The sequence below is a fragment of the Zosterops lateralis genome (genome assembly GCF_965231275.1).
Source record: "Zosterops lateralis genome assembly, chromosome: 29".
In the NCBI taxonomy this organism is placed as follows: Eukaryota; Metazoa; Chordata; class Aves; order Passeriformes; family Zosteropidae; genus Zosterops; species Zosterops lateralis.
The window spans coordinates 6,314,442-6,381,029 of record NC_139789.1 but is presented as its reverse complement, the minus strand read 5'-3'; the positions used below and the strand labels follow the sequence as shown (position 1 = coordinate 6,381,029).

General features: G+C 56.2%; 7 protein-coding genes across 12 annotated transcripts; 4 read left to right on the top strand and 3 right to left on the bottom strand.

The window, feature by feature from the left end:
- Positions 1-19,957: 19,957 nt before the first annotated feature.
- LOC310920122 (heterogeneous nuclear ribonucleoprotein M-like) lies at positions 19,958-30,910 on the bottom strand. Of its 2 annotated transcripts, XM_083879883.1 has the most exons (13): positions 30,827-30,910; positions 30,647-30,740; positions 29,115-29,309; positions 28,215-28,368; positions 27,140-27,189; positions 26,781-26,841; positions 24,705-24,806; positions 24,001-24,045; positions 23,517-23,591; positions 23,067-23,165; positions 21,131-21,933; positions 20,743-20,794; positions 19,958-20,389 (listed from the first exon to the last, which is right to left on the bottom strand). In XM_083879883.1, the coding sequence occupies exons 2-13, from the start codon at positions 30,722-30,724 to the stop codon at positions 20,226-20,228; spliced, it is 1,878 nt and encodes a 625-aa protein (XP_083736009.1). In that variant the 5' UTR covers positions 30,725-30,740; positions 30,827-30,910; the 3' UTR covers positions 19,958-20,225. The 2 variants fall into 2 exon arrangements, with proteins under 2 accessions (XP_083736009.1, XP_083736010.1); XM_083879884.1 differs by lacking the exon at positions 24,705-24,806.
- Positions 30,911-31,203: 293 nt separating this feature from the next.
- Positions 31,204-39,460, bottom strand: LOC310920123 (uncharacterized protein; the record flags this gene model as incomplete). Of its 2 annotated transcripts, none has more annotated exons than XM_083879885.1 (3): positions 31,204-31,642; positions 37,087-37,256; positions 39,330-39,460. In XM_083879885.1, 3 exons carry the CDS (start codon positions 39,458-39,460, stop codon positions 31,323-31,325), a joined length of 621 nt encoding a protein of 206 aa, XP_083736011.1. In that variant the 3' UTR covers positions 31,204-31,322. The 2 variants fall into 2 exon arrangements, with proteins under 2 accessions (XP_083736011.1, XP_083736012.1); XM_083879886.1 differs by lacking the exon at positions 39,330-39,460 and adding an exon at positions 38,963-39,057.
- An 872-nt stretch (positions 39,461-40,332) lies between these two features.
- Positions 40,333-45,999, top strand: YJU2 (YJU2 splicing factor homolog). Its single transcript, XM_083880067.1, has 8 exons — positions 40,333-40,394; positions 40,799-40,899; positions 41,688-41,832; positions 42,540-42,674; positions 42,873-43,054; positions 43,421-43,541; positions 44,493-44,658; positions 45,429-45,999. The coding sequence occupies exons 1-8, from the start codon at positions 40,371-40,373 to the stop codon at positions 45,506-45,508; spliced, it is 954 nt and encodes a 317-aa protein (XP_083736193.1). The 5' UTR covers positions 40,333-40,370; the 3' UTR covers positions 45,509-45,999.
- A 662-nt stretch (positions 46,000-46,661) lies between these two features.
- SHD (Src homology 2 domain containing transforming protein D) lies at positions 46,662-50,410 on the top strand. Its single transcript, XM_083880068.1, has 6 exons — positions 46,662-47,208; positions 47,741-47,828; positions 47,957-48,169; positions 48,716-48,845; positions 49,514-49,633; positions 50,212-50,410. Exons 1-6 carry the CDS (start codon positions 46,999-47,001, stop codon positions 50,396-50,398), a joined length of 948 nt encoding a protein of 315 aa, XP_083736194.1. The 5' UTR covers positions 46,662-46,998; the 3' UTR covers positions 50,399-50,410.
- Positions 50,411-51,725: 1,315 nt separating this feature from the next.
- Positions 51,726-57,754, top strand: FSD1 (fibronectin type III and SPRY domain containing 1). 4 transcript variants are annotated; one of them, XM_083879992.1, is made up of 13 exons: positions 51,726-51,794; positions 52,463-52,570; positions 52,759-52,890; positions 53,330-53,431; positions 54,231-54,253; positions 54,864-54,985; positions 55,418-55,627; positions 55,717-55,815; positions 55,915-56,074; positions 56,160-56,239; positions 56,665-56,916; positions 57,337-57,425; positions 57,509-57,754. In XM_083879992.1, the coding sequence occupies exons 1-13, from the start codon at positions 51,783-51,785 to the stop codon at positions 57,611-57,613; spliced, it is 1,494 nt and encodes a 497-aa protein (XP_083736118.1). In that variant the 5' UTR covers positions 51,726-51,782; the 3' UTR covers positions 57,614-57,754. The 4 variants fall into 4 exon arrangements, with proteins under 4 accessions (XP_083736118.1, XP_083736120.1, XP_083736119.1 ...); XM_083879993.1 differs by lacking the exon at positions 51,726-51,794 and adding an exon at positions 51,994-52,036; XM_083879995.1 differs by lacking the exon at positions 51,726-51,794 and adding an exon at positions 52,150-52,200.
- A 296-nt stretch (positions 57,755-58,050) lies between these two features.
- STAP2 (signal transducing adaptor family member 2) lies at positions 58,051-61,745 on the bottom strand. The gene is made up of 10 exons (XM_083879996.1): positions 61,618-61,745; positions 61,242-61,313; positions 60,733-60,828; positions 60,329-60,385; positions 60,026-60,243; positions 59,754-59,894; positions 59,399-59,468; positions 58,900-58,996; positions 58,334-58,462; positions 58,051-58,131 (listed from the first exon to the last, which is right to left on the bottom strand). The coding sequence occupies exons 1-10, from the start codon at positions 61,708-61,710 to the stop codon at positions 58,073-58,075; spliced, it is 1,032 nt and encodes a 343-aa protein (XP_083736122.1). The 5' UTR covers positions 61,711-61,745; the 3' UTR covers positions 58,051-58,072.
- Positions 61,746-62,149: 404 nt separating this feature from the next.
- Positions 62,150-66,148, top strand: MPND (MPN domain containing). Its single transcript, XM_083879820.1, has 13 exons — positions 62,150-62,188; positions 62,772-62,983; positions 63,460-63,690; positions 63,767-63,929; positions 64,006-64,081; positions 64,176-64,272; positions 64,392-64,464; positions 64,539-64,615; positions 64,695-64,863; positions 64,933-65,003; positions 65,434-65,523; positions 65,815-65,907; positions 66,008-66,148. The coding sequence occupies exons 1-13, from the start codon at positions 62,182-62,184 to the stop codon at positions 66,092-66,094; spliced, it is 1,446 nt and encodes a 481-aa protein (XP_083735946.1). The 5' UTR covers positions 62,150-62,181; the 3' UTR covers positions 66,095-66,148.
- Positions 66,149-66,588: the final 440 nt, after the last annotated feature.

The following is a 66,588-nucleotide window of genomic DNA, read 5'->3' as shown; positions in this document are numbered from 1 at the left end:
CCAAGTAACGCTCCAAACCCACGTGCTCCCCATGAACCACAGCCAGGACCTCAGCGTGAGCTCCTCACTCCCCACGGCTGGATATCAGAATGAGCTGGGGCTGCCCTCTTAACCTGGAACCGCCCCATCATTATCCATCACAGCTCCACCTGGGGCTGCTCTCTCCCCTCCCCATCCTGTGGCATCTCTCACCTGCAGCTGCTGCCGCTCCGAGGGTGAAGCAGAGGGGACTTGCTGTTCATTCCCGGGACGGTTCATGGTCTGCAGCTGACACGATGGGGCACCGGGCTTCCCTTGCTGTGGATAAGGACCCCTCTTCTCCTGCAGGTGCCCGAGGCTGGAACTGGGATTCCACCCCCGAAAGTCCATATGCCTGAGGTTCATAATTCCTAAGGAAATTCCCCAGAAATCGTTACCCTTCATTTACAAATATTCCTTTGGAATCACTCCTGACTTGTCCTTCTGTGGAAGCGTTTTAAACATTCATTGGAGAGCTCAGGAGCCGAGTTGGCTTGTTTATGACTTGGCTGGACAAGCCCAGACAAAACCCAAACACCGAGAACTCCGGCATTAACCGGCCCTGCCCCGTGAACTCCCCGGCTCCGCCCCCGGCTCCGCCCCCGGCTCCGCCCCCGGCTCCGCCCCCGGCTCCGCCCCCGGCTCCGCCCCCGGCTCCGCCCCCGGCTCCGCCCCCGGCTCCGCCCCCGGCTCCGCCCCCGGCTCCGCCCCCGGCTCCGCCCCCGGCTCCGCCCCCGGCTCCGCCCCCGGCTCCGCCCCCGGCTCCGCCCCCGGCTCCGCCCCCGGCTCCGCCCCCGGCTCCGCCCCCGGCTCCGCCCCCGGCTCCGCCCCCGGCTCCGCCCCCGGCTCCGCCCCCGGCTCCGCCCCCGGCTCCGCCCCCGGCTCCGCCCCCGGCTCCGCCCCCGGCTCCGCCCCACGCTCCGCCCCACGCTCCGCCCCACGCTCCGCCCCACGCTCCGCCCCACGCTCCGCCCCACGCTCCGCCCCACGCTCCGCCCCACGCTCCGCCCCACGCTCCGCCCCACGCTCCGCCCCACGCTCCGCCCGGCCCGGGATGGGGGCGGGACCAAACTTCCACATACTCGGGGGAAAAAAAAGAGTAAAGAAAAAAAAAAAGGAACAATAAAAACATGAAAAAAAATATTATAAAATAAAACAAAACAAAATAAAAATTTTAAAAAAACCTCAAAAGTTCTTAAAAAAGAAAAAAAATATAAATAAAATCTAAAATAAATTTAAAATATAATTTAAAAATTTAAAATACAAAATAAATAACATGAATGTAAAAACTGAAATAATGTCCATAAAAAAAAAAAATAAAAGTCATTGAGATTTTAAATACTAAAAAAGAAAAATTTTTAAATTTTAAAAATAAATAATAGACTAAAAATATAAAAATTAAAGAAATAAACCAAAAGCATTTTAAAAAGATAAAACAAAAAAAAAAATTAAAACATTAACCACAATACAATATTTAACATAAAATACAAAAATCAAAAAGTTAAAAATAAAAATAAACAATAAGGAAAATAAAATACGAAACTAAATAAACACAACCCTCCCCTGATGCCACTGCCTAACACAGGCCCCAGGAGTTTTCTTGATTAGGCAGGGATAGGGAAAACAAACCCAGTGCGTCCCAGAAAATAAGGTTTTCTAGACAATTCCCAGTTTTGCTTGGAAACAAATTCTGTTTTAGCAGGAAGCTCAATTGGGATGAACACCCACATGTGCCAAGGCAGGAAAGAACCACCCCATTGTGTCCAAGGAACAGCAACTAGGCCGGGATTTAAGTTTTAATGGAACTTATGTAATTAAAAACACACTCAGTTGAACTTGAAAACGAGATGAATCGAGGCAATTAAACACTTTACAAGTTTTCCTGGGAATTCCCAGAATTCTGTGGATATGGTGCTGACCAATTCCTGATTTACCAACCTTAATTGGGGAAATTTCCTTGGAAATGTCCCCTAAGAATGAGCAAAATTCCAATTAGGATAGAAAATAGGAAAAAAAAAATATAGCCTTACTAAAATCAGAGAGAGGAAAAACATCAAATAAAAGGAAGGAATAATATCCAACTCCCAGCTTGCCTGGAAAAAGCTCAGGAATTTCTAACATGGAAAACTTTTGGAACAGCCAGGAAGTCTGTGGAAGTCCATGGAATGATGATTTCAAATCTGCTTCCTCTGCTCTGATTTTCCAGGGAAGAGGGAGTTAAACATGCCAATTTACTCCTATTCCAGAATGATCTCTAGTTTGTGGGAGTAACAATCCAAAGAAACTCCAATCTTACTTGGATTTGACAGATGAAACTCCCAGCAGAGATGGGAAGTTTCAGTGGAACCAAAGAGCCACAATTGCTGGAATAACAAAATTCCACTCAGCAAAAGTACAGCAATTGACAAATTTTCTATTGACAAATCCATGGAGGAGGAGGAGGAGGATGACACCAGGAACACAAACCAGCTGAAAGCAACGATTTACTGTAAAGGGCAGGAAATCAAACTGACAGTCTCTGGTTATGCTCAGGCATTTCTCCAGGAGTCAGAGGGAAAAGTGGGAACCTTGGACTGGGATAAGGCCTTCCAGGGGCTCCACTTCCCACTGGCTCTCTCCTTTTTTGCCAAATACCTGCAAGAGGAAAAACAACAGGAATAAAGTTTCAAACAGGAGGTCCTTGGTTCAGGCAGACTGAAGTGCAGCTCCCAGGGAGCGAGTCCAGGCTGGGCCCAGGGGAGCTCCGGGACTCTGGGATTGCCCGTGGGATTAAAGGGCTGGAAAAGCAGGACCCACCTGCCAGGTTTAGTGATGGGACACAGCAAGGCCTCGGCTCAGGGGCAGCAGTTGGAGCTGGGACTGCAGGAGAACACTCCAAAGCCAGGTTAAACATCCAGCATGACACGCAGCCTGCTCCAGGAGAAACTCGGGTGGGAGAAGCCCCCGGATGCTCCGTGTTCCTTGTCCTTGGCAGCTTTGCCAGGGCCTCCCTCAGAATACTGACCTCACCCTGCAGCTCCTACAAAATAGGAGAACTTATGGAAATCACCCAGCAATCCATGGATTTCCAGGTATTAAGAACCAAAGCAGCCGCCTCTCAGTGGTGTCCCCAAGGCCCAGCAGTGCCCAGCACCTCTGACTGGAATTTGAGGGCTCCCAGCACAGCCCCAGAGCAGCAGAAAAACCCACCTCCAGACTCACCAGAGAGATGACAGGAGCGCCCTCCCTGCGATGCCTGCTGAGCCAAGTGGAGCTGGCAGGGTGACCCATGGACATTCTGCGTTCACCTTTCAACAGAGTCAATACGGAAACAGAACAAATCTCTCTCGGTGTCGAGATGCCTTCAGGTGCACCTGGAGATGCTGCAGTGTCCTTCAGCAGCCAGAGCAGAACAGGGTTTCTACAGTGCTGCAAGTAAGAAATAACATTTATTCAGAAGAAAATAAAAGGAAGCACCTCTCTCCATGCTTTTTATATAAAAAAAAATCATGCATCAGAATTTTTTTAACCGTTCATTCTTGCTTTACACTGTGTAAATTACGAGCACTCAACTTCCAGCCTGAATTTGCAACAGCTCCTCAGGCTGACTGAGCTCAGCCAGACCACCAGAATCACTGAATTGTGGAAGGGAAAGCTCATCCCATTCTGGCCCCACCCAGGGCACGGACACCTTCCACCAGATCCAGGGGCAGCCACAGCTTCTCTGGGGAACCTGTGCCAGGGCCCCGCCGCCCTCCCAGGGAACAATTCCTTCCTGATATTTAATCCAAACCGGCCTCCCTTCATCCTGATGAAGCCCTTCCCCTTGCCCATCACTGCGTGTCCTTGTGACAAATCCCTCTCCATTAGGGCATAAGCGGCTGGCACAGACCCCCCCAAATAATGTTCCGGGGTCTCCCGGGGCCACACGAGCACTGCGGGCGTTTTACCGGCTTCTCCTGCCGCCTTTCCCGGGAACCCCGGCTCGGCTCCAGCGCCGACAGCGAGTGCTCCAGCTCCGGGCACAGCGCCAGCGTGTCCCGCCTGCCCGCCGGGGGATCGGCAGCGGCCCCGACACCGCCTTGAATGGCCCGCCGAGGAAGCGGCAGTGACGGCGGACACCGGCCGGGGCCGGCCCGGAACTGCCCCCGGCTCGGGCGGAGAAACTCGGCTGGGCTCGGCTGTTCGGGGAAACCCGGCGGTTTCCGTCAGCCGTCGGCTATTCTCGGCTGTTCGGAGAAACTCGGTCATTTCCGTCAGCAGTCGGCTCTTTTCGGCTGTTCGGCAACTTTCGGTCATTTTCGTCACACCTCGCCTTTTTTGGTGGCAGAGAGCATTACGTCACTTTCGCCCCTCCCCGCCGCCATCTTTAGAAGGTCAACAGCAGCGAACCAAGCCGCCATGTTGGTTGTGGCGCCCCTTAAGGCCCTCCCATAGGTGTCTAACACAGGCGCCTGACTAAAATGAGTAACCCGAACCCGCCTGCGGCGCGGCTGAACCAACAGCCCGTGTCCCTACACCTGGAGACGCCACAGAAAATTGTTCTCGGGCGGCGCCGTGGTCGGGATTTTTGTGCAGGCAGTCTGATAAACACACATGGGGGGGGGGGGTACTCATTTTTCCCGCCCTTTTCGCCGCCATCTTTAGAAGGTCAAGCGCCGCGAGTCGCGCCGCCATCTTGGTTGTGGCACTCCCCCCAAATGTCCCCCTCGGCTGCTCGCACAAGCGCCTGACAACATCGCCTGCCCAAACACTGCCGTGGCGCCGCTCAGCCCCCATCCCGTGTCCACGCACCTGCGTATGCCGCGGAAAAACCGCTCCCGGGCCGCTCCCTGGTCCAGGTTGCGCGCAGGCAGCCGGCTGCCACGTGCCCTGGGTCCCCTCTTTTTTTTTCCCGCCTTCTTGGCCGTGATCTTTCGGCCCTCGGGCGGCAGCACTGCCCGTGAGCTCACAGCCCGCGGCTGCTGCTCACCTCGGGTACCGGCACGGGGGAGAATTGCAGTACCGCGGTATGTCCACAGGATGGCAGCACTGCCGCACAGCTCTCGGGACGGGCGCGGGGGGGAATTGCAGTACCGATCTTTATCCACAGGATGGCAGCATTGCCTTACAGATCAGCTCGGGGGGAGCTGCAGTACCGATCTTTATCCACAGGATGGCAGCATTGCCTTACAGATCGCCTGCCATCAACCATACCGAATCCAAAAAAGCCTTCAGTTTAGGCTGCATTTTAAAATAACTTCTCTTTCTGACTTTGATATATCTAATAACCATTACAAATTTATCTATTATATCATGTACATTATATTAAGTATATTTTACATATTATAATAAATGGAACAAGAAATAATATAGTGTATCAATAGTGTATCTATTCCTATTATCTTTCATATTTTATAGTTCTCATTCTGTTACTTATATTTTTATCTTTTTGCATTTGTAATTTTTTTCAATTCGTATTCACTTCTTTCCATTTTTAACGATATTTTAAACTATAGGAATTCATTGACCTAACACATCAGAACCACAGTTAATTAGAATTGACTGAGCCTGGTTTTCTAAGAGATAAATATTTAATCGTTATTAAAATAATACGGGCATATTTTCTCTTTCTGTGTGCTTTTGGGGACAGGGGGTTTGTTTTGGATTTCTTGGCTAATAAACAAGGAGGTTCAAAGAGCTACAAAATAAAATGTCCATATTATTTTATCTCTGCCTCTGAAATACACTTCGACATCAAGCTCCGGCTGGTAACACTGTGCATGGGGAGAATGAGACCTGAAAGGAAAAAAAAAGGCACCACGGTGTTCACGGCTTTCTCGGTACAGGTTTATTAATTTAGCAGAAAATACAGAGGATTTTTAGTAACTGCACTCTCAATTATATCCAGACGTCCAGCAGACAGGGAGGTCATTTCTCAACTTCTTCCTTGCTGAGAGCCAACCTCCCACATACTCGGGGGAAAAAAGAGGGTGGATTTAATCCCCCTGCATCTGAAAGAAAATCAGGACAAAAGTCAAAGTGCTGCAGGAGAACTTGACAGCTCCAGACACTTTGTGTCCATCTAGGGATACCCTCTACAGCCCAACTACACCCCACAGGACAAATTTCAACTCCCCAGCAGGACTTGTCCCATTCCCCCCACACCCAGACTGAGCAACAAGGCAGAGCAGCTCCAGGCCAAACACACCAACACCCGTGACACAGGACAGGACAAAAGGGGAGACACAACAGGGACAGAAATATCTCAGCAAGAAGAATGACCCTGAGGACCGAGAGAACTCGCAATGAGATGACCGAGGTAAGACCCATGGGGAGCTGACCAGGCTCAGAGAACCCTGCAGGAAGAAGATGCCAACGGGATCACTGATCCCAAGAAAAGCAGGGATGGATGCCTGAGAATTCTACGGTCAGAGGTCAGAATCCTGTACCTGTCTTTGCATTCTGACAAGACCTAATCCACCAGAATGGATCACAGCAGTGCACAGCTGTGGATAGAGCTCAGAACAAGACCTGGAAAGGCATCAGCCTGGACACTTGTGAAGAGAGATGGATTCTGAGGAGCCTCTGAGCTCCCGAGTCAAGGGTTTGATGCCCAGCCTGGTATCAGCACCAGGAACAGGGAGATGTTAAGAACAATGCCTGGGGTCTCCAAAAGACCCCTTGAAGGGTTAAGGCAAAAGACACACAAAACAAAACACACAAAGACACAGAGTGCACAACAGACAAGTGACACGACATGCCCTGGGACTGCTCTGCCCTGCACACCTCAGCACTGTGAGACCTTCCCTCTATGTGCCCTAAAGGGGTCACATCTTGGACATCCCCATCTCCAAACCTGATTTAAAACCCCCTCCTGGTGACCCCTGAACCCACATCCCACTTTCATCCCCTCTGTGGCTCCTAGCCCTCCACTTATCTCTGGGACATCTGGGGATGCCAATCCATGTCAAAAGCCAAAGAAGGTGCCTCTCCCTCGGGGAAATTCCTGCTGCCACTGGGCTGGTGTCTCTCAGTCAGCTACACTAAAGAAAAACAAATGTGACCATGTGATCTCAGCAGCACATTGACCAAAAACCAGCAATTCTGCTACTCACCACCTCCTGAGCACACCCAGGTCCTCAGGCCCTGTGCTCCAGCTCTGCTCAGACACCAACAGTGCAGGGTGTGCCTGGGTTAAGAGCAGACAAGGTGATGTGGCACTGCTGAAACTTGAGCAGAGCCTCGCTCCTCCTCCCTGACACACCTCAACTCCTCGGCTGTTACCAAAGCCCACCTGGATGGCCCCTTCAAATGGAGAAGGTCAAGGCTTCACCAGAGTCCTGTAATGTTCCCAAGGGCTCATGAATGAGGCAGACTGGGACAGCAGTCCAGTTGGTGAGAGGGGAGTTCAGTGCAGTGCAAGTGGATTGCCTAAAACACACAATAAAGGATGCTTAGGGTTGCACCAGCAAGTGAAACTCCAGCAGAAGCAACTGCTTCTGTCCACCCATCACTGCTTCACTTCACCTCATCTACTTCACCTTGACTGCAGAGATCCAGCCTTGACTCCTAAAAATAAAGAACAGTGCTGTGACATGGCCACCATTTACACTCCCCTGCAAACACAAACAGTGACTGACCTTCTCAGGGGAGCCCCCCTCACCCGGGATGGGGCACTCTGCCATGGATTGAATCCATCTGCACCTGAAACAAAGTCAGGACAAAAGTCAAAGTGCTGCAGGAGAACTTGACAGCTGCAGGCATTTGTGTCCATCTAGGGATACCCTCTACAGTCCAACTACACCCTACATGACAAATTTCAAGTCCCCAGGACTTGTCCCATTCCCCCCACACCCAGACTGAGCAACAAGGCAGAGCAGCTCCAGGCCAAACACACCAACCCCCGTGACACAGGACAGGACAAAAGGGGGGACACAACAGGGACAGAAATATCTCAGCAAGAAGAATGACCCTGAGGACCGAGACAACTCGCAATGAGATGACCGAGGTAAGACCCATGGGGAGCTGACCAGGCTCAGAGAACCCTGCAGGAAGAAGATGCCAATGGGATCACTGATCCCAAGAAAAGCAGGGATGGATGCCTGAGAATCCTATGGTCAGAATCCTGTACCTGTCTCTGCATTCTGACAAGACCTAATCCACCAGAATGGATGGTGGCAGTGCACAGCTGTGGATACAGCTCAGAACAAGACCTGGAAAGGCATCAGCCTGGACACTTGTGAAGAGAGATGGATTCTGAGGAGCCTCTGAGCTCCCGAGTCAAGGGTTTGATGCCCAGCCTGGTATCAGCACCAGGAACAGGGAGATGTTAAGAACAATGCCTGGGGTCTCCAAAAGACCCCTTGAAGGGTTAAGGCAAAAGACACACAAAACAAAACACACAAGACACAGAGTGCACAACAGACAAGTGACACGACATGCCCTGGGACTGCTCTGCCCTGCACACCTCAGCACTGTGAGACCTTCCCTTCACGTGCCCTAAAGGGGTCACATCTTGGACATCCCCATCTCCAAACCTGACTCAAAGTCCCTCCCGGTGACCCCTGACCCCACACCCCACTTTCATTCCCTCTGTGGCTTTTAGCCCTTCACTTATCTCTGGGATGTCCAGGGATGAGAATCCACATCAGGTGCCAAGGAAGGCTGTCTCTGCCTGGGAAATTCCTGCTGTCACCGGGCTGTTGTCTCTTAGTCAGGTACCATAAAGAAAACCAAACATCCATGGATGATCTCAGCACGGCTGTTGGCTGGTCAGTGAGGACATCTCAGTGTGATACAACTGGACCACCTGAAACACACAAACAATAATGGAGGCTTAGAGTTACACCAGAAACACCACTCCCCTGACCACACAAATATATCAATTTTAGGAAATGCAAACAAAAGTCCAGCAAAAAAAAAAAGCCAACTCTTATTACTCATAGTCCATTTTCCAAATATAATAAAAATAACCCCATGTCCATTCCCCTCAAAAAACCTCCAAAATACACACCCAGAACCCCCCCAGTTTAAAGATCTGCCTCTAACCAAGTAAGAACCATAAACCCCACGTCTTTTAAACTATAAATTCATTAAGCTAACACATCAAAACCACAGACTTTTAAATCCTTAGTCCACACTAATACACCATACACACCAATCCCATCACTATATACAAAATCAAAACCTATTTTCTATTTCTACTAACAAAACAAGAAAGTCACAACTTTTAACTGCAATAAAACCTAAAAACACCTAATTAGAAGTAAAATTATCCCATTATAACTAACCCAAAACCCCAAACACTCCAAAACAAGTACTTGAAGTGCCAAAAACCATCAAATAGTTAAAATAACTCCTTCAAAAATGCCTTCTGTACCTTTCAGACTGATTTTGAGAGCAAAGCAAGGAAAGAAAAAGCACACAGCCTGTTTTAAGAGAACAGTGGTCACTCCTCTGCATTCCCTCTCCAGTGTATTCAGCTGAGACACAGACAGACTGCAGCACACAGATCTGATGGCTCTTTGTTAGTTGTTAGTTTTAGGGCAGGGAAGTTCCCTGCACTGATTTTTTTTTCCCCCCTTTTCTCAGGGCTCATTAAACCTGCTGCAGACTGAAAATCCCAGAGAAGCACCGAGAGCTGCACCTGCAGCCACAGGGCCTGGACCTCAGCATTTTATCAATGCTGGAAGAGCTGACAAGAGACCAAAGGAGCTACAACCCACAGCAAGGACATTCTGAATTTACCATCTCGCCACAAAATAACAGAAAGTTTTATTATTTTATGTCATTCACTCTTTATGCTTGTGAGCACTTTGTTAAATAAATAGTTTTTCCCATTTTTCTCCAAAGAAGTTCTTTCCCAAACCAATTTAAAAGAAAGACCACTTTGGTTTACTCTCTAAAAAAAACACATTCAAAAGTTTCCTCTCAGGTTTACCCGAAACCACCACAACAAACAATTCAATCCATAGAAATAAAAGTAGCACAAATATACTTAAATTAACAGCACCAAAAACAATTATTCCTAACTCAATGAACTCTTAATTCCTCAAAACCATCAAAACAAACAAACCACCTATAAATACACACAAAAACCAAAAGATCCATTAGACTACAAACAATATCTCCTAAATTATCCAAAACTATAAAATGTATACTGTAGTCAAGCATGCTAAATAAACAAACCCCTATAACACAATAAAAAATCATTTAATTGTAAATATTAAGAAACCCTAAAAAATGAACTACATCACACTGTCCCAAACCCACTAAAACAAACACTAGATGCTCCCTATGATAAAAGCCACCACTAAATAAATAAAACCCTCCCCTATACCTCACACCACAGCCAATTACACCACTGTAAACCTTAGAAAACAAACCCTGGAAAAACACAATATCCCCCAAAAACAATTCACCAACAAAAATCAGTTCAAAAATACTCTGACCAATGTGAACTATGAAACCAAACATGAATTAAATACACCACATATCCCTCATCACACCACCTACAAACAGAATAAAGCTACACAATAAATCACTAAAAACCACCAAACAGAAAAACCAGCTCTACCCAACCTGGATCCCTCCATACAACACACAAAACCCCAATAACACATTTCAGAAGTCTCTCAAAAAAGCTACTTAAATCAGTTCTACCTCAAATACAAACAAACCCATCCATAAAGTAATCTTTGCTCAAAAACCAAATTATATATAACAAATAATACCAAAAAAAGTCACACAAAACACTACGCACCACCTAAGAACATATAATTGAATAAAAGCCACATAGAAGTGCCACCATTCATTGAAATTCCAGGTGAAAAGAAAATCCCTCCACTTCAAACACAGACAACAACAGAAAAAAGGAGTTTCTTCAATCAATTTGAACTCCTTTTGTCTCCATAACTCCTTTTTCGTCTGGGAGCACCGGGGAGGGTTTATTAAGATGAAGCTCAAAAAGAAAAAAAAGTCCCCTCTATAAACCCACACTGGCTTACCTTCTGCTGCTGCTGGGTAGAAAGGTTTGATCCCCATCGCCTCCCAAGTAACGCTCCAAACCCACGTGCTCCCCATGAACCACAGCCAGGACCTCAGCGTGAGCTCCTCACCCCCCACGGCTCCATACCAGAATGAGCTGGGGCTGCCCTCTTAACCTGGAACCGCCCCTGGCTGGAACCGCCCCATCATTATCCATCACAGCCCCACCTGGGGCTGCTCTCTCCCCTCCCCATCCTGTGGCATCTCTCACCTGCAGCTGCTCCCAGTCCGAGGGTGAGGCAGAGGGGACTTGCTGTTCATTCCCGGGACGGTTCATGGTCTGCAGCTGACACGATGGGGCACCGGGCTTCCCTTGCTGTGGATAAGGACCCCTCTTCTCCTGCAGGTGCCCGAGGCTGGAACTGGGATTCCACCCCCGAAAGTCCATATGCCTGAGGTTCATAATTCCTAAGGAAATTCCCCAGAAATCGTTACCCTTCATTTACAAATATTCCTTTGGAATCACTCCTGACTTGTCCTTCTGTGGAAGCGTTTCAAACGTTCATTGGAGAGTTCAGGAGCCGAGTTGGCTGGTTTATGACTTGGCTGGACAAGCCCAGACAAAACCCAAACACCGAGAACTCCGGCATTAACCGGCCCTGCCCCGTGAACTCCCCGGCTCCGCCCCCGGCTCCGCCCCCGGCTCCGCCCCCGGCTCCGCCCCCGGCTCCGCCCCCGGCTCCGCCCCCGGCTCCGCCCCCGGCTCCGCCCCCGGCTCCGCCCCCGGCTCCGCCCCCGGCTCCGCCCCCGGCTCCGCCCCCGGCTCCGCCCCCGGCTCCGCCCCCGGCTCCGCCCCCGGCTCCGCCCCCGGCTCCGCCCCCGGCTCCGCCCCCGGCTCCGCCCCCGGCTCCGCCCCCGGCTCCGCCCCCGGCTCCGCCCCCGGCTCCGCCCCCGGCTCCGCCCCCGGCTCCGCCCCCGGCTCCGCCCCCGGCTCCGCCCCCGGCTCCGCCCCCGGCTCCGCCCCCGGCTCCGCCCCCGGCTCCGCCCCCGGCTCCGCCCCCGGCTCCGCCCCCGGCTCCGCCCCCGGCTCCGCCCCCGGCTCCGCCCCCGGCTCCGCCCCCGGCTCCGCCCCCGGCTCCGCCCCCGGCTCCGCCCCCGGCTCCGCCCCCGGCTCCGCCCCCGGCTCCGCCCCCGGCTCCGCCCCCGGCTCCGCCCCCGGCTCCGCCCGGCCCGGGATGGGGGCGGGACCAAACTTCCACATACTCGGGGAAAAAAAAGAGTAAGGAAAAAAAAAGGAACAATGAAAACATGAAAAAATTTATTATAAAATAAAAAAATAACAAAATAAAAATTTAAAAAAACCCTCAAAAGTTAATAAAAAAGTAAAAAAAGAAAATAAATAAAATCTAAAATAAATTTAAAATATAATTTAAAAATTTAAAAATACAAAATAAATAACATGAATGTAAAAACTGAAATAATATCCATAAATTTAAAAAAAATAAAAGTCATTAAGATTTTAAATACTAAAAAAGAAAAATTTTTAAATTTTAAAAATAAATAATAGACTAAAAATATAAAAATTAAAGAAATAAACCAAAAGCATTTTAAAAAGATAAAACAAAAAAAAATTAAAACATTAACCACAATACAATATTTAACATAAAATACAAAAATCAAAAAGTTAAAAAAAAAAATAAACAATAAGTAAAATAAAATACGAAATTAAATAAACACAGCCCTCCCCTGATGCCACTGCCTAACACAGGCCCCAGGAGTTTTCTTGATTAGGCAGGGATAGGGAAAACAAACCCAGTGCGTCCCAGAAAATAAGGTTTTCTAGACAATTCCCAGTTTTGCTTGGAAACAAATTCTATTTTAGCAGGAAGCTCAATTGGGATGAACACCCACATGTGCCAAGGCAGGAAAAAACCACCCCCTTGTGTCCAAGGAACAGCAACTAGGCCGGGATTTAAGTTTTAATGGGACTTATGTAATTAAAAACACACTCAGTTGAACTTGAAAATTAGATGAATCGAGGCAATTAAACACTTTACAAGTTTTCCTGGGAATTCCCAGAATTCTGTGGAGATGGTGCTGACACATTCCTGATTTACCAACCTTAACTGGGGAAATTTCCTTGGAAATGTCCCCTAAGAATTATCAAAATTCCAACTTGGATGAAAAATAGGAAAAAATAAATATTGCCTTACTAAAATCAGAGAGAGGAAAAACATCAAATAAAAGGAAGGAATAATATCCAACTCCCAGCTTGCCTGGAAAAAGCTCAGGAATTTCTAACATGGAAAACTTTTGGAACAGCCAGGAAGTCTGTGGAAGTCTATGGAATGATGATTTCAAATCTGCTTCCTCTGCTCTGATTTTCCAGGGAAGAGGGAGTTAAACATGCCTATTTACTCCTATTCCAGAATGATCTCTCATTTGTGGGAGTAACAATCCAAAGAAACTCCAATCTTACTTGTATTTGACAGATGAAACTCCCAGCAGAGTTGGGAAGTTTCAGTGGAACCAAAGAGCCACAACTCCTGGAATAATAAAATTCCACTCAGCAAAAGACAGCAATTCTATTGACAAATCCATGGAGGAGGAGGAGGAGGATGACACCAGGAACACAAACCAGCTGAAAGCAACGATTTACTGTAAAGGGCAGGAAATCAAACTGACAGTCTCTGGTTATGCTCAGGCGTTTCTCCAGGAGTCAGAGAGAAAAGTGGGAACCTTGGACTGGGATAAGGCCTTCCAGGGGCTCCACTTCCTACAGGCTCTCTCCTTTTTTGCCAAATACCTGCAAGAGGAAAAACAGCAGGAATAAAGTTTCAAACAGGAGGTCCTTGGTTCAGGCAGACTGAAGTGCAGCTCCCAGGGAGCGAGTCCAGGCTGGGCCCAGGGGAGCTCTGGGAATCTGGGATTGCCTGAGGGATTCAAGGGCTGGAAAAGCAGGACCCACCTGCCAGGTTTAGTGCTGGGACACAGCAAGGCCTCGGCTCAGGGGCAGCAGTTGGAGCTGGGACTGCAGGAGAACACCCCAAAGCCAGGTTAAACATCCAGCATGACACGCAGCACGCTCCAGGAGAAACTCGGGTGGGAGAAGCCCCCGGATGCTCCGTGTTCCTTGTCCTTGGCAGCTTTGCCAGGGCCTCCCTCAGAATACTGACCTCACCCTGCAGCTCCTACAAAATAGGAGAACTTATGGAAATCACCCAGCAATCCATGGATTTCCAGGTATTAAGAACCAAAGCAGCCGCCTCTCAGTGGTGTCCCCAAGGCCCAGCAGTGCCCAGCACCTCTGACTGGAATTTGAGGGCTCCCAGCACAGCCCCAGAGCAGCAGAAAAACCCACCTCCAGACTCACCAGAGAGATGACAGGAGCGCCCTCCCTGCGATGCCTGCTGAGCCAAGTGGAGCTGGCAGGGTGACCCATGGACATTCTGCGTTCACCTTTCAACAGAGTCAATGTGGAAACAGAACAAATCTCTCTTGGTGTCGAGATGCCTTCAGGTGCACCTGGAGATGCTCTGCAGTGTCCTTCAGCAGCCAGAGCAGAACAGGGTTTCTACAGTGCTGAAATAGAATTGAATCAGAAGAAAATAAAAGGAAGCACCTCTCTCCCCCTGCTTTTTATATTAAAAAAATCATGCATCAGAATTTTTTTTAACCGTTCATTCTTGTTTTACACTGTGTAAATTACAAGCACTCAACTTCCAGCCTGAAATTGCAACAGCCCCTCAGGCTGACTGACCTCAGCCAGACCACCAGAATCACTGAATTGTGGAAGGGAAAGCTCATCCCATTCCAGCCCCAGCCAGGGCACGGACACCTTCCACCAGATCCAGGGGCAGCCACAGCTTCTCTGGGGAACCTGTGCCAGGGCCCCGCCGCCCTCCCAGGGAACAATTCCTTCCTGATATTTAATCTAAACCGGCCTCCCTTCATCCTGATGAAGCCGTTCCCCTTGTCCATCACTGCGTGTCCTTGTGAGAAATCCCTCTCCATTAGGGCATAAGCGACTGGCACAGACCCCCCCCAAATCAATGTTCCGGGGTCTCCCGGGGCCACACGAGCACTCCGGGCGTTTTACCGGCTTCTCCTGCCGCCTTTCCCGGGAACCCCGGCTCGGCTCCAGCGCCGACAGCGAGTGCTCCAGCTCCGGGCACAGCGCCAGCGTGTCCCGCCCGCCCGCCGGGGGATCGGCAGCAGCCCCGACACCGCCTTCGAATGGCCCGCCGAGGAAGCGGCAGTGACGGCAGACACCGGCCCGGGGCCGCCCCGGAACTGCCCCCGGCTCGTTCGGTTCGGCTGAGGGGGGAGACGTTCGGGGAAACTCGGCTGGGCTCGGCTGTTCGGGGAAACCCGGCGATTTCCGTCAGTAGTCGGCAATCCTCGGCTGTTCGGAGAAACTCGGTCATTTCCGTCAACTGTCGGCAATTCTCGGCTGTTCGGAGAAACTCGGCTATTTCCGTCAGCTGTCGGTAATTTTCGGCTTTTCGGCAACTCTCGGCAATTTCCGTCAGCCGTCGGCTCTTTTCGGCTGTTCGGCAACTCTCGGCTATTTCCGTCAGCTGTCGGTAATTTTCGGCTTTTCGGCAACTCTCGGCAATTGCCGTCAGCCGTCGGCTCTTTTCGGCTGTTCGGCAACTCTCGGTCATTTACGTCACCCCCCGGCTATTTTCGGATGCGAGTAGCATCACGTCACTTTCGTCCCTCCCCCGCCGCCATCTTAGTTGTGGCTGAAGCCAAGTCCGGTCGCGCCGCCATCTTTTTTGTGGCACCGTTAAGGTCCCCGTCGGTGTCTAACACGGGCGCCTGACTAAAACAACTAACCTGAACCCGGCTGCGGCGCGGTTGAACCCACAGCCCGTGTCCCCCTACACCTGGAAACGCCACAGAAAATTGCCCCTGGGCGGCTCCGTTGTCGGGATTTGGTGCAGGCAGTCAGATAGACATACCTGGGGAATTCTCTATTTCCCGCCCTTTTCGCCGCCATCTTTAGAAGGTCGCGCGCCGCGAGCCGCGCCGCCATCTTGGTTGTGGCACCCCCCCCAAATTCCCCCTCGGCTGCTCGCACAGGCGCCTGACTACATCGCCTGTCCAAACACTGCCGTGGCGCCGCTCAGCCTCCATTCCGTGTCCGCGCACCTGCGTACGCCGCGCAAAAATCGCTCCCGGGCGGTTCCGTGGTCCAGATCGCGCGCAGGCAGCCGGCTGCCACGCGCCCGGGGTCCTTGCATTTTTTTTCCTTCTTTTTGGCCGTGATCTTTCGGCGCTCGGGTGGCAACACTGCCCGTGAGCTCACAGCCCGGGGCTGCTACGGGCCCTCGAGGACAGGCACGGTCGAGAGTTGCACTACTGCTTTATATCCACACGATGGCAGCACTGCTGCACAGCTCTCGGGACTGGCACGGGGAAGAGCTGCAGTACCAGTCTGTATCCACACGGTGGCAGCACTGTCGCACAGCGCGGCCCGGAGCAGAGTTGCAGTACCGCTTTTTATCCACAGGATGGCAGCATTGCCTTACAGTTCACAGCCCGGTGCCAGGCAGGGAGAGCTGCAGTACCGCTTTTTATCCACACGGTGGCAGCACTGCCCCACAGCGCGGCCCGGAGAGGAGCTGCAGTACCGCTTTTTATCCACAGGACGGCAGCATTGCCTTACAGTTCACAGCCCGGTGCCAGGCAGGGGGAGCTGCAGTACCGCTCTCTGTCCACACGGTGGCAGCACTGCCGCAGGGAGCGGAGGCAAAAAAGAACGTGGCCAAAATTCCCTTTCCAAACATCCCCGAAAATAAATGCCCCAAAAGACCCCCAACCACAACAACTACGAGAACCCCGCCATCAACCGAGCCAAAACAAAAAAAGCCTTCAGTTTAAGCTATATTTCAATATTTCTTCTTGATATTTCTATTAATCATTACAATTTATCTATTATATAATGAACATTATAGTAGGTATATTTTACATATTATAATATATGGAACATGTAATAATATACAGTATGCCTATTCATATCATTTTTCGTATTTTATAGTTCTCTTTTTGTTACTTATATATTTATTTTTTTATATTTTTTTTCAGCTAGAATTTACTTCTTGATATTTTAAACTATATGACTTCATTAACCTAACAGATCATAACCACAGTTAATCAGAATTGAAGGACCCTGGTTGTCTAAGGGGTAAATATTTAATCTTTATTAAAATAATAAAAAAAAATAAAATAGTTTTCTCTTTCTGCGTGCTTTTCGGGGGGGGGGTTGTTTGTGGTGGGTTTTGTTTTGGTTTTTTTTTTTTGTTTGTTTGTTTGTTTGCTTAGTTTTAGATTTCTTGGCCAATAAACAAGGATGTTCAGAGAGTTACAAAATAAAATGTCTACTTAGTTTTATTGCTGTCTCTGAAATACACCTCGACATCAAGTTACTGCTGGTAATACTGTACATGGGTGGAATGAGACCTGAAAGGAAAAAAATGGCACCACAGTCCTTACAGCTTTCTCCGTTCAGTTATTTTAATTTAGCAGAAAATACAAAGGTTTTTTGCTAACTGCACTCTCAATTATATCGAGACATCCAATAGACATGGAGGTCATTTTTCAACTTCTTTCTTGCCAACAGCCAAACTTCCACATACTCAGAGTAAGGAGAAGTATGGAAAAAAAGAGCAAAGAAAACATGAAAAAAAAATTGAATGAAAATTAATAAAAATTAAAATAAATAAAAATTAAAAATACAAAATAAAAACATGAAAAAATATTAAAAATTAATATAAAAATCTAAAAAGTAAAGTAAAAAAATTAAAAATTGAAAACTAGAAGAAAAATATAAAATCTTTTAAAGAATACAAAAGAAAAAATAAAATAACATGAAAAAACAATTTTAAAAGAGCATAAAAATACAAAAAAAAGTAAAAATAAAAATAACAATAAGTAAAATGCAAAATTAAATAAATGCAGATCTCCCCTCATGCCACTGCCTAACACAGCTCCAGGAGTTTCCCTGATTATGTGCAGCAATAGGGAAAACAAACCCAGTGCCTCCCAGAAAATAAGGTTTTCTAGACAATTCCTAGTTTTGCTTGGGAACAAATGCTATTTTAGCAAAAAGCTCACTTTGGATGAACATCCACATGTGCCAAGGCAGGAAAGAGCCACCCAATTGTGGCCAAGGATAGCAATTAGGCCAGGATTTAAGTTTTAATGAAATTTATGTAATTAAAAATGCAGTAAATTTAACTTTACAAAGGGATGAATCATGGCAATTACAACTTAGCAAGGTTTCCTGGGAATTCCCAGAATTCTGTGGATATAGTGCTGAACAACAACTGATTTCCCAACATTATTTGGGTAAATTTCCTTGGAAATGTGCTCTAAGATGTACCAAAATTCCAATTAGGATAGAAAACTGGCATGTGCTATAAATATTCCCTTGCTAAAATCAGAGAGAGGAAAAACATCAAATAAAAGGAAGGAATAACATCTAAATCCCAACTTGCCCGGAAAACAAGCTCAGGAATTTCTAACACTGAAAACTTTTGGAACAGTCAGTGTGGGAAATAGAATTTAGAATACTCTCTTATGGTTAAACATTCAATTAAGTTCTTTGTTGGCTTACTGTAATGCAACCAGTTGGTTGAACATTGAATGAAGTTCCTTGTTTGTTCACTGTTATATTGTTAAGTTTGCTGCTGCAAAACCAGTGTTTGTAACCTATTAATTTTACATGTTCTCCAGTAGTTCCTGCACCCTTCCCCGGTTAGAATTCTTTGTAGCCAGTTTGTTAAAGTTCTTGATGTTAGATATGTAACCAGTTTGTTAAAGTTCTTAATGTTTGTTATATAATCAGTTTGTTAAAGCTCTTGATGCTTGTGATCCATCAAGGCTCTTAGCAAATGTTTCACCGGAAGCCCCAGTACCCTGCCCCAGCTCCTACTCCCTACTTCCCCTATGTCAGGTAAGGCACTGCCACTGCTCTGACTTGCACACATCTAAATATTCAAATGAAGGAGCTCCAGCACCGAGTAATCACCCCTAACAACGAGCCAAAACAAACTAAAAGCCCAAAACTGGCCGCCCTAGAACGGGAACACATGAAGGACCTCCAGGCCCTCGGAACCCATTCCTCGGCCGCTCTCCATGAGTTGACAGTGGAGTAGGAGAGTCAGCACCCCGAGTGTCTCCAGGACAAAGGGGAATCTTGGCTTTCTAGCCCGATCCCTTCCTCCTCAGAGCCTTCCCAGAGACTCCCGTGAGGACGAAGGCCCAGCTCTGCCTGCTCGTCAGACAGAACTGAAGACTCCTCCTCCAGCGCGTGGTCTCGGGAGCAGCGGTGGTGTGTGCGCGCCCCTAAGCCCCCATCCCTGGCTGTTTTTAATAAAGGCCATTTTCAAAAGGAGAAGAAGGTCTCCTGGTCCTACTGATAACAGTCCCAGGCCAGAACCGGCCTCAATGGGGCTGAACCGACCCTACGGAGCTGTCCCAGACCCCCCTGGGCCCCCTCCCCGCCCCATCTCCGATCCCTTTGTGTTATCAAAAGCATTTCCTGCAGAAAAAGGAGCAATCTCCCCCCTCTCACCTGCAGCAGGTGTTTGCCCCTTACCTGCCTGGGCCAGACACCCCCAAAAAGGAGAGAAAAAATCAGGTTTTAACCCCGTTTTCAGCTCAGCCCTTCCCCGTGGCATCAACACGAGGCTGTAGAAGATTTTTTTTTTTAAACCAGAGAAAAACCTGGAGCTGGGAGTGCCTGTGGAGTGGGTGAGAAACAGGAGAGGGAAAATCCTGCACCCCTGGAGACTCTTTCAAGAGATTCTGTCAGAAATCAGAATATTGAGTATTTTCTTGACAAACTGGATCTTGCTGAGCTGAACCCACAGGGGGGGATTTTTAAGCAGAGTAAAAAAAATGCTGTGACTGAAATTCTGAACTCGCATTTATTATCAAAGTCAGACTGTTTACATCTGTCAGGCTCAACGAGAGAGAGATGCCACAACTACAAAAAAAAAAAAAAAAAAAAGATTTGTGCACATGGCAGTTCCCAATGCAAAAAACCAGTAAAACAGGGCAGGGGGGGCTCCCTCAAGTTTAAAAAAAGGACTTAAAATTTACTCCAAGAAAAGCAAACTGGGGCCAGGAGGGGGTGGGAAGGCTGAACAGCTTTACATCCAGTCAGAGATGATCGGAGGAGGGGTGGGAGTAGAAATAAAGTAGAAATAAAGGCCGGGAGGGCGTGGCGGGGCAATCCCTGCTTTGCCTCAGGCGTTGCGGTCGATCCTGACGTCGATCTCGCGGCCCCGCAGCTGCAGCCCGTTCATCATGCGGCAGGCGCGCTCCGCCACCTCGGGGGACTCGAACCGAACCACCCCGCAGCCCTTGGACTTGCCGTTCTCCATCTTGATGTCGGCGTAGAGAACGTGCCCTGCGGGGAGAGGGCGGTGTGATCTGCCTGTTCTCTGATCCTGGTTTTCCAGGACTCTCCCCACGCTGGTTTTAGTGCTCAGAGCTCAGTGAGGAGCAGCTCAGGGGGTTTGTCCCAGCTCCAGGACCAGGATGTGGAAGGAGGTGAGCTCTGCCTGCTCTCAGGGCAATCCCAGCTCTCCAGGACTCTCCCCATCCTGTTTTTGCCAGGGATCCAGGGGCAGCCACAGCTGCTCTGGGAATTCCATTCCAGCCCCTCCCAGGGCACAATTCCTCCCCAATATCCCCCCTAAACCTGCCCTCTGGGTTGTTATTATCTGCCCATTATTCATCAGAGTGAGGAAATCAACTCACCACATTCATTGAATTTATCTTTCAGCATTTTCCATGTAAAATCAAAAGGCAGCTGTGGGGAAGAGAGGAATAAACCATTACTGAGGCTCTGCTGAACGACCTGCAGGCACCCCCAACTCCCCAAAAATAGAACCCAAATGCAGCACAGCCCCTGCCATAAAACCACAGGATTGTGGTCAGCCAGGAGCTCTTCTCCTGGTAAGGAAAAGGCTCCAAATCCCCCCAAAATTTGCCAACATTCAGTATTATACATTGTGATTGAAAACAGAGCATGGATGAGATCAACACATCAGTGACAATGAATGGCATGGGCAGGAAGGGAGAGGTGGGAATGGGCAGGAGAGGGAAAGGAGGAGAGCACAAAAAGAAGAAAAAAGGGAATACTCACATTTCTCACAAATATCTGACAGGCTTTCCGGGCCACCCCCGCCGCGGGGCCTCCCGCTCCTCCCAGGGACCCTGCAAAATTCCCTGCAAAGTTCCCCCTCTCCATCTCCATGGGCCGCTCGAAGTTGCTGCCCATGGCCAGCCCCATGCGCTCCATGCCCGCCCCCATGCCCTGCCCCATGGGCGGGCCCATCCTCTCCATGTTGGCCGCCCCGATCCGCTCCAAGCCCATCCTGTCCATGGGCGCCGCCCCCATCCTCTCGATGCCCAGCCTGTCCATGGGGGGAGGCGGCGGCGGGCCCCCGATGCGCTCCAGCCCCGCGGGCATCCTCTCCAAGACCTGCCCCATGCCCGTGCCCATGCCCGCGGGCACCATCCGCTCCAGCCCCAGCCCCATCCTGTCCATGCCCGCCCCCATGCGCTCCACGCCCGAGCCCATCCTGTCCATGGCGCCTCCAACCCTCTCCATGGCCGCTCCCATGCGCTCCATGCCAAACCCTCCCAACCCCGAGCCCATCCTCTCCAGCCCCGAGCCCATGCGCTCCATGCCCGGCCCCATGCGCTCCAGGTTGGGGGCCAGGTGGTGGTCGATGCCCAGCGGGGCCATGCGCTCCATGCCCTGCCCCATCCTCTCCACGTTGGAGCCCATGCGGTCCAGCACCAGGTGCCCCATCCTGTCCATGTCCGAGCCCACGCGCTCCATGCCGTGCCCCATCCCGGCCGGCAGGCGCTCCATGCCCGGGGCCATCCGCTCCATGCCCGGGGCCATCCGCTCCATGCCGGGGATGCTGGCGTTGCCGCCGCCTGGAATGCAATACAGGTAACACGGGCACTGTCAGGAGATGGGCAGGGAGGGAGGAGGCTCCACGTGAGGGGAATTCCTGTCACTCAGAGGTCCCTCAGCCCAGGGCTCTGGGCAGCAGGATGAGGAAAATACAGATATTGAGGTCAGACCCTCCCTGCAGAGGAGCCTCTGCTGGGGTGAATTCCCATCACTCAGAGCTCACTCTGAGCCCCCCAGGATGAGGCTGATGGCTCAGGTCAGACCCTCCCTGCAGAGGAGCCTCTGCTGAGGTGAATTCTCATCACTCAGAGCTCTCTCAATCCCAAGTTCTGGGCAGCAGGATGAGGCTGATGGCCCAGGTCAGACACTCCCTGCAGAGGTGCCCCAAGCCTGGGACCCCAAAATAAGGACCTGGAGCTGCTGCCCTGATTTTTCAGCCTTCTGACTGTTTTTCATTTCTACTGGAGCTTTCTCACGCTTGAGACAAAACACAAAGACTGATATTTTGTAAACAACACATTCTACCCAGGGGGAAGAACAAACTGATGGACTTCCGAGTTGACCACTGGGCTCAGAGGGATGTTCCTCTCATCTCCCAATCCTTGACCAAACCCCACAAACTATATAAACTGGAGCCCTTCTGGAGCCAGGCTGGGATTGCTCACCTGGAGAAGCTCCAGGGAGAGCTCAGAGCCCCTTCCAGGGCCTAAAGGGGCTCCAGGAGAGCTGGAGAGGGACTGGGGACAAGGGATGGAGGGACAGGACACAGGGAATGGTTCCCCTGATTCTGAAATGCTGTGATTTGGTCATTAAACGGATTAAATCCAGAAACTGGTGGGGGAGCTCTGCCTGCTCGGAGATGTTTGGGTTCAGATTGGCTCCAGAAACTCTGCACTCTCATTACTGAGATTGTCCAATTTTCCAGAAAACATGTTTGGAAGTTATATGTGATACAGGCAGCTGGAGAAGCAGGATTTTGTTTTTTACTGACAAAAATTATCAACTTCCCAGCAGCGTTTAAATAAGCCAGACAGCAAATCCCTACAGCAAATCTAAAATCTGGGGGTTTTTTATCTGTATCACCCCCGTAACTCCTGTGAGCAGTTCAGGGATGAAAAGCAGGCAGGAAATGGATTTCATTTACTGCACTCACCTATTCCCCTCTCCAAGGTCTCTCCAAAACTCCGGGACATTCCCATCTCATTTCTTCCAAACTCCCTCTCAAATCCCCCTCCCATGGCTCGATCCATCTCTGCAAAGAGGAAGGTGGAGAAGTTTACAGGGGGTTTTATGACCCCTGAGAGGACATTTTACCACAGGAAGGTTCTTGTGATTTTCTCCCGATCCTTTTGTTGTGGCTTCAGGAGCCCAAAACCCCAAGGATTTACCCCAAACACTTGTGAGGCTCTGGGGACTGGACAGAATAAACTTTCTAAATAAACCCCTCAAGGCACCATCAATAAATCACTGGGTTTGTCCAGCTCAGAGGCCACGAGGGACTTTGGGACACAACACCAGCTGGAAAAAAACCCCAAATTATTCCCATAAAATGGAAAAAAGGCTTCATGGAAGGCAGCAGGACCCAGAGAACCCCAGTGCCTACCACTCATCCTGCCCATGTTCATCCCGGCGGGGAAGCGGCCGATGTTCTCCATGCCACCAAAGGGACCTTCCATTCCTAAAAAACATTTTCCAGGGATTCCTTAGCCCTGCATCCCAGCTCTGCAGCCACACAACATCCCCACGGGCACGAGAACAACTCCCTACACCACCAGCTCCCAAAAAGGGGTCGGGATTTGGGCACAGCAGTGTAAAAATCAGAGCGGTTTGGGACGTTGAGGATCCAGCTCCAACCCCCAGGGATGGAATTCCAGATCTCCTGAGCTAAGGAGGCACAGACACATTTTATGTGATGTCCCCATCTTCCCCAAGCACCTGCAGCTGTCTGAAAACCCAAAAAGGATTAAATTCTCCCTAAGTGGTGACGATTCCCCAGCACACACCAATTCCTGCCCCACGCACACACCTCGGTCTGTGGGACTTTCACAAAAGGCCAAGCCATGAAGGGATCAAAAACCACAGCTTACCTCCCATTTTATTCATTCCAAAGCCCATGCCTTCCATTCCCATTCCTCAAAATAAAAGAGAAAGCTTTAATATAGCAGGTGTCACCCCAAGAAACTCCAGCCAGAGGCTGCAAGAACTCAAAACCAACACGACACATCCGTGGCTCGGGCTGAAGAGTTTTTACATGGGGTAAAACTCTGAGGAGATTCCAACATTCCTGCTCAGAAAAAAAATAATCAAGCAGCAAAAAGGGGGGAAAAAAAAACCCCACTGGCATTTGGACATGGAAAGCTGAGTGTGTGCTACTTTTTTTAGGTGGCTCTTTGAAACTTGTGCTATTTCAACAGATCCTCACACCAAAGATTTGCAAGCCCACTAAAAGTGTTAAAAGTGAGAAAAGATGGTTTGGAGTTCTCATGGATCTTTTGCAGTGTCTGCTGCTCATGCTCAAGAGTCAGAAAATGAGAGCTGTGTCTTGACCACAGTGAAAAAAAAATAATAATAAAAAAATTAAAAATGGAGCAGTTGGTTAAATTTTTAAGTTTCCATTATCAAGCTGAACAAAAAAACAAAACAAAACAAAACAAAAAAAAAAAAACCTCATTTGGCTTTAACATTCCTAAGAAACTACCAACTTTTTTTGGGGGGGAGGCAAACAAAGCTATCTACCTTCTACACAGCTTAAAGCTCTCATGAAACAAAAGCATAGGAGTAATCTTCTTACCTCCAGGTCTCATGTTGCCCATTCCCATGCCTTTGTTTATATGATTTGCATCAATAGGTTGACCTCCAGGTCCTAATCCCATGCCAATACCACCAAGACCATCTGAAGAAAATATTCAGATATCAAAAAAGCCTTCTTTCCATAGTTTGACAAAACAGCAAGTTTTATTTCTTAAGTAATTGACTTTCATCCTCCAAAAAAAAACCAAAAAAAAAAAGCTTGCTGTGTTCCCCCCTGTGGGGTGAGTACTGAAAGTAGGGAAGTGTGGAGTAAATCAAGAGTAGATGTGTCTATCTCCAATTCTTTGGTTTCGTATTTAAATTTCCATCTGGAATTTATGTAGCTGACTCCTGAAAAAGAACTGGCTAGAACACTGCTTTCATCATTTTTGGGCAAAGCCCTCCTCGGCTGAGGAGGGTGGAGTGGGCAATTTGGGAGAAGATCCCCTAAAAACCTGAGCACAGTTCTCACCCTGGTTTGGCCAAAGGTTCATTTCCCAGCTGTGCCAGGGGGAGAAGTGGAGCTGCAGGTGCAGCCTGAGCAATGACAGCCACCGATGGAGTTGTGAGCACACAGCCAGCCTCTCTCTCTGAGCAAACACACCTTGGGCATCCCCAGGGTGGAGCTCAGCCTTCCTCAAGGGTTCCCCAGCCCAAAGAAAGAAAAAAAAAAAAGCTTTTTTTAAAATTTTTTTCTTTTTTTTTTTTTCCTGAAGCAGGAAGAAAAGTTTCTCTGCTTGGCACAAACACCAGCTCGTGGCATCCTCTGCCTGCAGGATTCCCTCGTTTCCAGCTCAGCACTGAACACAGGAGTGTTGAATCTTGTTTTAAAACAGCACAAGGTTTTCCCCACTCCCCCACCCCCAGTAAAGGCTTCCAGAGGGGGAAATTCAAATTTGGGAATCCTCCCAAATTTGCCCTAAACCAGGACAGGGATTCAGGGGGTTTTACATCAAGGTAATGGAATTGGAACCCAGTGACTTTGTCCTGAAGAGAGGAACATCCTCACAGTGATACTGCAAGCTGAACTAGGCAGAGGCTAATTAATGCTGCTTGTTAATAATGGGCAATTTAGCAGCACACACAGCAGGTCTGGTTCCCAGGAAGAAAACAGCATCTTGTCTGAATTCAGAGAATCCCAGACTGGTTTGGGTTGGAAGGGACCTTAAAGCTCATCCCCTGCTCTGCCTTGGGCAGGGATTCCCTTCCACAGCTCAGAACAACTCAAATTCCATCAGCAGCCCCAAAATCTCGGGTTTTATGGACTCCAACACCAAAATTTAGCTGCATTTGAAACAAATTCAGCCTCCAGCTCTTCCCTTTCCAGTCCCAACTCTTCTCTTCCGTGTCCCCAGGCTGAGGTTGGGAGCCCAGGTCACATCCACAGCTTTGGGGAGATTCCAACCCACTCACTCCCTCCCAGGAAATGTTTCCTCACATCCAATGTGGAGCCTGTGGATTTCCACTATTGGTTTAGACTTGATCTTTTAGTTCATTCCAATTCCAAGTTGGAAGGAGCAGCTTGGGGGCAGCCAATTATTCTGAATTTCCAACTCCTGGGTTGTTTTTGGTTGGTGCTTTCTGCATCCTGCACCTCCAAGAAGAGCCTGGTTCCCCCCTCTTCTTTCCATATTTAATACACTGATAAGATCTCCTTTGGAAATCTGAAGGCCTGGAAGGACTCCCAGGTCCTGAATTCAGCCCTTCCGATTTAAGGGAAAAACATTCCATTCCCAGAGCACATTCCCACAGAAGGAGTTCCCATTAAAATCCCACTATTAATGGGAGGCACTGGGATCTTGGAATTGCAATGGGAGAGCTCGGGAAGCCTTGAGAAGGTGAATGTTTTAAGACAAGCTTCTGGCCATGAGCTGAAAGAAGTATCCAAAATAAATAAATAAATAAAGAATCACTGAGCAGCTCTTCTTCACTATTCCCCCTGCTGAAATTATTCAGGAATTTGGATGGCAGTTTTTTCTAGTTTCAACAGGAGTTTTACTAGGGCTGGGACTGGTTCTCAGGTGCTGAACAGCCAAATAAAAAGCAGAAGGTGTTGAATCATGCAGGGGACACTTACGAGGGAGTTGCTGGGGTCGCTCTGGAGGGAAGAAATCTCCTTTGGGAAAGGCTCGCTCATCCTAAAAGGAATTCAACACGTCCAAAGTTGGCAAGGAGAGCAGGAAATTATTTCCTGATCCTTGAAATTTTGAATTAAAATACAGAAATTACAAGTCAAAGCAGTGCTGACTGTAGTTTTGATTTGTCTTTTAGCAAAATGATCTGAATTAACCACCCCTGATTGTATCAATTCAGTCGGCAACAGGCAAATCGCACATTTCTCACTCTGGATTTTGATCCACCCTTGAAACCACAAATCCCCCCAGATCAGGAGTGAATTCCCAGGGTAGGAAACAGTGGGAATGGGGCTGTCCTCACCATTTTGACGTGCATGGGTCTGTCAAAGAGCAGCTGCCCATTGAACATGGCTGGGGGTCGTTAAGGATCCTTGGTCAAGTACTGAGGGCTCTGACAGGGAGCACAAATTTCAAGAAACCTTTTTTTGAATGCTCAGTAGATTTAGATTTCAAGACCTTTTAGTTTCGGAGAAGGCACAAAAACCCCTCAGAAAACACATTTCTGGGTAAGAAGGAGATACAAAACATAACTCTAAGTCAGCCCAAGGGTTTTAATGTTTCCTCAGTCACTTTATCCATTGAAAAAAGGAGAAAACAGGGAAAAGTTCCACATTTTTGAAGTGTGCCTCCCCAGTGAATCCCCTGCCCAAGTCTGGCTCCCACAATGTTTATAGTGGGAGCAGTGCAGAAGGGAATTAACACTCAAACAGAAACTCTGGGAAAGGAAAAGGGGAATATTTTCCTCCTTTCCATGCCATAACCAGGAGCTGAGAGAGGAATACCTGGAATTTTATTGCTGGTTGGTTTGTAGGTAGCAAATCATTGTTTGGGCAGTGGAAGGACACAGGGAAGAAAAACAGCTCCATGTGCCTTGGCACAAGGACTTTCCTTTCCAGAGAATTCCATTTTAATACTAATTACAACCTAGAGTCAGAAACTCATCTGGGATAAAAACACATTTTAGCGAAGGGAATTTCCTTTGCTTGGAAATCATAGTTTGGGCAGTAGAAGGACACAGGGAACAGGAGAAAAACAGCTCCATGTGCCTTGGCACAGGGACTTTTTCCTTTTCAGAGAATTCCATTTTAATACTAATTACAACCTAGAGTCAGAAATTCATCTGGGACAGAAACACATTTTAGCAAAGAGAATTTCCTTTGCTAAAGATCCTGAACAGACTGCAACAACTCCTTCAAGAGATAATTTCATCTCTGTTTCACTTTTCCTTCCATTTTCCACCCGCTACACCTCGACCTTCCCCTCCCTGGCAATAAAGTCAAATTATTCCTTTGGAATACAACTCCACCCTTGGAATACACCTTCCCCTGCCCCCCTGGCACGCTGTGTGCCCCCTGCCCAGGTTCTGGCAAGGATACAGATGGCCTGCACGGCCTCGATGGCCTGCTCGAAGGTCACGGTGCCGATGCCGCGGCTCTTGCCGTCCTTGTCCTCCAGGATGTCGGCCCGGACCACCACCCCGGCCATGCTGAACACCTCCTTCAGCTTCTTCCAGCCCACCTTGTAGTCCAGCTGCAAAAAAGGAATGTTTCAGCTTTAGTGGGCTTGTGTCCTTCCTCTGGTATTGGTGTGAAAGGTATCAGAGAGCTGAGATATAATTTAATCCAAAATCCTAATTAACAGACACTGTGGTACAACCCAAATGAGAATTTCTCCTTTGCACAGAGAACTTTTCCTGGAATTCCCAAGGCTTCTCCTCCCTGAGATGTGGCCCAGCTGAGAGGCTGCCAGTGCTGGCCAGTGTAACAGTGTGTGATTTTCAGAGTGCAGCTCAGGTCTTTCTGTATCCCAGTCAGCCTCTCCAGCAGAGAAACTGAGAAGAATTCAGGCAGCAAATCAAGCTCGCATGTCCACACACGTTACAAGGCTGGCTCAGCAGAGAGGCAGAGGGCTCCCAGCCCCAGATTAATTTCCAGTAAGTGTTTATTCCATGTGCCAAAGGTGAATCCAGAGCCAAAGAGAGAGAACATCTGGTGTTTCTCAGTTCTCTAGGGTGTCAGGTTTGTGGGTGGTACAGGGGGCAGGGCAGGGGGCAAGGGCCCCATAACCAATGGGGAAACAGGGACAGGGGATACCATGGGGTCAGTGATGCACTTGCCAAACCCAGAGAAAAGATTCCACAACATCTACAAGGACCCATGAGGGAGAAACCTTTTGTTACACCTAGCAGAGGCATCTTTAACCTTCCCTTTCCCAGGGTAGGAGAACACTTGGAAAAACCCCTTCAACAGCACCAGGGGCTCAGAGGCAGCACTCACGTTGGCCACGAAGACGGTGCTGCCCAGGCGCCCGGCCTGCAGCGCGTGGATGATCTCGTTGGGGATGTTGGGGTTGTTCAGGATGCTAGGGGGGATGTTGATCATGCCAGGGCCACCAGGGCCGGGCCCAATGCCCATCCCTCCTGCTGCCATCACCTTCTGCATGGCCCTCCTGGCGTGCTCCCCGTCGGGGTCCTGGGGGACACACACACAAAACACACACACTGAGGTCTTGTTGGGAAAGATGGGACAGGAAGGGCTTGGGGATGTGATTGTCTGGTAAGAAATACTGCAGATGGAAAAGGTGTGAGTGAAATAGAAATGAAGGCTGAGCTTGGAGATGTGATCATGGCAGGGAGGATGGTGATTAGCTGGAGATGGGTTGAAGGACAGGAAAACAAAAGGACCCAAGGGTGCAGCCCGTCTCCACCCTGCCAAGGCATCAGGGAACAAGTGCAGAAGAAAGTAATCTTTAGAGTTTAGAATATAAAATGACATGTTAATATAGTAGTTCTCATAGGCTGCATGCAAAGTTTGTAGGTTTTGTATCTCGCGCCAGTTGGTCACTGTAAATTAGAATATTAAACACAAAAAGAGATATCATGGATTGGAACAAGGTCCTCTCACTCTTCCCACTCTCTTGCTTGCTTTCTTCCCCCTACTCTTACCCCTTAGCTCTCTTCTACCCTCCCTCTCTCTCTCTCCCCTTTTCTCTTTTGGGGTTCCCTTCAGCCCAGGCTGGTGGTTGAAGGCAAAGCCCTTTTTACCCACGACCCCTGCAATGAATCCCCGTGTTCTAGAATATCTCAGCTCTGCAGAGTTCCTTGTCCCTGCCCTCCACGGATGCTCCTACAAGATCTCCCTGTCCTTGGGCAGTGCCAGGGCTCAAACAGGCACAGAGAGGAGCTTCCCTTCAGCCCAGGAGTTCTGCTCCCTAAACATCCCCAGCCAACTGCTTCCCTTTCATTGTCAGTTTTACCCAACACTCAGAAGCCCTTTATCATTTAAATGATACCTTTATTATTGGCACCATTTATTATTAAAGTTATTTGTCCCCAGGTATTTCCCTGGTTCCCAAAGTATTTATCCATCATTAATACCAACAACAAATTTCTGCTACACCCGTTCCAAACCCTGCTAAACCCCCAGTGCCACTGGAGAGGGTTTGGAATGAATTCCCAGGACTGGCTGTCCATAGCAAAGCCATTAAAATGGAAATAAATCTTTGAGGCGCTCCAGGAAAGAGCTGATTCTATGGAATTGTTGGTGGAATCCACTCATTCTGATGCAGAACTCAAAGGGAAGTTTGTCAAGAACAAACACTCGTGGAGGTTTCTGTGTCAAGTCAATTAAAGCCAAACTCCTGCTTTGTCCTTGCATCAAGTTTAGTCTTAATAATCACAAGTTCAGCAGTGGCTAAAATTATTAGAAAAAGGTTGACTGGGGGGGGGGGTTATCCTATTTAAGTCCTGCTTTCTGTCCATTATCCTCTGTTTCATCCTTAAACCTTTAACAACAGCTCCCCTCCTTACCTCTTTCACTTTCAGGGGTCTCCCACCAAGACTGTGCTTGTTCAGAACCTCTGCAGCCTTTTTCATGCTCTCTTCCATCTTGAACTCAACCACCCTGTGGGGACAGGACACAGCTCAGGGTGTTTTGTTTCATTTCAAGGATCCTCTTGGATTTCTGGTACAAATTCAGAGAGAACTTACGCGCATCCCTGGCGAGGTGATTTCCCAGGGCAGTTGCAGGGAGGAGGAAAGAGAGAAGAAATAAAGTCAGTGAAAGCCCAAACCGCGCACAAATATTTTTATTATTAAAGCCAAATCACATCAGTTAAGCCCTACACCAGTGAAAATAAAAAATGTAACCTTACACAGGCAAGCCTCCAATGCTGGAATTCCATAATTTCTTATGCCTTAACAGGATTAACCTGGGGGGGTTTCTCTGAGGTTGTAACAAAACACTAAATCCCGACTCTCCAAGAAATACCACACGCTTCCTCTGTGACCTGCTCTTCCCTGGCATACAGCAAAACCCTCCACACTCTCACCCTAAATCCACTTCCTTCAGGACACTCAGGAGTGCTCCTATTGTCTGGACTCAAGGCCCATGAAGGCACTAAACGTTTTTTTTACATCCAGGAATTTACCTGGCCCGGGAAAAAGTGGAGTTTGCAGCACCTGCTGTTGCAACCCTTTCCAAAACTCAGCCAACAGCTCTCCAGTGACTTTTCCAAAGCACAGGAATGTTCCAGAGCCCTGCCTGCCTTGCTGGGCTCCAGGGGGTGACACGGCCAACGCCAACAGCTCCTGCCTGCAGAGCCCACCCCAAACCTCCTCCCATCCCGCAGCCACTCCCTGACCTACAGCCACTGCACATCCACACTCTGAGCCTCCCTGGCCTCCTGGTCCAGCACACAGAAACATTTTTTTCAGGTAGAAAATCCACAAAGAAACTCTCAAAAACACTTACCCTTGACTTTCCTTCAGCGTCCATTAAGAGCTCCACGTATGTTACCTCACCAACTACAAATCAGATTCCAGACGACACAGATACCAAAGGGAGAAAAGCCAAGAAAACAATGGGAATTTAGAACAATCAACAACCGTGTATGGAGCCTCTGCCTTATAAGAAAGCCCAGAAACACTCCATGTTCTCTAGACCACAAAAAAACTGGACAATTACAGGTATGCAGTAAAGGCTTCAAGCGCTTCAAGGATGTTCTTGGTTTTTCCTCCACCTCGAAAGCCAGAGATTGATTGCTAAATTTCCCTGGATTTTCCGGTGTCCCCACTGGTTACCTGAGGCAATCCAAACCCATGGGAAAGGCTGCAGGAATAAGTTTCCTTCACTTCCCACAGGATGCAGCTCTGGCTCCATAATCCAGAATTTCGACTGGTTTTTTTTTGTCAGGATTCGAAGACAGAAAAGGAGTCACACTGAGCCAACAGATTGAGACATCACTGCCTGTTTGCTCTTTATTTCCACAGGTTTGTGTTAATAAATTCCACAATAAATTGCATTTGAGCATTGAAATCTGCCATATTTGCTCTCAAGACAAAACTGTCAAAGGCAAAAGTTCACGGAAAACTCCACCTGTCACTTTCCTCACAGGACTGGGATTGCCTCTCTAGGACCAAATAACCCTGGCAGGGCCCTCCAGAATGCAACTACCCAAATGGCTGCTGCCTTTGAAAGGGACTGGCATGCAGAAGAATGGAATAAACATCTTTTTTAGATTTTTTTTCCTTTCTGGTTTTAGGAGTCTTGGGGTTTAAATTTAAACCAGGAGGACTCCAGGTTTATCTGGATTTATTTGTGGGAAAGCAGGAGCCAGTTGAACATGAATAGTTTTAATTGGAGCAAAGAACTGGGGTTTCAAAAGACTCTGCCAGGAAAAGAGGGAGGTGTTCAGCCTGAGCTCCCCCAGGCCCAGCAATTTACAGGACACTGAGGATTCACTGTGCAAAGCTGACAGCCTGCAAGGCCTCCTGAAGCTGGAAAAAACAAGGGAATGCCTATGAAATCACTGATCTTTAATCTCCATTTCTTATTTTAAACAATAATTTAGCAGTGAGAGGATTTCAGCCAGAGAACAGGATCAACAGCTCTGACCCACTCCTGCTTTTGGGAAAACAATGAGGCTGGAAAAGGCTGACAAATCCCTCTGAAAGGGACTCCAGTGGAGTGTCCATCACCATCCTCAGCTCCATCCATGCTCTAACGGATGGAATTCCAGGCTGTGACCTCTCTGAGCTCTGTGGGATTGTTCCTGAGGGGTCCTGGGGGGGCTCAGCATCCCCACGAGGTTCTGACACCGTCCAGCTCAACAGCAGCAGCCAGAGCCCGACACGGCCAGGGCAGGGGTGAAAATAGATTCACCAATTCCTCCCACTCCAAAACTCCTCAGAGACACAGACCCTGCACTCCCTGAGCCTGCAGAGCCCAGGGAGGGCTCTCCTCTCCCTCTCCTCTGCACATCTCCAACACCACTGACCAATCCCTGACTCTGAACCACGACGTCTCCAGGAACCTCTTGGAAAGTTGAGTCTGTGCCAGTTTTGCTCAGAGATTCCTGCTGGAGCCTTTCACAGACACATGAAAATCCAGATATTCTGCCTGAAGTAGGTGCTTTCCTTTAAAGAACACCTGAAGTTCCAATTTCAGAACAGCAGGAGGGGGGAATGACACACTCAGTGCAAGAGCTCTGAGCCCAAAACCACTGCCATGAAAATGCACCAATTTCACCTTAAAATGTGTGAGAGGAGCCAACCCAACCCAACCCCTCCTCTGCCAGGAGAACATTGTCTGCAGCTGGCAAAGGAATTATTTTTTAACAAGTTAGGCTGGGTCATATTTTATTTGGAGTTTTGGGTTGTTTTTTTTTTTTTTTTCTAGATACCAAACCACAGGATGCCATGGAAAAGTAATAGGAGCAGATCTCCCTGTGCTAGAGCAGGATAAATACCCAGTGATTTCCCTCTGCCAGAGAGCAGCTGGATTCTGTCAGGGAACACCCCATAGCCACGAAGTGGAGGAATTTCACCCAAGCACAAAAATTGTTACTTTAGGAGCCTCCCAAGGGAGGAAACTTCCAAAAAGCACCAGCTCCAAGTCACTGCAGCTTTAATTAAGGATCATGTCCCCTGTGGTGTCTTTAAGATTTAACATAGAGGAGAATGATTTATGGATTTAGTTAAACCTCACATTTAATGTTTGGAAATGCAGCTTTTCCCAAACCAAGAGATTGGAGCAGAATTTACTGCAATGAGCAGAAATCCAAACTGAAGGATGCTGCAGTGTTATTTATCACAGTCATTATTTCTCCTCCCCTTTAAAACTTTGTATCACTTCCCAAAGTTTGTGAGGACAGAAAATGCCAATGTTCTGCTCCAGCAGAATCCCAAAACTCTGCAGGGCCTGTCCTGGGCAGGATCCACAGGGTGACCTGAGGCTCTGAAGACAAATTTGGGAACTCCCCAGAACAAGGAGAGACAGAAATATCAACTTTAGGTCGGGCAATTTGATTTTAACAGTTTGTGACAAAGCAAAGAGCTCTGAGAGGTGTGAAAGGTGCAGAGAGGGAAGTGGGAGCAAGCCCAGACCTGAGACAAGGGAATGCTTTGCAGCAGTTATTCCTTGGCCTCCAGGGCCAGAACTAAACACTAAAGAGGGAAGAAAAACCCCAAACTGGCTGGATTTCTCCTCATCTTCTGAGGAATGAGTGATCCAAGAGGATCAAAAAGCTTCACAACACTCCCAGGGTGAGGCAGAGCAGAGCTGACCACGGCTCCTCCCTCATTTACAGGTAAAACTTGGGACAGGAAACCCCTGGGAAGTCACAGGGGGCTGGGGAGGGAAGAGGAGCAGGTTTTACACAGGCAAAGCTTTGGCTGAGAAGGGAGAAGGAAAATCTTCCCAAAGCAGAGACAGAAATCAGCGATTCTGTCACAGACGGGGAAGGGAAACTTCCCTTTTGCAGCAGAACACCCCAAAGTGGAGATCTTGGCTCCTGAAGAGCAAAGAGGAAGTGAAAAGCTCCCTGCAGGCAGGGAAGGGCTGAGATTCCTTGGGAAGATGGTGAAAGCCCAAGGGAAACAGAGCAACCCATCAGAGACTTCAGCAAACGGAAGGGGGAACAGGCCAAGGGTGGAGCAGCTCATTCCTTCCCCATCCCTCCCTGACTCCCCAAACTCCACACTGGGACCGAATCCCGGGGAATTTGGACCAATTTGGGCAGTGCCAGTGCCACCAGCACTGGGGTAACCCCAGAGCTCAACTCCAGCAGCTGCTCCTCTGCGGGGATTCAGGAGATTCCCGGGCTGTGATGGAGAAGGGAATGTGGGCACAGCCCTGCCCTGCTCCTGCTCACAGCCATGTCCATGGAACCACAATTACGGTGATTAACACCTCCCTGCCCACACAATGTGACAATTACTGCCTCGTTTTACAGCTAACTCCTCTCCTCCGGCTCTGTGCCTTTCCCTACTTTGGGCAGGAAGAAGGTTTAAAATACCAAATCTTGTATTTCCTAAAGGAACCGATAAATACCTGGAATTCAGATCCCAGTTTTTTTGATCCCACGTGTGGGGGGAACAGATCAGGACAGGGATCCATCATTCTGTCACATCCACGGAAAACTGCTGCCTCCGGAAACCTTTCCCAAATCCCCACCGGACAGCTGGGTAACACCTTGTGTGTGTGCCAGGCAAAACGAGGGAGTTCCAAACAAAGAACATCTCTTCGTTCCGTTACCAACATTCCCACTGCATACCTGTAATTGAGTTTCTCCAACCAATCCACTGGGATAATGCCCGAGGCACGGCCCGGGGAACAGAGAGAGCCTGGCCACTCCCAGGCCGCAGGAACAGCTCCTGCACACTCGGGCACCTCCCCGAGCTCCTGCCCTGCAGAGCCCTCACACACCCAGGGCTTCCCCTCGGCCACTCAATTCCTCCTGGGATGTTTGGGCCTGGCGTTCTTACACTTCCAAAGCAAGAATTCCAACGGGTTTTCCCGTGGGCACGTTCCTGGAGTTTGGAACTGCTTTGCCTTGGGGTGAGGACTGAGCAAAGCCCAGCCCAGCAGTTGAGAGAAGTCCAGAACGACTCCAGAGAAAATCCAAACTGTTGGATCCAGCAGCAGTGCCAAACCCCGGGAAGGATGATCCCACCTGGAGCAGGACAAGCCCTGCAGCCAGAAGGAAGAGGCTCCAACGTTCCCCTAGGGAGCATCTGCTGGAATGAGCAGCTGAACAGCCCAGCCTGGCAGGAAAACCACCTCAGCTCGGCCTCTGCCATCCACGGGGACTGGAGAGAAGCCACCAGACACTGGGAAGGGGATTCCACACAGCACAGAGAGCTGGAGACGTCTCCACAGCCCGAGATCCCGAGCACCAACGGGGCAACCAGGGGGCAGAGAAGGGGCCCTCCATAACCAGGGGCTGCTCCAGCAGCTTTCCAGGCTGTTGCCATCACACCAAACCACTGCTGCATCTCCAACAGCCCCCAGTTAGGGAAATTCCCAGTGCTCCCAGTCCCGACGGCCCTTCCACAGACTCGGTTCCCTTTTGACTCCAAAGACAAACGTTTGAAACCCTCAGGAACTTTGTTTTCCCCTTCTTTAGGCCACACCTCAGACACCTGAACTGTCAGTCCTCACCCAGCTCCAGCACAATGACCACTGCCCACCAGCCAGGCTGATGTTCTGTATCCAGAGGTGCCCCACAGGAAATGGTGTGCTCTGAACTTGTTCTAGACATTTTAAGGCTGGAGAGGCCAAGGATTTTCTTGTCACTCCACTGCACTTCCAAGGTGACTTGAAAACTAGAAATCTGGGTACCAGCCTGAAGAAATGACACTAATTTAGACTTGCCACTACCCGAGTACTCAGCTCAATCTCTTCATCTTCCTCAAGAGATGAGGATGTTTAGGTCAGCAAAGGCAGCTCCCATCCACAAGGGAATTAAAGAGAACTGTGGAAGGGGGGAACACCACAAACCTCATTTCCAAAGCCCTGATTCTGCTGCAGCACATGCCAAAGCACCAACCTGATTGTGCAGGTCACCCTTAAACACATTGAACTGCAAACCAACTGCAGAATGGCTCTTGAATCCAGCCCAAAAACCCCTGTGGGGACACAGCTGGACATCCACACACCAGAGCAGGACAGAACCACCTGAATGCCCCAAAAAAACATTAAAATGCTTCAGAAAGCTCTGCTGCTGCACTTCAAGGCTCCTGGGGGATGGATCCCTAAGGAAAACACTGCTAATCCCGGGCTGAGGCTCTGTCAGCTGCACACCAGAGGCCTCCACAGGAAGCGTCCTCCCCTGGAAGGCTGCCAAGGTTGTGCAACACCCAGCAGGGCTTTGAGAACAGCTTTGCCAACCTCGTGTGGCTGAGTGCACCCAAGTGCTGAGCTACAGACAGAGCCAGGCACGGGCTGGGGCACCTGAGCTGCACTTTACCTTTCTCTTTGACCAGGTCTTTCAGCGACTGCCACTTGACGTCGAAGGGGATGTTGGTGATGAAGGCGCGGTACCTCTTGGCGGGGTTGGCGTAGGGCTCGAAGCGGTTCCCTCCCCTCTTCATCCCCTTCTCCTTCTTCTTCTCGTTGGGGGGCGGCCGCTCGCCTTCGCTGCGGGGAGAGGGAGAACTCCTGTGAGCTCCTGGGGGTGCGGGGACAGCAAATCCAGGGGGGATAAAACCAGGACAGAGCCACTGAGCCACAGAGCATGGAGTCAGTGAACTCCAGAGCCACCAAACCCCAGAGTCAGAGAGTCTCTGAACCCCAAAGTCAGAAGTCCCTGAACCCCAGAACACAGAGCCACCGAACCCCTGAGTCCCTGAACCCCAGAGCCACTCAACCGGAGTCAGAGTCCCCGAACCCCAGATTCTCAGAGCCACTGAACCCCAAAGCATAGAGTTCCTGAACCCCAAAGCACAGAGTCACTGAACCCCAGAGTCCCTGAACCCCAAAGCACAGAGTCACTGAACCCCAAAGCACAGAGTCCCTGAGCCCCAGAGTCCCTGAACCCCAAAGCACAGAGTCACTGAACTCAAGTGCCTGGACCCCAGAGCAGTCTGGGTGGGAACAGACCCTAAAGCTCATCTTGAAAAAAAACAAACAAACCAACCAACCAAGGGAACAAATTCTTCAGCCTCAGCCTTACATAATTCCCTTTGCTAATCCAATTAATCTCCTTGCTCACTCAGGGATGCACCAACACATCTTGAGGAGAAATTCAGAACACATCAGATAAAAAAGATGAAGTTTCTACCATCTCTGCGTCCTGAGCTTTTTCCCAACCCAACACCTGCAAATTCCAGGGCAGAAATCCCAGCTCCATCCCCTCAGGACCATTTCATTCCCTGAACAGACACAATAGCCTGAAGGGAAAAGGGAAATTAAGAACGTAGAGGCCTCTGAAGGCTTGTATTTGAGTGTGTTCCCTCCTTGCATCACCCAAAGCTCCTCCAGAAACAAGGATGGGGAATTTTCCAGTCTTTCTCTCACTGAACTTCCTTAAAGCTTCTTAATGAATGAAATAATTAAACCTCCAAAATTAGACTTGAAATGGGACAACCCTTTTTCGAAAAAAATAAAAAAATTAAAAAATAAAAAAAAATATATAAAAAACACCAACCAACCACCCACACAAACCCACAGCACAGAGATATCTTTATTTATATTTCCAGGAGTGAACTGGCTCCTCACAGAGACAAATAAATCCCCAGGAGTGTTGGGAAGAGAATCCAGGGTGGGAACACCCTTCCCTGGAAATTGCGTCTCCCGGTACTTCACTGCCCGAAGCACAGTCTGGCTGTTCTTCAATGGGAAAAAAAACAAAATAAAAATAGATTTTTTTTCTCCCCAAAGTGACACTCGGGAAGGTGAACACGTTTCCTGGTCTGGGGAAGCACAAACTCCAATCCAGCCCGGAGGAATCACAACCTGATCCTTTATCAGACAGGAAAAAGTGAGACCAAAAAACGCCCTGAGGGAGAGAAACTCTTTCTATTCCACAGATTCGGTACCAAAACCGGCTCTGCCAACGGCGGAATTTCCATGAGGAAGTGAGAAATCAGCCGAGGCTTTTCGTGCTGCTCATCCCCAGGCCGGAATGGCAGCGCTGCTGATTTTTGGTTTAAATTTCTGTAACGTTTTACCGACAGCGGCCACAGGGATTGTGCAACCACCTTAAACTCTCCGCCCAAGGTGTTCGCGCTCCTAAATCCCCTCCCGGGTAAATCAAAAGTGGATTTTCCTCCCCAAAAAGGAGCACACTCGTCTCTAAATCGTACAGCGCGAGGAGGCGGGTACTGAGAGTTATTACAACTTACTGACAGCAAAAAGTAATAAACTTCAGCATCCCCACGCTGGCACAGCCTGCTCCCCACAGGGAAGCCCAAACTCCACCAAAACTCAGCAGAAGCTTTTTCTGAGGGGACGGGGACGATCCCGGGGCTCCCCGCCCGCCGGTACCGGGCCCGGAGCTCTGAGGCCCCGGAGGCGCCTCCGGGACGGCCCCGCCCAGGATCCCAAAGCGGGCCCGGAGGGAGCAGCGGCCGCAGAGCCCCGGGAGCGGCCCCGCACCGGTAACAACCTCACCGGGCCCGGTCCGTCCCGCCGCCCTCAGGCCGGGCCCAGCGCGGGGAGGCCGCACGCGGCCCCACCGGCAACGCCGGCCCCTCTCACAGCCCCCATTACCTCTTAGGGGGCGGCCCCCCGGTGCCGGCCCCTCCGTTGGGCGCTGGCGGAGCCGCCGCTGGTGCCGGGGCCGCGGCCGGGGGCGGCTCCATTTTCCCGGGGGCGTTTTGCGAGGCCGCGGCCGCCGCCATTTCCCAGCGCGTCCTTTGTGTGGCGAGCGCGGGGCACGACGGGACGGCGCCGCGGGCCGGGCCGCCAGGGGGCGCTGCGGGGCGCATGCGCGCCAGGGGGAAACGGGCGGCGGGAAAAGGCTCGGGAGGTGCTGTGCGTGCGCGGTGAGGCTGCGCCGCCGCCCGCGCTGGAGGCAATGGCGGCTTTGCGCGGTGTGGCGGCGCAGGGAAGGAGGAGCGGGTGGCACCGGGCAGGGAGGATCAGAGAACGCGCAGGGCTGAAGCCGCGCGGTGCAGACAGAGCGGGCGGCAGCGGCGGCTGGAGCAGCCGGCGCTGGCGGGAATAGCGGCTGTGCGTATGGGAACCGCGCTGCACGGAATGGCGGCAATGGCGGCGCCGCGTGCGCATTGCGGCCGTTCCGCACGGCATGGCTGCCAAGGCTGCGCATGCTCAGTGGAGTGAGCGGAAAATCTCTTGCCAACTCAAAAGGACTCGGAGTCCTCGGTTTTAAGCAAGAAAGTGATATTTTAAATATAAAACAGGCTGTTTTCGGACTGTTACCCACATGATGAATACGTGTCATGGGAGATCAGGGGCGGCTGGGGCCCACATGTTGCTGTGAGGTAGGCGAGTTCCCCCAGCCCCAGATCGCACCCCCGAGGTCCCCCTGCCCCGGCCAGAGAGGGGGGACAGCGCCCCCCAGGGCCCAAGAACGTGCGGAACTCCTTTATGAGGCCGCGGCTTTCCGGGCGACTCTTAGCTGGGTGATACAACATCCGTGGGCTCATCCTGTTGACAGACAGCTGGATCAGCCAATGACAGGCGAGGATCGGGGAGGCCCCGGCTTGTCAGGCCAATGAGCGGCGGAGGGGGGCGGGGTCACACCCGGAAGCGGCGGCGGCAGCACCGGGAGCGGGAGAAGCCGCAGCGATGTCGGAACGGAAAGTTCTGAACGTGAGTTGGGGGAAAAATCCCCGCCGAGGGGAGATGGGGGAACGTCCCGAGCCGGGCTGGGCCGGGGGAGGGTTCCCCGAGGGCGCTGGGGGGTCCCGGTTGGCTCTCGGGGAGTCACCGGCATCTCTGAGGGGGGAAAAGACCCGGGTTCGAATCCACGCTCTTCACCGGCCCAGAGCTCTGAGTGCCACATCCAGGCCACCTCCAGGGATGAAGACTCCAAACCTCTCTGGGCATCTGACACCAGAGTTTAACAACCCTTTTGCATGAAAGAATTTCCTCAATATCCAATTTAAACCCCCTGGCAGCAGAGCCTGGCCCTCCCCTGGCCGCCCCCTCCTGTGGGGAGTGAGGAGGTTCCCGATGCTCCGGCATTCCCAAATCCCCTCTCTCTCTCTCCATAGAAATATTATCCCCCGGACTTCGATCCGGCCAAGATCCCGAAGCTCAAACTCCCAAAGGATCGGCAGTACGTGGTGAGGCTCATGGCCCCCTTCAACATGAGGTGAGAGATGGAATAACAGGGTCGCTCTTGGGATAACAGGGTCACTCATGGGATAAGAGGGTCACTGATGTAGTAAGAGGGTCATTTATGGGATAACAGGGTCACTCAGGGAATAACAGGTCATTTATGGAATAACAGGGTCATTTATGGTATAACAGGGTCACTTATGCAATATCAGGGTCACTCATGGAATAACAGGGTCATTTATGGAATAACAGGATCACCCCTGGAATGGGTTGGGATGGGCTGGAAGGGTCTCAAAGCCCCCCAGTGCCATGGGCAGGGTCACCTCCCACTGTCCCAGGCTGCTCCAAGCCCTGTCCAGCCTGGCCTTGGACATTCCCAGGGATCCAAAGCTGCTCTGGGAGTTCCATCCCAGCCCCTCACCACCCTCAGAGCCAGGAATCCCTTCCCAAATTCCCACCCAGCCCAGCCCTGTGGCAGTGGGAGCCATTCCCTGTGTCCTGTCACTGCTCTCTCTCTCTCTCTCCATCCTTCCTGTCAGCTCCTCCAGGTCCTGGAAGGAAACCCCCCTCACCTCCAGCACCTCCTGCTCTCCCTCACCTCTCCTTGCCATGGCACTGAGTGGGATTTAAGTCCAAAATCCCACTTTAAATCCAAAATCCCAAACCCAATCCACAATTCCCTGATTTTTGGGGGTCGGTCACTCACTAAAATCCCAAAAACAAAACCAGCCTGACACCACCTGGGTGGTTCCTGGTGTTCATTCCCTCCAAATGTTTGTTTTGTTTTGTTTTGTTTTTGACATTTCCCTCCCTTTTCTCTAGATGCAAGACGTGTGGGGAGTACATCTACAAGGGCAAGAAGTTCAACGCCCGCAAGGAGACGGTGCAGAACGAGGTGTACCTGGGGCTGCCCATCTTCCGCTTCTACATCAAGTGCACTCGTTGTCTGGCTGAGATCACCTTCAAGGTGAGGCTGGCACCCCAAATTCCAGCCTTTCCCTGGTCTGAGAAGCTCCAGGTGGAGCCCAGGGAACATTTGGGATGAGTGGGATGGAGAGAAGGGAAAGGTTTTTACACCTAAAGTTGGTGGGGCACTGAGTTCCCCCAGGGAATGGGCACAGTTTTTTCCCCTGAAGTTGGTGGGACACTGAATTCCCTCAGGGAATGGGCAAAGATTTTTCTCTAAGGTTTTTGGGGGACTGAATTCCTCTAGGGAATGGGCACAGATTTTTTCTCCAGGGAATGGGCACAGTTTTATCCCCCAAAGGTGATGGGGCACTGAATTCCCCCAGGGAATGGGCACAATTTTTAATCCAAAAGTTGGTGGGGCACTGAATTCCCCCAGGGAATGGGCACAGTTTTTTCCCCTAAAGGTGATGAGGCTCTGAATTCCCTCAGGGAATGAACACAGCCAGAGCTCCAGGAGTTTTTGGGCACTAGGATTGGTGGGATTGTCCCGTTCAAAGCCAGAATTGAGGCTCCCTCCCCTGTCAGGCTTCCCTGTCACTCCTGTCCCAGCAAAGGCTGAGCCTGAGGGTGTGATTTTGCCTGGATCAGCCCTTCCTGTGGCAGTTTTTTCCATGGAATTGGGGGATTTGTGTCTCTGGAGGTGTCTGTGGGCTGCCTGGGGCAGGATTCCCACCCAGCACGGCCCTGCTGCTGTTCCCCCCTCAGACTGACCCCGAGAACACAGATTACACCATGGAACACGGAGCCACCAGGAACTTCCAGGCTGAGAAACTCCTGGAGGAGGAGGAGAAGAGGCTGCAGAAAGAGAGGGAAGAGGAAGAGCTCAACAATCCCATGAAGGTACTGCAGGAAAAACCTCTCCCACCCTGCCTGGCTCTCCCCAGCCACACCAGTGACCTCGTAGCCATTCAGATTTTCCTGTCCTACCCAAAAAAATGAGGATGAGGCGAATCCTTTTGTCCTTCATCCATCATGGGAAGGTGTTGGAATCTCCTATCAGGCTCTGCTGCCTCAAACATCCCAATTTATCCCACCCAGGTCCTGGAGAACCGAACCAAGGACTCCAAGCTGGAGATGGAGGTGCTGGAGAACCTGCAGGAGCTGAAGGAGCTCAACCAGCGCCAGGCCAACGTGGATTTTGAGGCCATGCTGAAGCAGTACCAGGAGCTGGAGGAGGAGCAGAGGCGCAAGGAGCAGGAGGAGGACGAGCAGGAGATGAAGTGAGGGGGGCTGGAAGTGCAGGGGTGGGATGAGCCAGGTTGGATTTGGGGGGTGCTGGAGGAAATCCCAGCCTGTCAGGGCACAGTGTGAAGGAGTGGAGGGTCCTTCCAACCCAACCAGGCTGGGGTTCTGTGGGGTCTGGAGGGCTCCAATACCCTGGGAGTTGTTCCCTCACACGGACACAGTTTCTGCTCTGGGAGTGAAGCTCCAGATCCCGGTGCTCTCACCCCTCAGGCTTGATCCTGATCCCATTAACCCCCCTGGGAAGATGGATCTGGGGGCTCTGCTGCTGTCCCAGCTCCCCTGGGGCAGGCAGGGCCTGGCAGTGGGATGGATCCAGCTCCAGCTCTCCTCTGTCCCCCCAGGGCCATGCTGGAACAGGCCCAGAACCGACGGCTGCTCCCGGACTCCGACTCCGACGAGGAAACAGCAAAACCCCGTCCCAATCCCACAGCCCAGAGCAAACCCACAGACATCCTGCAGGAGGTGGGTGAGCCTCAGCCCTTCCTCAGCCCTTCCCCACCCCAGGTCCTCTGTCCTGGAGCTCTGTGTGCTTGTTTTGTCCCTGCTCTGGATGACATGGGGCTGGTGTCACGCCCGAGCAGCTCCCAAAGGCACTGGGCTGGGAGCAGCCAGGGATCACTCCAGGATTTCAGTGACAAAAGCAGGGATGGAGCTGCCCCCATCCTCCCTTTCCTGGGGAAGAACGAGCCCTGCTGGGCTCTGATTTCAGCCCCTCTCCCCGGGCCCTGCTTTGGGGTCAGACAGAACAAAAGAACTCCCAGAGCCCGTCTGGAGGGAGGGAGGGAGGGATTATCCCAACAAACAGCCCTGCCCTCTCTCCCCGCAGTCGATCCCTGCCCCGGGGCAGTGTCTGCTGGGCTGGATCAAAGCTGCTGTGCCGGGAATGGGGCCGGGGTTAATCCCTGGCCCGGCACTAATCCCCTGCCCAGGGCACTGGGATTCACTGGGTTCCAGGGCTGGACCACCTGCAGGCACCCGGGGCTGCTCAGTGCCCTTGAAAGGAGCTGATAAATCAGAAAGAGAATGAGTTTTACCCAAGCAGGACACGGGGAATGGTCTGGAACTCAGCAGGGGAGAGTTGGGTGTCTGGAACAGGGTGTCCAGAGAAACTGTGGCTGGAAGTGGCTCCAAGGCCAGGCTGGACAAGGTTTGCAGCAACCTGGGATAGTGAAAGGTGGCACTGGATGGGCTTTAAGGTCCCTCCAAGCCAAACCATCCTGGGATTCTTTCCTCCTCAGCACCCCAGGGCCATCCCCAGGCTGGGTTCAGCCTCTGATCTTTGCATCTCTGCATCCCCTGTTTGCCCTGTGCCGTCACTGTAGGGGCAGAATCCCTCCCTGGGGCCCCTCTCCTGCTGCCTGTGCTGCTTTTATCTCCGAGCTGGACCCCCCTGACCCTGCCTGTGCCCCACAGGACCCCCAGCCCCAGAGCAAGAGGCCGAGGACGGAGAGCTGGGAGCGCAGCGTGGGCAAGCTCAGCACCAGGGCCCAGCTGGCCGGGCTGGTGGCCCCCAGGAAACAAAAACCAGATCCTGCCCTGGAGAACAGTCTGGGAACCCCAGGAAGCACATCCAGCACTGGTACCTGCCCCAGGCTGGGGCTCTGACAGCCTCCCAGCGGGGGTTGGCTCTGTGCTCAGAGCCTGGGATGGGGTTTTGGTGGAGTGGGGTGGTTTTCTGGTGAAGGTGAAGCTCTTTCCTGGCTCTTGGCTCTAAGCCATGGCCTTGGGGGAAGATTAACAAGGCCAGGAGCTTCAAAACAGCAGATACAGCCCTGGGAAAGTCACAGCAGCCTGATAGGTGTGGGACAGCAGGAGGATTGCTGTGGTTTGGGGCCTGGTGGTGAATCCTGCCCAACTGCTGGAGCTGGGAGGCTTTAAGGAACACAAAAGAAGCTGGAAGGTTTTCCAGCACCTCAGGGAGCTGCTCAGCAAGGCTGGGGATCATGGATTTGGGGAAGGAGGTGGGGGATTGGTTTGTTCTGGGCTGGTTGATCCTAAACCTTTGGTTTAGAGAGTCCCCCTGCCCTCGGGGGACCCCTGGGAAGGGACAGCTCTGGAGGGGTCCCCTTTTCCCTGTGCTTCCCCTTCTCCAGGCTGCTGTCCCCAAAGATTGGGATGGTGGAAGCCCAGAGCTGGCTCCTGTCTCCTTTTCCAGGCTCTGGAATCTCCCAGGGGGGGCTGTGGAAGGAGAAAAGGGAGTCCCAGCTCCTGATCCACCTGATTTCTCCTCCCCTGACCTCAGGATCCCCCCAGAGATGAGGGGAAACCAAGCCAGGCTGGTGTTTTCGTGCTGGGATTTGCCCTGGGGAGGCTGGACCTGACCAAATCCTCTCTGTCCCTCCTTTCCAGGCTCTGTTCCAGCAGCACCAGCAGCCACGTCCTCTCTGGGTTTGTTGGGAGCCTACTCTGACAGCGAGGACAGTGCCTGAGGGGCAGGGAGGGAGCAGCCCCGGGGTTTTCTGCTGCTTCTGCAGCCCCACACGGAGCTGGGAGCACAGCCAGGGCCCCCCAGGGGGATACGGGACTCTGCTGTCCCCACCTCCTGCCCTGCAGCAGCACAGGGGAAGGTGTCTTCCCTGCAAGTGTGGCCCAGGATGTGTTGGGAAGTGCCAGGGATGGACAGGACTGTGCTGTGTCCACCCTGGGGGTGCCACTGCCCTCACCCCACAGCAGTGACCACACCCAGGTGGGGTTTGGGGTGCCCTGATTCTCCCCAGCAGGAAGAGGACATTGGAGCTGGGGGGCTCAGACCCCTCTTTCACACCAGCACTGGCTCTTTCTGTCTCAGAGGGTCTCAGATCCCCCCTTTACACACACCTGGGGGGCTCATCCAGCCCCTCACTGCGGGGACAGGGCTGTCCTTGTCACCACCAGCCCCCGCAGATGTCCCCAGGAGCTCGGGGACAAACCCTCCACCCCGAGCCTGCCGGGCTCCAGCAGCCACAGCTCCGGAATAAATGGGATGTGGCAGCTCTTGTCTCCTTCCAGAGGGTGATTTGTACGTGGGTCCTGCCCCAGGGACCCCCCACCCCATCTCACCCTCATCAAGGCACCCACCTCTAATTGCTGAGCTAATTAACGCCCTCACAGAGGGGCTGGTGGGAGTGGGGGGCTCTGGGGGGGCCTCTGGGGTGTCAGGGGGAGCTGGGCAGAGGGGCAGCCCCCCGTCCCAATTAGCATTCTGTGCACGTCCCTTAATTAGCCCCTTCAAATATTAATGGTGGGCTCAGCCCAGGGCTGGAGGGGCACCAGGGGGGGTCCTCACAGATGTGTCACCCCAGTCCCCAACTGTCACCACCCCCTGTCACCAAGGGGGACCCCCAGAGAGACCCCAAGAGGGACCTTTGTTCTGGGGACAGACAAAGCCACCAGGGGACTCTGGGCAGGGCTGGGGGTCCCTCCCCAAACCCCAGGGCAGAGGGGCAGCAGAGCCCCCAGAGCCCCCCAGGATGAGCCCCCCAAGGGTGGGTGACAGACCTGGGGGGCTCCTTCTTCCCCCCAAATCCCTTCACCCCTCCGGGACACCCCCGAGCATCCCCTGGGGAGGGGGTGTGAAACCCATCATTTGGGGGTTCCCAGTGCCCCCCCCCATTTCTCCCGGTGTCCCACGGGGAAGACCCGCCCCGGTGTCACTTGGGGGGTGTCCCGGTGCCCCCCACCACTCGGGGCGGGGGGATGAGCCGTCCCCTCCCGCCGTGTCCCCCCCGTTGTCCCCGCCGGTGTCCCCTCGGTCGTCTCACCCCCCCCCCGTTCCGGTGCCCCCGGCGAGGCGGGCGGGGGGTTATTTTGGGGAGGGGGGGGCTCGGGGGCTCCGGTCCGCCCCGCGCGGCGGCGGCGGCGACACAAAGCGGCTCCGGCGGCGGGAGCGGCGCGGGGGTCCCGGCGGGTCCCGGAGCCGCTCCCGGTGCCGCTCCCCGCCATGGCCAAGTGGCTCCGGGAGTACCTGGGCCGGGGGGCTCGGCGCTCCCCCCCGCGCCCGCCCCAGCCCGATTACAGCGGGCCCGGAGGTCCCCCCGCCGCCGCCGCCGCTCCCGGGGCTCCGCTCCGCGGCCCCGCCGCCTCGCCCCGGCACCGCCTGGTGCGGGTGGGGGGACCCGGGGCGGGGGGCGGCCCCCGCCGCCTGCAGCAGGTACGGCCGGGGGGGACCGGGGGGAACCGGGGGGTACCGGGGACACCGGGCAGCGTCCCCAGCCGAGCGGCAGGAGCGGGGAGGGAGCGGGGGCTCCGTGGGGCAGCGGGCGGGGGGCTGGGGAAGGGGAGAGGGGGGCACCGGGAGCACCGGGAGCGGGGCGGGTGCGAGAGGGAAGCAGAGAACCGGGCCGGGGGTCTCTGAGCACCGGAGGGGATGGGGGGAGATGGGGAACGGCGGTGGACCGGGAATGAGGAGCGGGAGAGCGGGGCCGGGGGCTCGGGGGGGCTCTGGGGCACCCAGAGAGGATTTGGGGTCACCGGGAGAGGGAATTGGGGGCGACTGGGGACGGTGGAATCACCGGGAGAGGGGGAAGGGGAGAGGGGCTGGGGGACAAAGGGACCCGCCGGGCGGCAGCGGGGACGGGGCTGGGGACACCCGTGTCGGGCTGGGGGAGCCCCAAAACTCCCGGGAGGGCACCGAGACACCGGGGGGATCCCATCCCACCCAGACCACCCCCCCTGTCCCCCAGCAGGGCCCAGGGGAGAGCGAGTACTCGGAGCCCTTCGAGGGGGAGCAGGAGCCGGTGCCCGAGGGCGGCTGCGACGAGGAGGCCACAGGTGGGTGAGACCCCCGGGACCCCCAGAACCCTCTCGGGGAGGGATCCTGGTGACACCCCCCGGGGACCCCCAGAACCCTCTCGGGGGGAGTCCCGGGCCATCTCCCACCTCCCCATCCCCGTCCCCAGGGTGCCCTGGGCAGGGCGAGGCTGGGCGGGTGCGGCCCCGCCGGGGTCCCCAGCTGTACGACACCCCCTCCGAGGAGTGGGACACGGCCGGGGACGGCCCGGGGGGGCCCCCGGCCCGCCAGAGTCGCCTCCCCCGCGATGACGAGCGCCCGGCCGATGAGTACGACCAGCCCTGGGAGTGGAAGAAGGATCACATCTCCAGGGCGTTCGCAGGTGACAGAGTCCCGTCCCCCGGGTGGCACCTCAGGGACCTCACAGCTCCTGGGGGTGCTGCTCCTGGGTCTGAGCATCTTCCAGTGCCTGTTGGGATGCCCCCAACCCTACACCCCCCAGCACCCTGGGGTCCCTCCCCTGTCCCCCAGTCACCCTTGGGACCCCAACACCCTGTGAGCCCCATGGGGACCACCCCAGGGTGCCCCCAACCCTACATCCCCCAGCACCCGGGGTCCTTCCCCTGTCCCCCAGTCACCCTTGGGACCCCAACACCCTATGACCCCTGTATGGACCATCCCAGGGTCCTCCAACTCTACCTCCCCCAGCACCCTGGGGTCCCCCCCATGTCCCATGTCCCCCAGTGCCCATGGCTGTCACCCCTGGGACCCCAACACCCTGTGACCCCCATGGGGACCACCCCAAAGCACTCCTGGCCCAGCAATGGGACACCTCAGCAGGGCAGAGCCACCTCTGGGACATTCCCTGAGTGGAGCCCCGGGGTGGGGCAGGGTGGGCGGGGTGGGGACAGTCCCTTTGTCCCCGCAGTGCAGTTTGAGAGCCCCGAGCGCTCTCCCGGCCTGTCCCGGCAGCTGCCGCGCTCCCCGCGGGCCCCCAGGCCGGGCTGTCCCCCCAGCCCCCGGCGTGTGGACACCTCGCTGCCCCTGGAGAAGCAGGAGTGAGTCTGGGGGTGTCCCATGGGGTGTGGGGACAAAGTTCTGGGGGAGGAGGGTCCCCCACGGGCAGGTCCTTGTGGGGTCGGGGGTGTCCCATGGTATGGGCGGGCCCTTTGACATGGGTGGGTCCCCAAGGGGTGCAGAGGGATCAAAGTCGTGGGTGAATCCCCGTGGGTTTGGGTGCCCCATAGGGTGTTTGGGTGCCCCGTAGACTGGTTGGGTGCCCTATGGGATATTTGGATGCCCTATGACATGGTTGGGTGTCCCATGGCATGGTTGGGTGCCCTATAGGATATCTGGGTGCCCCATGGTGTGGTTGGGTGTCCATGGCATGGTTGGGTGCCCCGTAGGATGGCTGAGTGCCCCATAGGATGTTTGGGTGCCCCATAGGCTGGTTGGGTATCCCATAGGATATCTGGGTGCCCCACAACATGCTTGCCCCTCTGACCCCCTTGGGTGCCAACGCCCTGAGTGCTCCCATGATGAGGACGGCACCCCATGGCACAGGAGGTCCCTGTGGGGTGTGGCTGTGTCCCTGACCCCCAGGGGACACCCAGTGGCACAGGAGGTCCCTGTGGGGTGTGGCTGTGTCCCCGTGGGTTGTGGCTGTCCCTGACCCCCAGGGGACCCCCATGTCCCGGGGGGCCCGGAGTGACCCCGCTGTGCCCAGCTGGTACCACGGGCCCATCGGGCGGGCGGGGGCGGAGACGCTGCTGGCGCTGTGCCGCGAGGGGAGTTTCCTGGTGCGCGACTGCGAGACCAGCCCCGACGACTATTCCCTGTCCCTGAGGTGAGCCCGGGGACACGGGCACTGCCTGCCCCCTCTGCCTGCCACCCTGGGGCTGCGGGGCTGGGTCCAGGTGGGTTTGGGTTGTCCCCATCCGTGGGGATGTGCTGTGTGTCCCCGGGTGTGGGGACAGGATGGAGGTGACCTGGGGAATTGTCACCCGCTGCCTCATCCCCTGTCCTGTCACTGCTCATGTCCATATCTGTGTCTCCATCTCCATCCCAGTCCTCAGCTCTATTCCCATTCCCATCCCAGGTGTCCCCCACCCCTGTTCCCATCCCTATTCTTGTCCCAGCCTGAACCTCACTCTTTATCCCTGTCCCCATCCTCGTCCCTGTCCAGGTCCTCACCGTATCCCCATCCCCATCCCATCCCATTGCCATCCGACCCCATTATTCCCATCCCATCCCATCCCATCCCATCCCATCCCATCCCATCCCATCCCATCCCATCCCCATCCTTTTCTCCTCCCTGTCCCTATTCCTGTCACCATTTCAGTCCCTGTCCCCATCCCCATCCCATTATCCCATCCCCATCCCATTACCCCCTCTCTGGTGTCTCATTTCCCATCCCTCCCGCAGGAGCAGCCAGGGGTTCGTTCACGTCAAGCTGACGCGGACCCGGGAGCAGCACTTCACCCTGGGCCGGGCCGGGGCCGCCTTCCCGTCAGTACCGGCGGCCGTGGGACATTACACGGCGCGGGCGCTGCCGGTGCGCGGGGCCCGCCACCTGTCCCTGCTCTACCCTGTGGCCGTGCAGCCCCTCTGAGCCCAGGACCCCCCGACCCCATTAAAGCCGCCGTGTCACATCGGGACAGTGGTGATGATGTTGGTGCCTCCGCCCTACCAGGGGGTTTGGGGTTTTTGGGAGGTGGGATATGGGGAGGAATTTTTTTGGGAAGAGATGGGGATGGGATGGGATGGGATGGGATGGGATGGGATGGGATGGGATGGGATGGGATGGGATGGGATGGGATGGGATGGGATGGGATGGGATGGGATGGGATGGGATGGGGGGTTGGGGGTAGGGGTTTGGACAGAGATGGGGAACTGAAATGGGGACGGGAATGGGGATAGGGAGGAGAAAGGGATGGGGATGGGGACTGGGGCTGAAATGGTGACAGGAATAGGGACAGGAATGGGGGTGCGTCTGGTGCCTCTTGGTCCCCAACTCTCTGGTGCCCCTGGGGAAGGCAGGACAAGGTGGTGACACTGTCCCACCCTGGTGTCATCACCGTCCAGGGTCCCCAGGATGGGGGTGGGAGTCGAGATGAGTCCATGGGGTCATCAGGCACTGTCCCCACTGTCCCCACAGCCAGCCTTGTCCCCGACTCACCTCTGAGGAGGGGGATGAGGACCCCGAACCCCCCAATCCCCCCTCCGGGGCCGCCCACTCTGAGTAGCTGTGTCCCCAAAGGGTCCCAGTCCCCACGCTGTCCCTGTCCCCAAAGCACCATGTCCCCAAAGCCTCCTGGCCCCCGTCACCCAGGCCAGCTCAGTGTGACACTGTGATACTGGGGAGGTGACAAAGAGGGGGACCAGAAAGGGGCAGAGATGGAGATGTGGGTCGGAGGTTGGGAATGGGGATTTGGGCAGGGATGGGGACAGGTATGGGGAAAGGGATGGGAATGGGGACAGGGATGGGGACAGGGATGGGGAAAGGGATGTGACTGGGGACAGGGATGGGGACAGGGATTGGGACAGTGATGGGGACAGAAATGTGGGACACCATCCAGAGCGAGGAGAAGTGACAGCGCCTCCTCAGGCTCCACCCTGATCCTGCATCCACTACACCCTGTGGACGAGCCCCCTAGGGGGACCTCCTCTGATCCCCCTGGAGCAGGGGGTCCCCTCCTGCCCCCCAAGCAGGCTGGGGGGCCCAGCATGGCCATTGAGGAACTGTGGGATGTCCTAAACCGGGACCCCCTCTCCTCAGCGCGACAATGTCCCCACCGAAGTGACAACATCCCCTGTCCCTTCACCCCCACCCCTAACCCGGGGAAGGGTCTCACCCCCCTCCCTTGGACTACAACTCCCGTCATGCCGCGGGGCGGGGCGGGGCCAACATAGGGGCGTGGCCAGGGCGTGGCCAGGGCGCCGCTCCCCCTTTGTTGGTGGCGGCGGGGCCGAAGCGACGGCGGGGCCGGCCCGGAATGGGCGACCAGGTACGGCCCGGACACACCGGGAACCGCCGGGGCTCACCGGGAACCGGGCCGGCCCGGGGACAGCCGGTGGAGCCCTGAGGGCGGGGGAGAGATGGAGGATGGAGTGAGGAGGGTGGAGAGAGACAGAGGGAGGGAGGGAGGGAGGGATGGAGGGAGAGGGGATGGACGGGCGGAGGGAGGAGGAGGGAGGAGGGAGGGATGATGGAGAAGATGAAGGAAGAAGGGCCGGAAGGATGGAGGAAGTGGGGATGGATGGGAGAACGACAGGAGCGGGAGGGAGGGATGGAGGAAGTGGGGATGGATGGATGGATGAGATGGATGGGAGGGAGGGATGAAGGAGGGATGGAGGCAGAGAGGATGGAGAAGGAGGAACGCAAGGATGCAGGAGGAAGGATGAGAAGCGCAGGTGTGGAGGATGGAGAGCTGAGGGGCTCAGCATGGCCCGGGGGAGAAGGAGGGGAGCAGGAGGGGGCTCAGGACAGGCACACCCACACTGCTCACACTCAGCTCACACTCACACTCACATTGCCAAGTCATCGGCCCTGCCCGGCACGGCCTGGGACAGCCCGGCACGGCCTGGGACAGCCCAGCATGGCCTGGGACAGCCCGGCACGGCCTGGGGGGCACAGGGCCCGGGTGGGCCCCACGGGCACTGACGGCCGGCACAGGGCGCCGGGCAGGAGTCTCTGCGCAAGATCATCACCACCCTCGCCGTGAAGAATGAGGAGATCCAGAACTTCATCTACTCCCTCAAGCAGATGATCCAGAACGTGGAGGTACCGCCGGGGCCCCCCTGCCCTGCCTGTATCCTGCCCTGGGCCCCCCGGCCTGGCCCCCACTGAGGCCTGTCCCCTGTCCCATGTCTCTTGTCCTCTGTCCCTTGTCCCCTGTTTCCTGTCCCCTGTTCCTTGTCCCCTGTCCCTGTCCCTTATCCCCTGTCCCTGTCCCCTGTCCCTGTCCCCAGGCCAACTCTACGCGGGCTCAGGAGGACCTGGAGGCCGAGTTCCAGTCTCTGTACACGCTGCTGGACGAGCTCAAGGAGGACATGGTGATGAAGATCAAACAGGAACGCGCCAGCCGCACCTACGAGCTGCAGGTGGGCCCCGGCCTGGAGCCCCCTGGGACCTCCACCCCAACCCTGGGACCACCACCCGGCCCTGGCCCCAGAGGCCCCCCAGCCCCGGGACCCTCCCCTAGCTCCGGGACTCCCCCCCAGCCCCGGGACTCCCCCCCAGCCCTGGGGCCCCTGCCCAGCCCCAGGACCCCTCACCCAGCCCCGGGACCTCTGCCCAGCCCCAGGACCCCTGCCCAGCTCTGGGACCCCCACCCCAGCCCCAGGACCCCTGCCCAGCTCTGGGACCCCCACCCCAGCCCCAGGACCACCCCCCCATCCCTGGGATCTCCACCCAGCCCTGAGACCCCCCCCCAGCCCCGGGACCCCCACTCCAGCCCCGGGACTCCCCCCCGGCCCTGGGGCCCCTGCCCAGCCCCAGGACCCCCCCCAGCCCTGCCCCTCTGCCCTCCCTCGTCCCCAGGCCCAGCTCACGGCGTGCTCCAAGGCCCTGGAGAGCTCAGAGGAGCTGCTGGAGGCGGCCAACCAGGCCCTGGGCACGGCCAACCACCATGACTTCTCCCAGGTGGGTCCCTGTGTGGTGCCAGGGGTGGCCCTGCCCGGCTGTCCCCACCCCTGTCCCCTTTTTGTCACCCGCTCAGTGTCACCCCGGGCTGGGCACCCCTTTTCTGTCTGCGCTGGGGCCACGCTGGGCTGGCTGTGCTGCTGTGGGGCTGGGGGGGAGCAGGGGCACAGGGGGTGTCCCCATTGTCCCCAGTGTCCCCAGGGTCCTCCTGCTCCTCAGGCAAAGGGGGCCATGGCAGGGACATGGGGGGCACTGCAGTGCTGGGCCAGGGGGGTGCAGGGTGCTGGGCCAGGTGTGCCACTGTGAGTGCAGGCTGCTCTGGGATGCTGTGGAATGCTCTGGGATACAGGGATGCTCTGGGATGTTCTGGGATAAAGTGATGCTGTGGAATGCTGTGCGATGCTGTAGGGTGCTGTGGGATGCTCTGGGATGATGTAGGGTGCTGTGGGGTGCTCTAGGATGCTGTGGGGTGCTGTGGGATGCTGTGGGATGCTCTGGGATGCTGTGGGGTGCTCTGGGGTGCTCTGGGGTGCTGTAGGGATGTGGAATGCAGGGATGCTATGGGGTGTTGTGGGGTGCTGTAGGGTGCTGTGGGAGGCTATAGGGTGCTGTGAGATGCTGTAGGGTGCTGTAGGGTGCTCTGGGGTGCTGTAGGGATGTGGGATGCTCTGGGATGCTGTAGGGATGTGGGGTGCTGTCCCGCTGGGGGCCACAGCTGGTACAGGTCCCGCATGTGCCCCCCATGCCCAGCTCTGCTGCCTCACTGCTGCTTCTCTCCTCTTTCCTCTGCACTCACAAGGCGGCCAAACAGATCAAGGATAGGTACGCCCCCCCTGAGCCCCCACCCACTAACCCTCATCCCCCTCCTCATCCCCCTCCTCCTCCTCCTCCCAGCCAGGGCCCCACTGGGGGTGGCCCCAAGGTGCTGTGGGGTGTCCCTGTGAGTGCTGGGGTGGCCTTGGGGGCACTGGGTTGGCCCTGATGTGTCCCTGTGGGTGCTGTGGTGTCCCTGTGGTGTCCCTGAGGGCGCTGGGGTGTCCCTGAGGGCACTGGGGTATCCCTGAGGGCACTGGGGTGGCCCTGAGGGGACTGGGGTGTCCCTGTGGGTGCTGTGGTGTCTCTGTGTGTGCTGGAGTGTCCCTGAGGGTGCTGAGGTGGCCCTGTGGGTGCTGTGGTGACCCTGAGGACACTAGGGTGTCCCGTTTGGGTGTTGGGGTGTCCCTGTGGTGTCCCTGAGGGTGCTGGGGTGTCCCTGTGGGTTCTGTGGTGTCCCTGAGGACACTGAGGTGTCCCTGAGGGCGCTGGGATGTCCCTGTGGGCACTGGGGTGTCCCTGTGGGCACTGGGGTGGCCATGCCCCCTCCCCAGGCCCGTGCAGGACAGGGTGTGTGCCCTGCCCCGCTGAGCCCTGTCTGTCCCCTGTCCCCGCACAGTGTGACGATGGCCCCGGCCTTCCGCCTGTCGCTCAAGGCCAAGGTCAGCGACAACATGAGCCACCTGATGGTGGATTTCGCCCAGGAGCGGCGCCTGCTGCAGGCCCTCGCCTTCCTGCCAGGTACTGCCAGCCCTGGGGGACACGGGGGACAGGGCAGGGCCAGCCTGGCACCCTGGGGTGGGGCAGGGACAGCCCTGGGCTGCCTTTCCAGAGGATGGAAGGTGTCAGGAAGGTGCCAGGGATGGGTTTGGAGTTTGGATGCTTTGCCAGGGGGGCCGTGCTGGGAGTCCCCAGGGGTCACAGGAGGGACAGGGCAGGGCCAGCCTGGCACTGGGGTGGGGCAGGGACAGCCCTGGGCTGCCTTTCCAGAGGATGGAAGGTGCCCCTGTGGGACCTTTAAATGCTGTGCCAGGAGGGCCGTGCTGGGGGTCTCCAGGGGGTCCCAGGGGTGCTATACCTGCGATGTGTGACTTTGCCAAGCCCTGGGGGTGCCCTGGGGAGCGCTGTGTGGCAGGGAGGGGGGACACTGTCACGGCCCCTCCCTGCGGGCAGTGCCCAGCGCCCCCGAGATCGACCTGTCCGAGTCGCTGGTGGCCGATAACTGTGTGACCCTGGCCTGGAGGATGCCCGACCAGGACAGCAAGATCGACCACTACGTGCTGGAGTACCGCAGGACCAACTTCGAGGGGCCGCCCCGGGCCAAGGAGGACCAGCCCTGGATGGTCATCGAGGGCATCAAGGGCACTGAGTACACCCTCACTGGTGAGGGCACAGGGGTCAGCGGGCACTGGGGACATGGAGGTGGCAGTGACCTCTTCATGCCACACCTTGTCACCTCGCTGTACCCACAGGGCTGAAGTTTGACATGAAATACATGAATTTTCGGGTCCGGGCGTGTAACAAGGCTGTAGCAGGCGAGTTCTCCGAGCCGGTCACTTTGGAGACCAGAGGTGGGTCCTGGGGAGGGAAGAGTGACAGGAGTGTCACCCCCCTGTGCCACCACCCCTGTGTGTGTGGGGGTGACACAGCTGACGGGGGCTTGTCCCCAGCCTTCATGTTCCGGCTGGACGCCAGCACCTGCCACCAGAACCTGCGTGTGGAGGAGCTGAGCGTGGAGTGGGACGCCACGGGAGGGAAGGTGCAGGACGTCAAGGCCAGGGAGAAGGATGGGAAAGGCAGGACGGCGTCCCCTGCCAACTCCCCTGCCAGGTAAGGCCACCCCCGGGCCTCTCCTGGGCCCTGGCAGGCCCCCTGGCAGTGCCAACCCTGCCCCTGTGTCCCCGTGTCCTGCCAGGGTGGTGCAGTCGCCCAAGAGGATGAGCCTGGGCCGTGGGGGCCGCGATCGGTTCACCGCAGAGTCCTACACGGTGCTGGGTGAGAGGAGAGGGGCACCCGGGGGTGAGGGGGGCTTGGGGAACCCGGGGGTGTGAAGGGGCCCTGGGACACCGGGGGTGTGGGGATCTGGGGAACCCAGGGGTGTGGGGGAATTGGGGAACCGAGGGATGTTGGTGAGGAGGGGACACGGAGGGGACAGGGCAGAGGGGGTGATGCAGGGGCAGCCCTGGTGGGGTGGGGACAGTACAGGGCACAGGACAGGGCACATGGGGTGTCCCAGGGGTGGGGACAGGACAGGGCACACCATGGGTGCCCCTGGGGTGGGGACAGGACTGGGCACAATGTGGGTATCCTGGGGACAGGACAGGGCACAGGGCAGGGCACAGTATGGGTGTCCCCAGGGGAGGTGACACAGGCCAGGCCACACCACGGCCACCCCAGGCACACCCATGGCCACCCCGCAGGGGACACTCTGATCGACGGGGACGAGCACTACTGGGAGGTTCGGTACGACAAGGACAGCAAAGCCTTCGGGGTGGGCGTGGCCTACCGCAGCCTGGGCAAGTTCGACCAGCTGGGCAAGACCTCGGCCTCGTGGTGCCTGCACCTCAACAACTGGCTGCAGGTCAGCTTCAGTGCCAAGCACAACAACAAGGCCAAGGCGCTGGATGTGCCCGTGCCCGACTGCATCGGGGTCCACTGCAACTTCCATGAAGGTGGGGATGGGATGGGGATGGGGATGGGATGGGATGGGATGGGGATGGGGATGGGATGGGATGGGGATGGGGATCGGTAGGGATGGGGATAATGGGATGGGGATGGGATGGGATGGGATGGGATGGGATGGGATGGGATGGGATGGGATGGGATGGGATGGGATGGGGCTGCCACCTCCAAGGGCATTGTCACCTCTATGGGCATTGTCACTTCCATGGACATTGCCACCACCATGGGCCTTGTCACCACTGTGGACATTGTCACTGCCATGGGCACTGTCACCTCCATGGGCATCAGCATGTCCATACTCCAGCATGGACACCAATGTCCACCATTGTCCCCACCATGGGCATTGTCCCCACCCCAGGCCCTGCTCTAGGGCTGTCCCCACCTGTCCCACCTGTCCCCACCTCCCCCAGGTTTCCTGTCCTTCTACAACGCCCGCACCAAGCAGCTGCTCCACACCTTCAAGGCCAAGTTCTCCCAGCCCGTGCTGCCAGCCTTCATGGTAAGGAGGGGCAGACCTGGGGGGTCTCTTGGGGGGGTTTCCAGCCCTGTCCTCACCCCCCTGAGTGTCCCGTGTGTCCCCAGGTGTGGTGTGGCAGCTTCCAGGTGACGTCAGGGCTGCAGGTGCCCAGCGCCGTGCGGTGCCTGCAGAAACGCAACAGCACGGCCAGCAGCTCCAGCCTGCCCTGAGCCTGGGGCACTGCACTGAATGTACCCCCTGAGACCCCCCAGACCCCCACTCTGCCCTCCCTGCAGGGCTCTGACACCCCCCGGGGCTGCCCAGGGCGCCCCCACACACACTCCGTGCCCCCCCAGCACCGAGAGCTGCTTCTGGCCTGGAGAATAAATTGGGATGTAGGTGTGATGTGGCTGTGGATGGGGGAAAAGGGGGGTTTGGGGTCCCTGGAGGTGTAACATGGCTGTGGTTGGGGGGGCTAAGGGGGTTTGGGGTCCCTGTGACACCCCAAGGCACCAGGAAGGGGCCGGGTGGGCTCAGACTCCTTTATTCACAGTGTCCCCCCAACATAAGGGGGTCCTCCCCTCCCCGGTGTCACCCCCAGCCAGGGGACACTGGGGACAGCGTTCCCTGGGGGTCAGGGGGGGGCCTGAAGGGGGAACAGCAGGGTGGGTGTCCCCAGGGTGTCCCCGTCACTCCTTGAGACGAGCCTGGCGCAGCTGCCGCTCCCTGAGCAGCTCCTGGGTCCTCTCTGTGCCACGGGGAGGGGGCTGTGAGGGGCTGGCAGAGACCCCCCCCCTCTCCCCTGTCCCCCCCAGGAGCCCCCCCAGGAACCCCCCCCTGGTCCCCCCGAGCCGGTGACACCCCCCAGTGTCCCCCCCGAGGTGTCCCCGTCACTTGGGGGGTGACAGAGGCCCCAGGGGGGGCTCAGGGCGGGAGAATAAATTCCTCACCGGGGTCGTTCATGTAGATCAGCTCCTCAGGAACAGCCCCTGAATTGGGGCGGGGGTCCCTGCCCCTCCTCGGGGCCGGCCTGGGCACAGGGGCAGCCGGGGGGGGGCCGCGCTCCATCGGCACGAACTCTGCACACAACGGGGGGGTCAGGGCACCCCCAGACCCCTCTGGACACCCCTAAACCCTTGTGAGACCCCTCTGAGGCCCCCCCGACCCCTCTGAGTCCCCCTAGACCCCTCTGAGCCCCCCCAGACCCCTCTGAGCCCCCCCAAACCATCGTGAGTCCCCCAGATCCCTCTGAACCCCTCTGAGCCCCCCAAAACCCCTCTGAGTGCCCCCAGACCCCTTTGCGCCCCCCCCAGACCCCTCTGAGCTCCCCCAGATCCCTCTCAACCTCCCCCCAGACCCCTCTGAGCCCCCCCAAACCCCTCTGCTCCCCCCAGGCTGAGCTCCCCCAGCAGCTCTGCCCCCCAACTCTCCAGACCCCTCCCCTACACCCCAATCCTGCCCCTCCCCCCCCCGAGCCCCCCTGAGCCCCCAGCCCCCCGTGGCCCCCCATGCCCACCCAGGCTGGAGCTGTACTCGGGGTCCAGGGGCTGCAGGCTGCCCTGGCTGCTCCTCACAAAGAACTGCACCACCTCAGCCAGGGACGAGCAGCGGTGCTGGGGACACCACAGAGCCATTGGGGACATCACAGGGACACCACAGGGCCATTGGGGACATCACAGGGACACCACAGAGCCATTGGGGACATCACAGGGACACCACAGGGCCATTGGGGACCCCCCGGGGACACCACAGGGTCAAGGGGTCCCACCCCCTTGGCTGCAGCACTTGGGAGTGTCCCAGTCCTTTGGGGTCCCAAACCTGAGGGGTTCTCTGTCCCTTTTTTGGGGACCCCCAGCCCTTTGATGCCACCCTTGGGTGTTCCCTGGGGGGTCCCAGCCCTGGGGTGTCACATCCCTTGGGGACCGCAGGGGTCCCACCCGGGGGGCTCAGGGGGGTGCCCGGGGTCGGGGTCACTGTCCCCAGGGCCAGCCCCGCCCTGTCCCCGTGTCACTCACCGGGGTGTCCACGTCGATGACGTAGCCCTGGGCCTCCCTCCTCACCCTGTAGTGCCTCAGCAGGGGGGTCCTGGGGGGAGGGGGGTTCCCTCAGGGGCTGGGGACACCCACAGAACGGGGACCCCACCCCGGGGACACCCCCCACCCCGGGGACACCCCCCTTGTGGGGCACTCACACCCCGCGGGACCCTCCTGTAAGGGGATCCTCCCCTTGGGGACACTCAGAGAACGGGGACATCCCCCAAGGGGTCACCCTTCCCCTTTGGGGACACCCTTCCCCTTTTCCCCTTTGGGGCCACCCCTCCCCTTTGGGGACACCTCTCCCCCGCTGTCCCCGCTGTCCCCAGCCCCTCACCCGTCCAGCTCCTGGCGGGTGGTGACCGAGACCCCCGGGCCGTGTCCCCCGGGCCGCAGCAGGAGGTTCCCCCTCCCCACGCTCCGCTCCAGGAGCCGCTCGGCCTCGGCGCGAGTCACCTCGAAATAACAGCTGGGGACCCTGGGGACCCCCGCGTGTCACCGCCGTGTCACCCCCGGCCACACCGGGACAGCCCCGGCCGGGCCGGGCTGGACTCTAGTGAGGATGGGGACCCCCCCCAGGCCCTGAGACCCCCGAGACCCCCGACTCACGGCTCTGAGGGGGCGGGGGACACGGGGCCGGCAGGTGACACGGGTGTGACCTGCGGCACGGGTGTCCCCGGTGTCACGGGGCCGGCAGGTGACACGGGTGTCCCCGAGGCCAGGGATGTCCCCGGTGTCGCGGCGCTGTCCCTGCGCTCCTCCCGCAGAGCCTCCAGCAGCTGGAAGATGTGTCCGGGCAGCAGCTCCAGGTCCGGGGGGAGTTTTTTCTGCGAGGGGAGGGGACACACACGGGGGGGTGGCACACAGGGGTCCCGTCACCCCGAGACCCCCCGGGCACAGCCCCGAGCCCACCTTGCTCATGGTCAGGATGAATCCTCTCCACATCTCCTGCGTCTCCCAGCTCTCCACCTGCCGGGGGACACGGGGACATGAGGGTGGTCTGTGCCCTGGTGCCCCCACACGGGGCTCTGCAGCCCCTAAGCCTGGCCCCAAATCCCTCTGCATCCCCTGTACCCCCAAATCCTTCCCCTCTGCCCTCCAGACCCCTGAATCCCAAAATCTGTCCCGTCTGTATCTCTGGATCCTTCCCTTATGCCCCCCCTGCAGTCCCCAAACCCTTGTCCCCCAATCCTAAAATCCTGTCCCCTCTGTACCCCCGATCTCGCCCCCCGGGTACCCCCATTGCCCCCCATTTCCCCCCCCCGGGTACCCCCATTGCCCCCCGGGTACCCCCAGCCCCCATTGTCCCCCCTCACCTTCATTGTCACCTCCTGTCCCCGCAGTTTAAGGACCAGCGCTCCGCCCTCGGCCCGCACGGCCACCAGCTGGGCCAGGTCCAGCACCTCCAGGGGCTGGGGGCACCCAAGGGTGGGACCCCCGGCCGGGGACAGGGGCACGTCAGGCCTGAGCCCCCCCGGGACCCCCCAGTGTCACCCCAAGGTCCCATCCCAGGGGGGTCTGTGGGGAGGGGGCCCCAATCCTGGGGGGGGGGGGGTTCACCAAAGAGGTCCCAGCTCGGGGAGGGGGCGCAGGGGTCCCACCCTGAGGGGTCCTGCCCCAGGGGGGTCCCCAATCCCGGGGGGTCCCGGCCCCAGCAGATCCCAGAGGTCTCGGCCTGGGGGAGCCCCCCAAATCCCACCCAAAGGTGACCCTGGGGATCCCCCCCACCCTGAGGGGTCCCGCCCGGGGGTCCCGGGGGGGTCCCGGTCCGGACAAACCCCGCGGGGCTCCATCCCGGGGGTCCCGGCCGGGGGTCCCGCCGTACCTGCTGCTCCTGGGGACCCTCGTAGAAGGCGAGTCTGAGCCCCCGCAGCCCCGCCCAGACCCTCCGGTAGCCCTGGGGGGGGACGGGACCAGCTCTGAACCGGCACCGGGAACAGGGAAACCACCGGGAACCGGGAAATGGCACCGGGAACCGGGAAATGGCACCGGGAACCGGGAGTCAGCCCTGGCACCGGCACCAGGAGCAGGGAACCGGCCCCGGGCAGGGCACGGAGCAGCCCCGGTGGCCCCGGGGCGGCGGAGGGGACACGGGGACTCGGTCCCGGTGGGGCTGGAGCCTTGGGAGTGCCGGGAGCGGCCCCGGGAATCCCGGGGAGTCTCAGTGACCGGTGCCGGTGCCGGTCCCCGCCTGTCCCCACCTGGTCCCGCGGGCCCCGTTTATCCACGAATCCCTCGTAGTAGTGCCGGGCTCGGGGCCGGGTCCCCCGGGGCAGCGGCACCGGCCGCTCCATCCCCGCCCCGCCGCGAGTCCGGCACCGGCAGGGCCCGCCCGGGGCGAAGGGCGGGGGGGAGTCCCGGGGACTCCTCGGCGTCACTCGGTGTCCCTCCCTCCCTCCGCCCCTCCCCACGCTGCAGGTGCGGCCCCGTTCCCACCCCCGGTGTCCCTCCCCCCTTTCCCCGGGGCTCGGGGGTCTCGGGGGTCCCGGGGGGTTCCGTGTCCCGGTGACCCAACACGTCCCGCCCGTCCCCGGCCGGTTCCGGTACCGGTGTCCCCCCCCCGCCCTCCCCGGGGCTCGGGGGTCCCGCCTGGAGCTCAGTCCCGGTGTGTCCCCCCCCGGTGCCGTGTCCCCCCCCGGTGCCGTGTCCCCCCCCGGTGCCGGTGTCCCCCCCCCCGTGCGGGGCGGAGCCCGGGGCCGCCCCCATCACGTGCCGCCGCCGCCGCCGCGCGCACCGGGGGGAGGCGGGAGCGGCGGGAGCGGAGCATGGCAGGTACCGGGGCGGGGGCGCGCCGGGAACGGGAACCGGGACAGGGAACCGGGCACAGGGAACCGGGCACAGGGAACCGGGCACGCACCGGGCCCCGAGCACGCACCGGGCACGCGCACAGCGGGCGCGCACCGGGCGGGCGGTACCGGGAACGCGCCGGGAGCCGGACACGCGCCCCCCCCCGGCCGGGAGCGCGCACAGGGAACTTTCCCCCCCCCCCACCCCGGCAACCCCCCGGACACGCGCGTGCACCTGCCCGAGCCCGAGGGACCCCGGTGGGGACACCCCGGGACAGCCCGGGACAACCAGGGAGCGGGGGCGGGACGGGGACACCCCTCGACACCTCCTGGACTTGTCGTGTGTCACCTCCATGTCCTTGTGTCCCCTCCGTGCTTGTGTTCGTCTCTTCCCATCTCCATGTCCCCGTCCATCCCTGTCCCCGTGTCCCCTGTCCCCGTCCATCCCTGTCCCCTGTCCCCGTCCATCCCTGTCCCCTGTCCCAACCGGGGGCAGAAGCCCTGGGGTGACCCCAGGGTGCTCTGGGGGGACACCCCGGGGTGCTGTCACAGGTGTCCCCTCCCCGCAGCGCTGGCGGCCTCCCCGGGCGGGGAGGAGTGTCTGGAGGAGGACGAGGACGAGCTGGAGCCGGGGCTGGACGAGGCCGAGCCCGGGAGCGGAGCCAGGGCGGCGGGCGGGGCCCGGGGGGCGGTTCTGACCCGCCGGGGAATCACCCTCAGGGTCCTGCTCCGGGACGGGCTCCTGGAGCCGGGCAGGGGCGTCCTGTCCATCTACTACCTGGTGGGTCTGGGGACAGGGCCTGGGGACAGGGACAGGGCACGGGGACAGGGCACGGGGACAGGGGACACGGCACATGGACAAGGGACAGGGCACGGGGACAGGGCCTGGGGACAGGGACAGGGCTTGGGGACAGGGCACGGGGACAGGGGACACGGCACATGGACAAGGGACAGGGCACGGGGACAGGGGACATGTCGCAGGGACAGGGGAGAAGGGTGGGAAGGGGGAATAGGGATGGGGTCAGGGAATTGGGATGGGGACAGGGAATTGGGATGGGGACAAGAAGAGAGATGGGGCAGGACACAGAGATGGGGCAGGAGCCTCGGGACAGGGAAAGGGACAGAAAACAGGACACAGGGCGAGGACAGGGGGTGTGGGATGAGGACAAGGGACACGGATGGCGAACCTGGGCCAGTGCTGGGCCTGAGGGAGAAATGATGGGGACAGCAGGACGTGACTCCCACCATCGCCCCCAGGGCAAGAAGTTCGTGGGCGACCTGGGCTCGGACGGGACCATCACCTGGCAGGAGACGGGGCAGGTGTTCAACTCCCCGAGCGCCTGGGCCACGCACTGCAAGCGCCTGGTGAACCCGGCCAAGAAGTCGGGCTGCGGCTGGGCCTCCGTGCGCTACAAGGGCCAGAAGCTGGACCAGTACAAGGCGGCCTGGCTGCGCCAGCACCAGCCCAACGTGCCGCCCCCCGACGAGGTGGGACCGGGGTCTCCTCTCCCCTCTCCCCCCGGGCTATGGGGCCGAGCTGGGTGCCAGCCCCGTGTGCCCGCAGAGCTTGGCCAGCGAGGGCGAGGAGGAAGAGCCGCCCGAGGAGGAGGAGGAGGAGGCGCCCAGGGAGGGTCGGGTGCCGGTGCCGGTGCCGGAGGTTCCCAAAAAGCCGGAGGAGAGGAGCAAGAAGCAGCAGGGGAAGAGCCTGGTGGAACCAGCGGGGACGGGTGAGTTGGGTGGGGGGTCCCCCGGGGGTCCCGGGCAGCACGGCCGGGGTGATGGGAACTTGTCCTCCCTCAGCAGATCCCGGGAAAAGGCTGGAGGTGAAACCCCGAGTGCCCGTTCGTTATTGCACCCTGGGGACCCGCGACTCGGCCAGGTAGGGGACAGGGGACCCCGGGGGGCAGTGGGGACAGGGGGGACCCCGGGGGGCAGTGGGGACAGCGGTGACAGCGGGGCCGTGGCTCTTCCAGGAACCCCCAGACCCTGGTGGAGGTCACGTCCTTTGCTGCCATCAACAAATTCCAGCCTTTCAACGTGGCCATTTCCAGCAACGTCCTCCTGCTCTTGGTGTGTCCCCTCCCCAGGCTGTGACATCGCTGGTGGCTCTGGGGACACCTGCAGCCAGCGGGGCGTCCCTCGTGTCATTGTTTCGGTGTTAAACTGTTGGTTTTAACCTTTTCCTGCAGGATTTCCACAGCCACCTGACGAGGAGCGAAGTCGTGGGGTACCTGGGGGGGCGGTGGGACACCAACACCCAGCGTAGGTGGGGTTTGGGGGGCTGGGGGTGGCTGTGCCGTGGCCTGGGGGTGTCACCCAGCCCTGTGTCCCCGCAGTGCTCACTGTGCTTCGAGCCTTCCCCTGCCGGACCCGCCTGGGTGACGCTGAAGCTGCGGGTGCAGTGGAGGAGGAGGTGAGAGGCTGCTGAGGTTGGGGAGCGGGCGGGGGGCTCAGGAAAGGGGCCGGATCCACGGTTTGTGCCCCTCTCCCAGATCTGCCAGAGCCTGTTCCTGCGGGGGCTGTCGCTGGTGGGCTGGTACCACAGCCACCCCTTCGGGCCGGCGCTGCCGTCGCTGCACGACATCGACGCGCAGATGGATTATCAGCTCAAGCTGCAGGGCAGCGGCAACGGCTTCCAGCCCTGCCTGGGGCTCATCTGCGGTACGTGCCGGGGGTCCCCGGGGCTGGGGCTGCTGTCACCCCCCGTGCCAGCCCCCTCTGTCCCCACAGGGCCCTTCTACCCCGGCAACCCCGGCGTGGAGTCCAAAATCGCTCCTTTCTGGGTGATGCCGCCGCCGGAGGTGAGAGGGGGAGAATTTGGGGTGGGGTCTCCCCCATCCAGCGCCCTTGTATCGCCCTGAATTTTCTTGCCTGTGAAATTCTGTACCTTTGCAGCAGCAGGTCAAACGTGGAAGGCTCTTTATTATCTGACTCCAATTCTACTTATCTACACTTTGTACAGAGGGCCCAGATTGGCCCAAGGAGGTCACAACCTCCTGACCCCACTGGTCACTGTGACCATCAGTCAAATTCTCCTCTCAGAGAACAAGAATGCAAAACACACAGATAAATTCTAAGAATACAATATTGTTTACGTGAAGCAGCCTGAGAATCAGGCTGTAAAGGTTCAAACACTCGAAAGCAAGAAATGCAGGGGCGACACCCTTGGGTGCCCCCCAGGGTGGTCCCAGGGCTGTGGGGTGACCCTTCCCTGGCTCCCCCATCCTCCAGCAACGGCCCAACGACTACGGGATCCCCATGGAGGTGGAGGTCACCTACATCCAGGACGGGTTCCTCACCAACGACGTTGTGCAGGAGATGGTGAGAGAGGGGTGAGGGTCCCCCAAATCCCCCCTGAGCTCATTGGGGGCAGGTTGGGGCCCCACCACTTGTCCCCAGCCTTTAGCCCTGGTGATGGTGACAGTCCCTTCTCCAGCCCCCCGAGGTGTCGATGCTGCAGGTTTGGGGTCCCCCCCAGGCTTTGGGGCACCCCAGGGCCTGCAGCCCCTCTGTCCCCCCAGGCTTTGGGGCTCCCCAGGGCCTGCAGCCCCTCTGTCCCCCCAGGCTTTGGGGCTCCCCAGGGCCTGCAGCCCCTCTGTTCCACCTCCCCAGACGCTGCTGGTGGAGTTCTATAAGGGGGCCCCCGACCTGGTGAAGTTCCAGGAGCTGTGGAGTCAGGATCAGACCTACCTGGACAAGCTGAAGGTGGGGAGGGGGCTTTGGTGGGGTTCCCTGTGCTGGAATTAACTGGAGTTAATTAACTGGGGTTAATTACTAGGGTTAATTAACACCCCCTCCCTCTCAGGGCTCCCTGGCCTCCCGCACCCCCAAAGACCAGAGCTTCACCCACGTCCTGGAGCAGATTTTCAGCCTCCTGAAGCTGAGCGGGTGAGGAGGGCCCGGAGCCCCTCGACTGTTCCAGGTGCTCCCGCAGCCCGGGCGGGGCTCGGCGGCCCCGGGGCTGCCCCGGACCCGGCGCGGGGCGATTCCCGCAGCCCCCGCAGCTCCCGCCGGCCCCGGGGAGGGGCGGCGGTGCAGCTGGGGGAGTCTCTGGGGTCAGTGGTTTGTGGAAGTGGTAGTTTGATTGATTAAAGAGCAGTTCCTGAGCTGCGGGGCTCCTCCTGCCGTGGGCTGGGCCAAGGGGATGGGGGAGGAAATTCCTCCCTAAGAGGGTGAGGAGGTGTTGGCACAGGGTGCCCAGAGAAGATGTGGCTGTCCCTGGATCCCCTGGATCCAAGGGCTTGGAGCAACCTGGGATAATCCAAAGTGTCCCTACCCATGACTTTCCAGGTCCCATCCAACCCAAACCATTCCCTGACTTCCACGACACACCCGTTAGAAAGAAGAAAACATTTAATACTTTCGTTCAGAGATACAAGTCAAGAA

Bases quoted from the DNA above. Each gene is read 5' to 3' on its own strand.
- STAP2 (XM_083879996.1), bottom strand. From the start codon at position 61,710: ATGGAGCGGCCGGTGCCGCTGCCCCGGGGGACCCGGCCCCGAGCCCGG. The intron at 60,829-61,241 runs GTACGGCGGGAC...GGGTGCCCCCAG, and splicing joins AGGGTCCCCAGGAGCAGCAG to CCCCTGGAGGTGCTGGACCT. The intron at 59,895-60,025 runs GTGAGTCGGGGG...GGGGGTCCCCAG, and splicing joins TCCCCCGCCCCCTCAGAGCC to GGTCCCCAGCTGTTATTTCG.
- FSD1 (XM_083879992.1), top strand. The intron at 52,571-52,758 runs GTACCGCCGGGG...CCCTGTCCCCAG, and splicing joins AGATGATCCAGAACGTGGAG to GCCAACTCTACGCGGGCTCA. The intron at 54,254-54,863 runs GTACGCCCCCCC...GTCCCCGCACAG, and splicing joins GCCAAACAGATCAAGGATAG to TGTGACGATGGCCCCGGCCT.
- YJU2 (XM_083880067.1), top strand. From the start codon at position 40,371: ATGTCGGAACGGAAAGTTCTGAAC. The intron at 43,542-44,492 runs GTGGGTGAGCCT...TGTGCCCCACAG, and splicing joins CCACAGACATCCTGCAGGAG to GACCCCCAGCCCCAGAGCAA. The intron at 44,659-45,428 runs GTACCTGCCCCA...CCTCCTTTCCAG, and splicing joins AGGAAGCACATCCAGCACTG to GCTCTGTTCCAGCAGCACCA.
- LOC310920122 (XM_083879883.1), bottom strand. From the start codon at position 30,724: ATGGAAGAGAGCATGAAAAAGGCTGCAGAGGTTCTGAACAAGCACAGT. The intron at 28,369-29,114 runs GTGAGTGCTGCC...CCTTTTTTGCAG, and splicing joins GCACCGTCTTCGTGGCCAAC to CTGGACTACAAGGTGGGCTG. The intron at 20,390-20,742 runs GTGAGTTGATTT...CTCTCCCCGCAG, and splicing joins AGATAAATTCAATGAATGTG to GGCACGTTCTCTACGCCGAC.
- SHD (XM_083880068.1), top strand. From the start codon at position 46,999: ATGGCCAAGTGGCTCCGGGAGTACCTGGGCCGGGGGGCTCGGCGCTCC. The intron at 48,170-48,715 runs GTGACAGAGTCC...TTGTCCCCGCAG, and splicing joins CATCTCCAGGGCGTTCGCAG to TGCAGTTTGAGAGCCCCGAG. The intron at 49,634-50,211 runs GTGAGCCCGGGG...TCCCTCCCGCAG, and splicing joins GACTATTCCCTGTCCCTGAG to GAGCAGCCAGGGGTTCGTTC.
- MPND (XM_083879820.1), top strand. The intron at 64,273-64,391 runs GTGTGTCCCCTC...CTTTTCCTGCAG, and splicing joins GCAACGTCCTCCTGCTCTTG to GATTTCCACAGCCACCTGAC. The intron at 65,004-65,433 runs GTGAGAGGGGGA...CCCATCCTCCAG, and splicing joins GGGTGATGCCGCCGCCGGAG to CAACGGCCCAACGACTACGG.